This window comes from Phaethon aethereus (genome assembly GCF_964289735.1).
Source record: "Phaethon aethereus genome assembly, chromosome: 11".
Taxonomy (NCBI): domain Eukaryota; kingdom Metazoa; phylum Chordata; class Aves; order Phaethontiformes; family Phaethontidae; genus Phaethon; species Phaethon aethereus.
This window is the reverse complement of record NC_138587.1, coordinates 22,001,144-22,073,232: the sequence shown is the minus strand read 5'-3', so window position 1 is coordinate 22,073,232 and position 72,089 is coordinate 22,001,144. Positions and strand designations below refer to the sequence as shown.

The following is a 72,089-nucleotide window of genomic DNA, read 5'->3' as shown; positions in this document are numbered from 1 at the left end:
CTCAATCCCACTATGTCACTGATGAAGATATTACAGAGTACTGGTCTCAGTACAGACCCTTGAGGGACACCACTTGTTACTGGTTTCCATTTGGACGTTGAACTGTGGACTGTAACTCTGGGCACGGCCATCTGGCCAATTGCTTATCCACCTGAGAGCCCACCCATCAAATCCATCTCTCTCAGAACCTTTTACAAAAATACCACGCTCTCAGAAGTTGTTTAAAAAATTAATAAAATAGAGCTTCACATTTTGTAAGCATGGAAATGGAAATACAAAGATGATTTCCAAAGCCTGAAAGGTATCAAGGCCGGGGGCAGAATTCTGCATCTCCACCCTAACTATCAGGCCATGTAAGAGAAAATAAGTGAAACACATCCATTTGCAACCTTTGGACACAAGTTTTCTAGTATTCTAAACACATTTCAGGAGTTTCCTCAATTTGAAAGGTATTTTAATGAATTGCAGCACACAAAAAACGATTATCGTGTAATTCATGTCTCACAAGAACAACAAGAACTGTCGTCTTAGTATCCTCTCTGACACCCTCAGGGCAAAGACACTGTCTATGACAGTGCTGCTTATTATTTCCACGACATTTTACAGAGCTGTAACTGAAAGGAAACAATACAAAGCCTGTATCAGTTATCAGTTTACTGGTAGAACCACACCAACACTTGGACTACTTGATTATACCTGGAGATAATCTCATTTAAATATGAAAAGCCTATAATACATGTTCTTGAATTCTTGTAGCTCAGGGTACGTCTGCATGGTTTTCCAGTCAAATCCTTTGAGGAAAACGTTGAGCTTAAAATTATAGAATAAGATTCTCTATTTTACAAGCAACGGTTTCCTACCTGAGGCTGCTGAGTGGCAGTGGGTCTCTGAGGAGATGGTATAGGAGTTTTGGACAACATTTGGTTCATTTTGCTTACGACTAGATCGGTTATATGTTGCCTGTCTTCAGTCTGATGCTCACCGATCAGAGGCATTGCACAGTCCATGACCTGTAAAATAAAACAGTTCATCAGCTGTTGATACGGCACCAAAGTAAACTTACTCCACGTCTGGGTAGAATGTCAGGTCATCTATTTGCTTAATTGTTTTTAGCAAAAGTCAAGCAAGATCTGTAGAAATGGTATGTGTTTTATATATATATATATATCTTAAAAAAGTAAAAGCCCAAGTGCCAGCTGTGTGTCTGCAAAGCAAGAGACCAGCGACTTTACGATGTCAAGCTTCACGCGATGCACAGGCTCGGAACGATACTTGGGCATACGCTCTCTGGGGAACACGACTCCTGTGGGAAGCACACAGCAGATACGGAAAATGAGGTTTCGTAGGCTATGCAGTGGTCTGCCGAAAATCTGAAGTAGTTGTCTACGCTTCTGACTAAGCCACATTTCTGATGATTTCCTCATGTTTTTGTGGCGCATACCATGTTCACCAGCTGAATTGGAATATGGAAATGCAAATTAAAACATCGACTCCCTAGCTATTTGTTGGGTTTCTGCTAGGGAAGGCTGGATCCTTATTGATTAACGAAAAATTTTAAATAAGACCTTCTTACTATTGATATGCTTTTTTGAAAAGTAGTGTGGCTGCAGTGCAGCTGATGCAAAAAAGAAGTAAGAATTTCTACAAAGCAAGCAGGATATCAGCGAGGCAAATAAAAATGTGCACATTTCCATTCTAAACGTGGCAGGATCTTAGTGTTCAGCAATTATTCAATTCAGCTATTCAGGTGGATAAAACTGTTACTGAATTCAGTTCACTGCGGTGGGATATAAGCATTTATTTCTACACACTATTTGTTATTTCCACAGTGTATCTACGTTTGGTGCATCTGTGCTTGTTTCAGGGGAAATAAAAGCCTTACCGTAATAATCCCAACTATTATTCACAATGGCACTGGACATTCTTATCTCAACAATAAAAGGATTTAATTCACTTATAATTAATAAGAGGCTGTCAGGGACAAAGCAGCCGGACTACATCAGCAGTAATACACTCTGTGGATGCCATTATATCTGACCCAGGTAAGACTTTCTACAAACGGCGTTGCGTTCATCCCGCTTTCAGCCTGTGAAAAGCCGTCCAGCTGCCAAATCTCACGCCAGATTTCTCACCAGTGTAGGCAAATGGCGCGCCGGGCACAGCGATCAGCCGTGCCGGCAAGAGGGAAGGCGCCGGCGGGTGAAGAAGGGAAGAGTCGTCAGCAAGGGATCCCCGGGGGTTTTGCACAGCTGCAGGAGGATCAGTGAGGTTTACGGGGGTGTTCCAGTACTTCCAGAAGCGCACCTTCCTGTGCCTCTCCGGCTTCTGCGGTTCCTTCTCTATTGCAGGTAAATGGAACAAGACTGAAACGGTTGAACAGAGTCTAAAATTGCAGGTGGAAGTGGTAACGGTCAGAGAAAAACCTTAGCTTCCCTCACTCTCACCCAATCGCTAGCCAAATGGCTACTGGGAGGCAGGGCTACTGTGGCCAGAGAGATTGATTCCCAGCTCTTCACGTGGGCATTCTGCTGCAGGTTGTTGCCTTGAGCTCCTTTTGTTACTTACCCACATTATGTACGTGAGAGGAAGATACGGAAATTTGCTGCTAAGACCCGATTCTGCAAATCTTGACAGGGTGGAAGAATTTTGTTATCTGTGGCGGTGGCACAGGGAGCAGAGCGATGGGCGTAAGCTGGGGCGTCTGCTTTGTACGGACCCCTCCCGAGAGGGAAGGGGTGCAGTGGGGAAAGCAAAACTCAATCCATCAACCTACACGGAACACTTTATAGACAAAAAGCACAGCTTTACCGTCCTTCTTTTAGATATTCAAGTATTAAGAGAGACATCTGCAGTTAAAAGAACAAGCGTGTTCGTCCGAACACTGGAACGTCATCTTTCATCTCGCACAGGAGCTGGGAATGAGCTGCACTGTAAGCAGTACCTACGCTTGAGGATTTTCAAAATATGGTAAGTGCTGCAGAAATCCTCCCTGAAGCTGGCAGAGACTACTTTATTCTAATAATGCGATTTGCTTGAAGCCCAAAAGCATTTACATTATTCTTCCATTTGTTCATTCACCGGGGACACTGGCATCGTGTATTGGCAACCAAAACGGCAGAGCAAATGGTTCCTAAGAAATGGATGAATGTTCTTCCACTCTTGGGCCACATCAACAGTACTGCAGAAATGCCTAATATTTACACAGAAATATACTTATTTTACATACATATTTTTAAGTGGAGCATAAACAACGTTTTTAACTAATCGAGAGAAAGGTATTGAACCCGTATGAGTTGTTATTTCTGAATGGGTAAAATGTAGTCTTGGCTGGTTGTGTGGCTCTTGATATCCAAAATCTTTGTGGATTTACTTTGGTATTAGTGTCTGCTGAGTTACTGCTATTTCTTAAAATCGTTGTAATGCTCAAAGATCCACTTCATTTTATCACGGGCTTTTTCTTGCAAGAGTAATAAGCATAATGCCTGGAGGGAGGAGGCAACCAGATACTTTGCCAGATACTTTGGCCAGGACTTTAAAGCGTTAGTAAGGACTGAATGTTAGAAGGTCTGGCTGACAGTGTGAAGGACATTGGATGTTTGGCTGTCTGCTGCAAAACATCTGACTTCCAGAGAGGGAGTTATGTCTGCAGTCTAAAAACCTGCCTTCTGTCCACCCCCACCTCCCCGCCTTGAAGGCAGGCATTAATAACAGTCATTTTTTAAAACATTGCCCCATTCACTATCAGGCGTAAATTAACCCCCTCCCTTACCCAACAACAGAAGCAACAGTTCTGTTTCACAAGCGCGCACGGAAAACCTCACTTTGTTTACAATCCGCTTAGATTAAAAAAATTATTTGGAATGACTATGAAACAAATTGCAGAAAACAAGGTCCTGCAAAAAGAGGATCCGCAAAACAAAGGAACAGACAGGATTAACATCTGGAGGACTGCGTTCTGAAGGAGCTTCCATTTTAAATTACTTCTAAAACTGCAAGTTTACATATAAACTTTCTTTAGGAGATACTGCCATGTTGTTTACCAGAACATGTGGGAAAAGTGTAGTTCTCTTGCTAAGGATAAAAAAAGAAGCCTTGAGGTGTTGCTCAAAACTTCAGGTCCACTTCAGTAGAGAAGATTTTGCATTTCTTGAAGACAGTATTTTCCTATTCACATATTGAGGCAGATCCAAACACAAATGCCGTCGAAAACGATAGCCATCTGCCCTTGACAACCTCTTGTCACGTGGTCAGATTTTGATGTTGTTAACAACCCTTCTGTTTGTTGCCCTACCTGAACAAGTATTGTTGGCCAAGGATACGGTGAACCTAACGCTGAAGAAGCACCGAGCCAGATGCCCAGTCCTGAGCGATGATAAGCTTAGAACTTGTTCTGGTGCGTTCCTGCAGTACGAAGATAGTAGCCGGCGCGGTAAAAAGAGAAAGTGAGGCATCAGATTATCACGAAAACTACTGATCCCAAAGCGAAATGCCACTAAAGAGCTGAGCGAGTAAAAGAGTGCCGAGGCTCAAAAGCAGCGCCGTCGCAGGACACTGTTCCGTTTACGAGCCGCGGGGACCCGAGGGGTGGCGTGGGTGGGCAGCAGGCGCCGGCGGCAGCAGGCTGAAGGGGCTCTTCCCACTCGCAAGGCTCGGGGGGACGGCCGGAGCCTCCAGAGCACAGCATTTACACCCAGCCTTGCAGCCGGCCGCGAGGGCAGCTCGCCAAGAGAGCACTTCTGCCACTCCTCGGCGGAGAAGCTAAGGTCAAGGTGAATACAGGGTGGGTCTTGTCGTCTTTTTTTTTTTTCTTTAAGAAAATGCAGTCGATTTTCCTTCCGAGTAAAATAATTAATCACAGCTGTCAGAAATCAGTAATGTTTTATATTAATGTATCTTAACAATTAAAAATATTTTGGGTAACTCCAACTGTTTTTAAAACCTGCGCATGACTAACAGGAATGTCGTGCTGGCACTTTAGAGGACTTGACAAAGTTTAAACATACACAAAGCGTCCTGTTTATAAACAGTCTATTTACAGCCTGTACTAGTTTTAAAATATCATTTAAACACAGCCAGGTTTTCTTTTTCAGTACCTAGTTTGGCTATTTAAAATATTGGAGTTTCCCACTAAGAGGATTTCATAGAAAAAAAGACCACTGTAATTTATAAAGTCAAGTATGTTACTTTTGCAGATGCCAGTAAAAACACGGGTCGCTACGAATTACGGTCACTTCATTTGTGTCACTTCTATCGTTAATTTATAGGCATTTCAGGAACCCATTCTATGGGATGGATTTCTCTTACCACCCAGAAACTATATTCTGAAATGCACTTAACACGTCTTTATACTAAACTGTAAGAGACTGAGTGTATGTATCAGCAGTAGTAAGAGAGACTACGGCAGCGCGTCTAAGTCAGCACGACGCTGTGACAAAACAACCCCCTGACCTGTCACTGACGTGGCCTTTTAGTGAATATTTTACTCCGTGCCCTCCGCTGCCGGTGTGGATAAGGCAAGAATTTGAAATGTGGGCCGCAAGACTGAGACTGGCAAGAAGCAGAAGAGAAATGCCGTTCAACTCCGACGGATATGAAAGGCAATGGGATGGGATTCATAAAGGAGCCAGCGCGATTATGAGATCAGTAATTGCAAAGGGATGCTCACGTCTGGAGGAGCAACTGCTCTGACGGCCGTTGCCCAGACGTAGTTCTCCGTTCCATAGCACCTCTACCACCGAAGGATTTGGAAAGATCTCTTGCTTGGGGCTCCATGAAGAGGACTGTGAAGGCAGAGGCCGATGCAGATTTTGATCTACGAGTTCTCAGTACGGGAAAGTAACTGACAGTAAGAAAACCCGACAGTTTGCGGAGGTCACTTAAGACTGGATGGGCCGTAAGAAGGGACGGTGTGATTTCGGAGAAGTGAGGGAGTGCCTGGATATGAAGTAACCACGGGGCTTTCCCTGAGGTCTCTATAGCAGATGCAGGAATAATTTGGAATCGGAAATGTAACCACACCTGAGAAGTGGAGGGGGGATGGCACAGCAGAAAATCGGTGGTGACTGTAGGAAATTTTTAGTCCCTCCTGTAGTGGGCGAATAACAACATTTGCAGAAAACGTAAGAACAGCTGGGAAAGTGAATCAGGAGTTCCTAGATGAAGGATCCAATGCCTACAGACAAATTTAAATGGTCTCCTTTTAATCTGGAATGAAAACAAACCAAGCAAATGATTTCTATGTCCAATCCAAATCGATGGATGAAGCTGAGTTTGTATGTTGCAAACTCATGCAAATGTATAGGTTAAAAAAAAGTGTAAAAATACATAGAAAATGCAGTTAATATATCTGAGAAAAATTCAAGCACTTTGAAAAGGCTATGTGAAAGAGACTGGTTTCATCTATAAAATAACAATTAAGTTAACATCACAATGAATCTTACCTGTATTCACTCCCCTATTAATAAAGTACGGTTCATGACGAACAAAAGAAAACATTAAGACTGTCTCATATAAGTGCTATTGCTAATTTAAAATTTTAAAAGTTATAGGTATTTTGACAATAGATACATTAAACATAAATTATGTAAAAAAAAAAAGAGTGAATAATTATTCTTAGGATGGAAACCAAAATATTAATGTTATGCACGCAGGCCAGTAATTGTTGCTCTATTCAAATGAAAGGTACTGTCTTGCAAACCAAATTCACCCCCTTCATTAACTATGTCACTAGATACACCTCATTTACTTTTCTGTCTAAAAGAACAGCTGATGTCTTTATTTCTAGAATGGTGTCTGGAAAATTTCAGTGGCTTAAATCTGTTACTTCCAAAATATAAAAAAAGGCCCAGACGAGTTCATTGAGTAAACTGAGTTTTTTCTATGACATGAAGCCCATATATGAAGGGATACAATAATGAATTCATCACTAATGCGTCAGAAACTTGGAAAAATCTTAATTAAAAAAGCTTTTTTCCTAGATTTGTATCTTCTTAGCCATTTCTTATTAAGTTATAAGTCCTATCAGGAAATGTAGGAATGCTCCTTGTTTTGGAAATAAGAATCTTTGCAGACAGATGTGGTCTTAATTATAACTTAGTTATATCACCGAAAGAGTAACTTTAGACTCCTAAATGTTCAAAAGTTCTTATAGTACCAGATCATAAATTATGAGAGACTTCTGACTTTATCAACTATTACAGCTGGATTTAGTTCCCTTACTAACCTGAAGAGAGGATGTTCTTTAATGGATGGAAAACCACTTAAGTATGTAAAAAAACCCGTGGCCATTATTATTTGCCGCTCCTGCACGTATTTATGTGCCAAATCACGCAATTTAGAGATAAACTTATGTTTCTAGAGAGTTTTTAAAAATCTGTTTATTACGGGAGACTTGTATCTACAATATTGGCAAGCGTGGTAAGAAAGAAACCTTCTCTGGCTCTTTTGTCTTCTCGGGTAGGGTTCCGAGCAGCTTTGGAGTTAGCCATGCTTTGAGTAGAAAGCTGACTAGGTGACTTCCTAGGTAGGCAGGTCCCTGCCTATGGTTTGTGATACACCACCGACAAGGATATTACCCAATATTTCTAACAGAAGATACTTTCACATCTTTGTCCAGTCTTTGGTGCTGAATTTTGGAACTGTACATGATCAAGATAGATAGAAGACAAAGCAAGCTTAGCTTCTGAGCCCTTGGAAGCACAGAATTAGAGGCTGGTGCTCATTAAACTTGTGCCTAGTCAGAGCTCTGGCTGAATTGTAAATTGAATGGTATAGCTGGTATTTCCTAGAAAGCACAACTTTTAAGTACAATTGTGTACAAATGCTGCATGAAGTACGGGTTTCTTCTGCCTTCGCTGCCTTCTGATGCATTCCTTCACGTACTTTAGCCACTGTTATTCAGGACACTGAATGTGGGAATACAGAAGCCTGTAAAAGACAGCATACGTCGTGCCAGGTCGCTATGCCTTATACAGTGTCCGTACTCTGGAGCTCGTCGTGTATTTTCTAGTAGTTCGACGGACTGCAGCACCTTCAGAAACAGCAAGGCTTAAAAAAACCCCAAAACAAACCCTGTTTCTTAATTTCTTATATTATGGCTGAAAATACTCTTTATGAAATCACACAGAATCACAGAATCACTAAGGTTGGAAAGGACCTTCAAGATCATCAAGTCCAACCATTAATCCAGCGCCACCATGTTCCCTAAACCATGCCCTGAAATCCAAACGGTTTGCATCTTTCTAGGTTATAAACCACTTGGAAGCTAATTTTAGTACAGTTTAGGGTAAAAATAAGCAAGTGGAAATAAGACACCTGCGGCAGCCACCCACCCACCCGTTGAGTTTTGAGGGAGATTTGGGAGACCACCTGTCTTAAATCCACTTTAAAGGATTCTGTTACAGTTGTTCTCTCTTACTGCATTCATCATCATGATACAAGCTTTTGTTTAGTTTCCCAGAGGTTTGGTTTTCCAAGAATGAATCATGGAAGATAATCAGTGGAGTCAGAAACATGAACAAGTATCTCTTTCTTCTAGTATTAAAACTACGGGAGTATTAATTTTAAAAGGGAAAGATGAAAAGTCCTTCTTTTAGCTAAGAAGTTAAGGTTTAATGGACCTTAATTTGATGTCTTATTAGCAAGAATTGGTGAGATAAATTAAAAAGCTGTATGTTGCAATGATGTGCAAATAAAATTCTTGTTTCTACAGCTTGTTTCTGGCATAAAGCTTGGCCGCGAGTATTCCAACTGAGGTGAAAAGAACAGACGCTAAATGAATAGCGAAGGTTGTTACACAGAGTAAGAACTTGGCCTTCCTCCTGCTCAACCTGACAACCCTTCCTTGTAGCTAAGTGATCCTTTAATTAGTTCATTGCTCCCTAGTGGATAGTTTCGAGATAGTTCTTTGAAGTATAGAAGTAAAAGAAAGACAAGAAGAACCACAAGGTTCTTCAAAGGGAAGGTAATTTCTTCCAGGGAACAGCTTTTAGAAAACCATGTTCTTTTAAAAGTCAAAGTTACCTCTTACAGCCCCCACCTAAGAAAACTGTAGAGAGCTTGTAGCTTCACAGAAAACATGGGTTGTATCATGTTTGAATTATATTATGACTTCCATATTTTGTCCTTCCTGTCTTCAGACAAATTAAGTCTGGGTTTTTTTCCTGGGGAGGCAAAAGGTGTCCCTCAACTGCAGAGCAATAAGGTACAAATGGCCATCCTTCAAAATTCCCCCTGCATTTATAGCAGCGTGGAATGGGGAATGGTACACGAAAAACGGATCCTTTTTATAAAGTTTGGGAAATAATAGTGGTATTGGCTTCAGCTTGTTCAAATGACTAGAAATCTCTATGGTGGTTATAGAAATATGATGATACTGATGCACAAACTAGCACTGGGAAACCAACCCAAACCTATAAAATGGACCCAAATCTAGCACCCAAAGCTATGAAATGTGAGAAGCCGTACTTACACTGCAATTTCTTGCTTTTTGTTACATTGAGACCTACTTGGTCAAGGGAACACGCACATCCCACGAGGGAGACACCTACAAGAGGCTAACAGTAATAAAGATCTATATATTTCTTTGTTCATAAACCTCATAATGAGGTTTATGTCTGGAGAAATTAAGTGTTTAGAACTATACTTCTGTGTCACTAGACATCCTTATTTTTTTTTCTTCCATTTTAGTTCTCTAATCCTTTCATACTATCCCCGAACAGTCATTACTCTACTTACACATCAAACATACTTCGCATAACTTGAATGGCCACGAGGCTTTAAAATAGGAATAAGTTATTTTAAAATTCTCATCCTTCTAATGAAATATATATATATAAAAAAGAGAAACTATTAGAGAAACTAAAACACACCAAAAAAAATGTTTACCCTTCTTGAAGAAGTGGGGCGTGATGACTGGATCTAACATTAAGAGCCAACACATTCTTACCTGCAATATAAGCGTACCGTACTACATCATAGATAAAGAATCACTCTATAGTGGTGTTTTTTAAGAAGTACAGCTAGAACATTAGCTTCATGAGACACAATGTCGTACTGATTCTCTAATATCACCCATTGGTACAATTTGTTGCTCCGTGGTTTTGGGGAATAAAAGAAAGCAGAACGTTAAACCAAGGAATGACAAAATGACCATCACAAAGCAGTTGAATGGCTACAACACTAAAATAATAAAATTATTAGTATAGGATAAAAAAGGAAAGTACAATACGAAATTAATTAATAACCTTCCACAAACAGTCATATAAGAAGTCATTTACATATTATATTTTCTAACATTACTTTAGAATGGATTTTTGTAGGCAGATGAGTTGTTACACGTAATACTTAAACACTGTGGGTATTTTAAAACTATTGCCTTGGATTATGCATCTCCTAAAGCTCTTGTCGAACACCTTTGTCAAAACATGTACTAAGGAGTTACTCCTGTAAAGTGCTGCTCTCCCAACCTTATCGCAGAAGATCCCTCTGAAGTTAACTTCTGTCTAGAATGCTGAGCATACCAAGGATACTTCGGTAGAATTCTACCCTAATTCACGTTCTCTCTGAAGCTGGGTGACACACGGGCGCCCTCCGATTGGTGGTTGCACCGGGTGAATGTTCAAACCGAAAAATCAGCAAGAGCAGGTCTGCACAGGTCATTTCCCACGTTAGGAAGCCTGCATGTTTCTTGTCACATCATATCTGCAGGATCAAAGTGTCAGTAATACAGAACCACTTCGTTCTGCAGTAGGTGGATCAGTCACCACGCAGACAGGAGAGCATCGGTTTGAGTACGGGAGCGCGGCTGGAGAGTAAACCCAGTACGTACGGACTGACTGTCCTGCGCAGCTACTGGTTCTCACTTGCAGCATGTACGTGCTAGCTTTAATAACACATTTATTCTCCCATGTTGAAAATACCCCAAAGGCGAAAATTTTTCCGATACTGGTGCAGACAGTCTTCTACTCTTCATTGTATGGTGGAATTATAGTGCAATAACTGTTAAAATTACAGTGTAATAACTGTTGATGTAAGCTGGCTTTTCAGTAGCAAACAGTCGTTAAGTTTTACAGATGTTCTGCTGGATGTGAACTGTGCAAACAATTCTACATTTCAATGTCTTATACAGATTCTAAGTATTCTTGCTGATGAGCATGACCGCTTCCAAACAATTCAGCTGATTCTGTAGAACAGCAAGAATTATCGTGCTTCTATCCACTCTTTCTTTTAATTGCAACATCTATTATGTACACCACTTAAAGTGCTCTATAAACCTAGATCCCGATGTATCCTGCAGTTCTTAGAATTCTGTTTGCTTAAAAGTATGACTGTATCTGGCGTGGAAAATTAGGGCATTTGTTCCGAAGCAGAAGTGAGGTACTCTGTTGGTCCATCGTATAATTTGCACTGGCTATTTCATTTTCCAAAAGCTGCTCCCCCTTCTCCTACTCACCAGACCTCCCAGGCCTGACGCAGGAAGTACTCTGTGTACCTGACTTCAGCGGAATCTGATGATGCTTGCTGGCTTGGCTCAAAAATTTGAAAAATTGTGCAACGTCGAAAGCGTGGAAACGGTCGAGTTCAGTGAACGAAAGCGAAGCGCGTTTAGTCTGACGGGAATCAGCTAACGGAGGAATGCAACAGGAGTGTCGACTGTTAAAATAAGGGAGACATCCTTCCCTCCTACTGGAACCAGAAAAGGTCCAACTATATTTGTACAGAAAGAGCAGGATGAAAAAAAAAGTAGGGAATAAAAGAGATTGGTAGGAGGGACTAAGTAGTGTGGGCAGATGCCACTCATTTCTCACACTAGGCTTTAGCTACAGTGTGTAAGAAACAACATTGTTTTATGGCTGAAACCTCTAGTTCTTACAAGAATGCACTTGTTAAATGCAAGCCTACTCTAGTTTTGTATCTTTTTGCATGCAATCTTTCAGATTTCAACTACCATCTTATGAGGTAAGATAATGAAGATCTTAAAATAATCTACATTTCTTTATTTCATAGTTTAAATTTGGGAGTCAGAATTTATTGGATTAAAGCCGGCCAAATCGGCATGAACTATCTCACACGTAACGAACTGCGATAACTGGGTGCGTGTGGAAAATACTGAGACCCATCCTCTGAGACATTTAGGGGCAACGGGAAGGGCAGAGTATCCTGCAGAGCTCTGAACGGCACATGGGAGGCTGCCGGAGCCCAGCTGCTGGAGAGGAGCTCGCTCGAGAGCGGAGATCAATCCCTTCCCAGTAAGCACAAGTGTCCGAGATACACCCGTGGCTCCGGCCAAGCTGGGGAGCAGCACCCGCGAGAAACCTTACGTTCAGGAATTTCCCCTCTGTTGTACCATCCGAAGTCAGAGCGGTCTGTTTTCAGAAAGAGGAAGATGCCTTTTTTTCACTCTTTCAAGTCTCAGCCAGATTTGACTGGGTCAAGCAACACAGCTTTAACGGGAACTTTGGGATGGGGGTGGCGGGGGGAGACACTGCGCTATATGAAGGAGCAACAGAAGGGGTTTAGTACGGAATCCTAAGTTCTATGCTGCAGTGAGTTTTGATATACTAAGACCCAGTAAGTTCTGATTTGTCTGGGTAGACCAGATTTCAAGAAACGGGGTTCTTGAAAATTCTTGAAATCTTCCTCAGCATCTCAGGAACTGGGGATTAGTTTTGTTTGTTTGGCTGAAGGTTTCGTGCTGCAAGCTGCTCAGTTCTTTAAAGTGCTGTTGATTGATTTGGGAATTATTAGCAATTGCAATAGTGATAAATAAATTTGTAAAACTAGAAGAGAAGAGAATACATAGAGCTGTTTAACACCATGACAGAACAAGGGTTTTTACTTCAACAAAGCTTTTCTGTTACAGATGGATACAAATAACTAGGGAGGGTCAATCCATAATCTCCAGATTACTCTCACGGTTTAGAAAAAATTCGCTTTAGCAAGTATCAGTCTCCTTTGGAGTGGGGAGATTCTGAAGATCCTTGCCTATCTCCTGAAAAAAATTCTAAGAACATGGAAGATGCTGAAGAAATCCTGAATTTTATGATAGGCAAGTGATGACAGCTTGTTTTATGGCTAGAGGAAGTTTTATTTATCCATAATAAACTTAATGAGAAACTTAAACTTTTCAAAATTATCTACAGCAGAAACTTCTGATTCATGAGGAATCAGACCTTAAAGGTAACATTTAAGGCTAGAAAAAAGTAAAGTTGTTTCCACTTCATTCTTAATTTCCCTTTCCATGTAAAGGTATAATTTTCTTGGGGTTCCCTTGGGATAGTACTATCTATAAACCTTCCAGGAAAAACTGGTAAGCCTGCTCAGGAAAGAAACCATAAGGGTTGGGAAAATGTGACATCCGCATTTGGTTTTGTTTTGCCGTTTGCGTACATTTCCTCAAACACTAAAAGACAGTCCCATATATATGGTTACATTTTCCAGCAAGTGTTGGCACTAGCTTGGACATGTGGCTTTGTACGATGATTTCAGCGTTGCTGAGAAACACACAGCCTTCCCTGAAGCACAAATAAGCCAATGCCTAAGTATCATCACAAACGTTCCTTACTTGGATGTAAAAGCATATATTGAAAAGAGTGGGATTGCTTACCTCAAAAATATAATCTTTTCCATCCTTTCCATGTACAGCTTTAACAGCACAGATGTCCAAACCACCAAATATTTCAGAACAGGTGTCAACCCAAAGCTTGTACCTGTTTCATAAAAATAATTGTTTTCTGTGAGTATCTCATCAGGCTCTTGCTTTTCTATAGGCTTAAGCTAATAATGTATTTTATATTCAGCATTTTCACTATATTGTCAGTTTTACTGAATTTATATTTCCCAGAACAGCAGCTTAGAGACACTGGCCCGATTACTCTACTTTTCCCAGTAGAATCCAGAAAAGCTGTGGCTCTGTAACCCGACCTAGTGTTATGCTGGATCCCATCCCAGTTTATATTGGTCCCAACACGTGTCTGCTCCAAGCTGCGAGTAACCTGAAGGTAAGACACGCTGGAACACACAGAGCATTTAGCTGCACCCCAGCCCGCGCTGCCAGTGCCCGGCGCTAGTACAGCTGGCTGGTTGCGGCTCTGCCTCGCGCCAGTGCTCCACGGGCAGGGCATTTATCAGCTGCCCGGTTTTCGTGGCTTCAGCCGTGCCAAGGGGCTTTAGAAAGTAGGGAACAGGGCTTCCGTTCTCCTGTGGAATTCTAACTTGTGCATCTGTGCACAGATTCAGGTGCAACAAACCTCTTGCCTATTACGCTTGGTAGTGTACTCAGTTGCGGATGGGTTTTATTCTTTTATCAGGAAAACTGGAATGAGAGTCTCGATCTTAAATTTTGGACCCAGCTGTATTCCAAAGTAGCAATGATAGATTTATATGTACACCGCTTAACGAGGCAGAAGAAAATTAAGACAAAACAACCTTTAAGATGATGAAGAGAAACAGCCGTACGACACTACGTAGAAGTTACGTAGCATGCAGACAAGGATGATAATCTTCATGAAGGATTAAAGACAGCTACAGTAAAATGCAACAGAAATTTAATGAATTCTGAGGAACTCTACAGATCCTTAAAAGAAAAAAAGTGTTTCATACAGTATTGAACATAAGAACTATTCCATTTCATTTCTAACCTCATGGTAAGAAATACGGACTGGGGACTGGACAGTTTACCCATTCCGCGTGCAGTAATACGATTTATTTTTTGTGCATGAAGAGCTTTATCCATCCTATGAATAGAAAGATTATGTGACTAACAAAGGAATGAAGTGGGACTTACTAGAAGAAGAGTGAGGCAATTCCTGGGATCAAGTACAGAGCTGTTAGTGACGTAACAGGGAGCTGAGAGCTCAAATACTGCTTTGCTGAGAGCGTTCTGAGGTGATGTAAGGTGCGCGCGTTTGCTCGAAGGCAAGGATGGCCGCACAGGACGCAAACCAGCATTGAGAACATTCATTAACTGAACGGACACCGGTAAGTGATGATATGATCTTGAAAGGTGGAACAGGCAGACATCACAGTGCCACCGAAGGACGTTTTGCTTAAAAACCCCCATTTTAAAGCAGACATAAACTTTTTTCTCTTTCATAGGCTCGCATTTGAGTATAAATGAGAGCTATTTCCTTTACAGACCCTTTCCTGCTCTTTCCCGATCCAGCCTTTGAACCACGACGATAGATTTGCCACATCATAGTACTTTCCATCGCAAAAAAAATGATGTAATAAACACAGCATTTGACTTCACTGTATGATCAAAGGGAGCTCATTGCTGGGCCGAGAGTCTTATCCATACATAAATATCTTCAGTAATAGCATCCCTTCCAAGTAAACTTATTAGGCCACATTCTTTGTATTTTCTTCTCTCAAGTCTGTTCCAGTGGAAAAGTTTTTCTTTTAAGCAGAATACAAAGAAATTTATAAAACTGTTTAAAAAAAAAAAACTGATGGTAATATTTTAGCAATGAAAAGCATTTTTTTTTCCTGTGAGAAACATGTCTTTTGTCCAAAATGATAGATCTTTTTGGATGCCTGACAATTTCAACATCTGTAGATGCACTGACTGACTGGACAGCTTGCCTGCACTTGCTCATAAATAACTGTTTTTTGCTGTAAAATACCAATGTGTATTTTAGAAAGACATGAGGACAGCAAAACATGTCTTTAACAGTAAATATCTGGACTTTATATGAAAAAAAAAATTTAATTTTAAAATACCGAAAAATTTAATTTTAAAATACCAAAAAATCAATCAGATTTATGAAAGCATTTTTAATAGTCTATCTTCTGCCAACAAACACAGAGCTGGAAAAGTACAGCTAGATTTGGAAAGAGAGGTACTGGATGGACTAGCCTGTAGCGTTGCAAAGCCGAGGCTTGCACAGTAGGTTTGACAAGAGGTCGCGGTTCTTATTTTCCCAGCGTGCAGCAGCCTTGGAACGGACAGATAACGACGTGCTGTTGTCCAGGGGTCTGACATGAAGTATCTGGTGTGCCGGACGGGGCGTGCACAATTAGCCCAGGTCTCTACTCCTCTGGTCCTATCTTGGGCGCAGTGCCTCTCTGAAATAGAGGGGCCAACAGAGCAGGTAATACCGAAACGTGCTTGTTCTGCACCTCGTCGTCGTCCCTTACTGTGCCACATTCTTCTTTCTTTTCTAAATTGCTGGACTAAGATTTGTATTCAGTCAACAACGTCAACTCAGGCACTGCTTTCAAAACACTTCTTCCTAATTCACGGGACGTATTCCAAACGAAGTGCGCGTGCGTCAGGCGTGATTGCTTTTGGTACGCCGCTGCACTGCCTCAACTCTTCAGAAAACTGCAGTTGTCCCTTCTCTTCCTTGCGCTGCTTCGCGCACTTCAGCGGGTAACCAAGCAAAACGCGGGGCTGTGTGATACACACCCCCTTCTGCTCTGAGAAAACAGCCATCTTTTCTATGCTTTTGTCTTCATCAGCATAAAAGAACTTTTGTTCCGTTGGCTAGTCTTTTTCTAATGGGGAAATACCTGTTATGCTGGAATTATGTTACGTTCAAAAACGGAAGCAGAAGCAAAGCACACGGAGCATTTACAGCTAGGCAGGGTGAGCCTTTCGTACCCGATACCCATACTCGACATTGCTGAGTTTTCCTTACAGCAAAACTAAAGTGGCTGTGTTTTTACCGAGGACTAGCTGGCGGACTGTAATTATGCACACGAAAGCACACTCTTTCGTTTCCCTCTCGGTGAAGGCATAACCTCACTTCCTAAAGGAAGGTGGGAGGGGAACGAGAAAGAGAAAATAATGTGGCTCCACTCCATCCCCAGAGGGGAGATCAGCGAGGACACAGTCTAGACAGGGGTTGGACAGCAGGGAGTTGTAATTCCTGTCTCATTTGTTTTCACCTTTCTCAGGACAGGCACTGGTGCAGTTCCTGTGTCTCCCTCAGCTCATAAGAGGGACCAAGTTGTAGGTTCCAGACTTAAAAAAAACAAACAAACAAATAAACAAACAAAAAAAAACCCCACCCAAAAACCCACCAGAAAAAGACTACTGTTGAACTTTAAAACACCTTTTAAATTACACTTCTATTGTACAGAGTTTTTGCAGCTTCCACTGGTAGCAACCTTTGGAGAAGCTGAACAACAACAAAAAATCATAGCCATCAAAAGGCCTCGCAGATCTTTTCTGCAGGGAAAAGAGGTCCATATGTTGTGGAGGAGCTTGGAGAAATGAGCGGTACTGAGAGAAGAGTTCTGTCAACAGAAGACCTGAGCTTCAAAAAGGTACTGCAAGGAGAATGTGTCTGAATGGATTGTAAAAAGTGTCCAGCACAAGGATGGGAGAGAAAAAGAAAAGCGCAGTAAACCAAAGGCCAGGGCTGGAATGATGACAGGAGGGAAATCAGCTTCAGCCTATCCCAGCACCTGGGGAAAAAGCCTCACAGTGCAATTCAGGGGAAATTTCAAAAATGAAAAATAAGCAGTTTAGCAGGATTGAAATTAGAAAAATGTGATTTAAACAGGCAAAGTTAAGACCAGGTTGCTTGGTTATAACAGATGATGTAGAAGGGTAACAGTTTAAAACAGTGGCATGGGGTAAGACTGTTAGGTAAAAGAGGGCAAATAAACCAGAGGAAATGACTGATAGGTTGACTAAGAAAAATGGAACTTTCTGAAGGGAATTCCAGTAGTTTTATAGGTGCAGATAAGCATGTCGGAACCCAAGGCCGCACGTAAGCACCTAAGGCCGGTACTTAGTTTGGGTCGTTGACTCTGAGACAAGTCAGACGGAAATACTTGGCACACGTTCTTTCATCTAATTCAAAGTGGGTTTTTCCCAAACGAATGGGAGACATGCATTTACTGTGAATTGCACATCAACGATGTGATTTAAAAAAAATCATTTAAAGTAAAATTCCTCTTTTTTTTTTTTCTTAATTACCTTTTACATGAGACTCGACTTACTTATCTGACATAGCAATTTGTTCCAACATTGCAGAGCCCGTGTTTGTCTTCCAGTTTCCGGATATGGAAGTTCTCCTGAAAGGGGGAAAATATTACAGAGACAGCCAGTGTATGTATATTTTCACTCTCTCTAATTACTCGGATTTTCACATGAAAATTATAGCAGTATTTACACCTTTTTCATATCTGGCAGCTTAGAACATCTGAAACGCGAAGAATTCTAACAGGCATCGCAATTGTCAGTAATACTCACTTCACTGTCGGCATGTTATGAACTATGACAATGCTGTCATAGTTGTGTTCCCCATTTATTCATTTAAGACTTTTTTAAAAAAACAAACCACTAGGATTAAGTGAAAGTGTTAGCAATAAGCTGTTATCAGTTATAAATGGATTGAACAGCCTGTAACCTACTATTACTGCAAATGTCAAGAAACTGAAGCTACAGCTTCTCATTTCAAATCCAGAGCACTGCAGGGTTAGGTCCCAATATTTGAAAATCACAACATTTATCTTTTTAACATCTCCAAAGTGATCTCAGATCTGGTTTAGAGCTGGATTTTGGTTTCTCCTCCAGTTTTCACTCTTTGCTAGTCTCCTAATTCATCTAATCAGTTTATGTCACGGCTTGAGTATACCGTCTTGTATTTAATCTCTAAGAAGAAAAAAAAGCAATTTTTTTTTCTCCTCAGACCTTAGGACTGCTACCAGGGCTGGGAAGATTACTGTTTTCTGAAACCTAAATGCTGTACTGGGAATAGGCTAAGGATACAAATTATGAAGTGTTACCAGTTAGTAAAATAATAGGAACATCTGTAATGTATTAAAAGTATATTAGGCAGCAGCTATAGTTTTCTCTCCATTTTTCTATTAACCTAATTACGAGGGTCAGTAGCAGTTGTGGGGGAATGTTGACTTTTCTATGGGAGTCTCATTAAGTTTAGCTGAATTTCAGAGCATAAAGTTCTCCTACGGTGCCATGTTCATTGTTGATGTGGGAGAAACTAGTGGAAGGGGAAGGTGCATGTTGCATGCTGTGTGTAAGGTAACTTTGCCCAGTAATAAGGCTACTTTGTGATTTCCACTTCGTTTTTCAAGTGATATTTATGTGTGCACTTACAAATTAAAACTTTTAAGTTCGTTACTACTTTACACACATATTCTGCATCACAGAGAGAATACTTCTCACAAATCACAATTAAACTCCACTGCAGATTTCTCAAAGGCATTCATTTGCATGTCCTATTTAAGGTGTCTTTTAGGAAGCAAGATATGACCCTATCGGAGGGGGGGAAAAAAAAAATATCCTGAAGACTTTTAGCAAGTATTTAGTTGAAGATCCTCAGGTGCACTGAGGTAACCTCAGCACTGCTGACTACGGAGGAGAAGACGGTTTGCTTTAAGCCATGCTTTCACTCCACAACGTTCAAGGAGCCCTGCTGGACCTGAAGCAGCTTCAGGACCGGCTGCAGCGATGCTGCAGGGACCAGATGAGGACCAAGGCGAATGCTACGGACGCAGACCTAACTGGTGTAACCTCAACAGCGCATGGGCTGGAGCCATCGATGCCAGGTCTGTCACACAGAAGAACCCCAAAACAACAGGGCTCTTCCATTAGACCACGGTTAAGCGATACACAAAGTACCTGGCCAGACCATCTGGCACTTGAAACCTTAGATATAGTACCTGTAATTCATATATGATTTCCTCTACTGAATACGTAGTTTCCCACCCTTCTTCGCTTCTGTTCTGATAATTGCTGAGGGTCTTTCACATCGTTATTTCCTCCTCTTTTACTAAATACTGAATAATATAGAAAAGAACTCCTAACACTTTTGAGTGCTTTACATTTAGGCTTGACGTGGTTTCACTTGATTTGGTCTTTGCAAAGAAGGAAGGTTTTAAAATTGGGGAAAAAGGAATTATGACTAGTATAAAGAATTCATAGTAACTTGAGCTTCCCCTTTTCAAATACCTTTCTGCTTTATTTAGTACCATGTAAAGTATGCAATCCGAATTGTCCAGACAGGGACTTGTTATCGGAAAAAGACGTAGAAACGCCTACCTGCAATTCTTGTGTAGGTAGCCTGCTTAGTGGTTTCATTCTATAGCTCTGCCTTTCTTCGGTTGATGCGCTCTACTTTTGTTTTATTGACCTTTTCGTCAAAGTACATGAAGTTATGGATTCAGAGCATTGCTTTTGGAGAGGAGATTTAAATGCAGCGTTGTTGTATTTCTGTTTTTCTTCATTGTGTGTGACCCTTTTAACTCTATTTCCTTGAAGTCATGAATTCTGTAGCGGTACCAAGTGTAGTTAAGTATGCGTCACAAAGCGTTTTGAGGAGCTGTGGTATTTAGAGGGATCCAATGTTGCATTTTGGCAATAATCTCCACTGACAGATGATAAGCACCAGTGTTTTGTGAGTCATGGATCCACTTATACCACAATTTCCCACAGAATTATAAAACTGAAGCTCTTAATAACTCTCTTTAAACTACAAAAACAAATGTTCAGCTGGTATTTTTTGTGGTGGCTCTCTAAGTACTCTGTTCCTGTGTCACAGAACGAAATGAGAACCAGCTGTAAAACAATATTCTGCTCACATAATGTATATGTATGCGTATGAAGAATTTTTCAGACATTTGCTAAATCTTCTTTGCATGATGCTTTGTAACAATGCCTCGTGATTTTTGTCTGTGATTTAACTGTATGAAAGAATCTAGAGAAAAAAATGACTGCTAGGCTTTTAGCATTTGGATGAACCTCTAGTTTCTGAGTAGAAACTTAAAAACAAATAAAAGGTAGGAGGAACAGGCTGTCATTTTAACTTATTTTTGCTGTCCCTTAGGCCAACTGCTTCTTCTGTGAAGAAGAAACATTTATGTTTGAAAATGATAAATTTACCATGGCTGACTCTTCCAAAATTATTCTAGACACTGAACAGCATTTAAATTTCAAGTCAAAGAAAAAAATGTAGGGTGCTCTCCTATGAAATGTCGTGGTCCAATTTCTACCATAGGGAATGAACCATCAAGTTACTAATATTGCATCTGACTGCTGGTATCTGGCGATGTGTCATAACCATTAAGAGTTGGGCCTTACTCCTAAGACTCTGCCACTTGGGAGCTGTAAGACAGAGACAAATCAACTCTATTATAAACAAGGGAGGAGGGGAGAGATGGGTAGCACAACACAAGAAATCTGCCTGTCAAAGCACCAACAAGAGAGAAAAGTACTATTTCAGCCTTGAAGAGGCAGAAGTAGTTGTGTGAAAAGGTCCGAGGTCGAGAAAGAAGGCTGGCTGGCTGGTGACTGGAAGTAGAGGGAGAACAAGACTGTTGAATGGCACCGAGTAGAATAAAAGGGGCGAGGGAGAACTGGGGGCAATAAAAAAGGTTAGGCCTAAGGGGTAAGGATTAAGAGATGAAAAGGTAGAAGTGGTCTGGGAAAGCGGTGGGACTGGACCAAGATATGATTTGGACAGATAGGAGAGGTGACTTTGGGGTGTAGGAGTTTTAGTGATACTAGAAAAAGTAGGATGGATGTCTCCAGGTAGGGAGCTGAAGCCAGGGAAAGTCAACAGCCTGGAACACTAATGTAAGACAAACAGGCAGAATTGGAATTAACTTTCCCAGAGAAGCCAGGGGATAAAAGCTGTATCATTCAGACGCGTTTGTGATTCTTATTGCCTATAGGGAGAGGTGGGGTAGGCCCAACACACCTCAAATTCTGTAGGGAGCTTGAATCACAGAGTTTCTGCATCACTAAGACGGCTGAAAATCACCAGCAAAGAATTCCAGAAACCTCTCAATCCTCACAAGCTATTTGAGTGTTCTGCTCTAGTCACTGCGTAGCACTCAAATTTCCAACACACTGTTTTTGCAAAATTTAGATAGTTCTGGGTTCAAAATAAAGCAGAAGGATTGAGTGTCCCTACTGCTAGATGGATCTGACCTATGGGAACAGTATTTCCACCCGACAAAAAAAGCACCTCTGCTGTGCTTTCTTGAGGCCCCTCAGATGTACTGTGAGAGGCAGAGAGACTACTGAGTTGTTCCTGAAGGCCTGGTCTTTGATGTTCTTTCTCAAATAGCCCTTCAAGTCATATGTCAGCAGAGGCTAGCAGTTACTCATACAGTTTTGATCTTCTGACTGTAATGTCTTAGGGGAGAAGTCAAGAGTACGTGGCCTTCCAAGGAGATATATCCACCGAAGGAGATATATTTTGCCTCTTCACCCCCCGCTGGGCAAAAGGTTCTGCCTTCTCATAGACCTTGATGGCTGTTCCTAAATTACTTGACACTTAATGCTAACTCCACCTTTAATATTATAAAACATTTTATGCATTTTCTTTAACCCAGCTCCAGCTTTTGCTTCACCTCCTATTTATGATTTGCTTGGAGTTCAATCACTTTTACTGATAAAAAACTCGACAGTACCTTAAAAATGTCAACATACAAGAAATCTCTGATTCCTCCACTGTTACAGGAGTCCCTTGTGAAATACCTTTGTATGTATATGTGGGTGTGTATATGTAAATGCATGTGTGTATTTTTATCCGTGTTTTGTTATATTTTTCCTGCCTCAGAATTGTGAGCGTGAGGGAACGAATACATGAGATGATCTAACTTGCCTTAAAAACATGAATGAAATGAGTGTATGTCAGATTACATTGCTTGATAACTGAAATAGAGTAAAAATATGCATAAAGACAGTTATCACGTCTCAACTACTACGTGATATCCTGTTATGCTGCTCAAGCTTAATGTCTCTGAAACTGAAACATCCTTTGACTCTCATATAGTCATGATCTTTAAACAAACACCTGGATTCTAAAATTAGAAGAGGTTTTCAACCATATATACATGAAGATCATTGCAAGATTAGATTTTTTTTTACATCTGTTATGTTGAGAGTACTTTGTTTCCTTGAAGTGTTACGATTCAGGTTTGTGTGAATGAATGCCACCCAAATACCCTTGGAGGGAGAAGAAAATTTGACTCTAAGTTGGTGAAAAGATACAAAGGAATCTGATTTAACAAGTCCTTTATAACAACAAATCCCCTTCCAACTGCACCTTTCTTTAAATGAAAAAATAAACAAGGGTTAGCAGGAAAACAACTCTGGCAGGCTCACCTGTTGTCTTATTCTCCTCCTCCCAGTCACAATCAATTTTAAAGTAAGTCTTGATAAATCTAGAATGCCTAGAACACTGTCTTTCCAGAAAGTATGACAATGGAGGCATGGAGTCACCACATCGGCTCAGAGACTCATCCAACAGTCTTAATCTTACTGGTGCTTAGCAGTTTTGAAACAATAGGATGAAAGAAGATAAGGTTTTGGCTCACATGTATGCTTTGTAGTTACTGCCTATCTTTTGGATCCTGATGTCATATTTGGAGTCTATGAAGGGTTCAGTAGTGGCGTAGGTCTGAGTAAGTGCTACCACGCTGGCTATGTCCTGAAAATCGTAGTGGTTGTCTACCTTGATCTGTAGTCATCATACCACAAGTAAACAGCATATACAAAAGAAAAAAAGAGCAATTAGGAATATAATGTAGAGTTCAGTTGCAAATGGCATTCATGAGAAGTATGTTTTTTGACAGCATATCAGTTTATGAAAAAAAAGTATCGGATTTCTAGATTCTATAACATTCCCGCATTAAAGTATCTATTTTTCTAGGCAAATATTATCTCTTCATCTGTAGAAAGCAATTTTCAGACAGCGGAATTTTATTTTGCTTTTCAATTTTTTTTTTTTAAGTGGCAATTTTTAATTTTATATCTGCAGGCTTTAGAATTTTTCAAGGTGTGATAACATGCAACACTAATTTATATAGAATTCTTGTTGATTCTGTACATCACTCATGTAAGTGAATGCATATGGAGCCCACCATGTACTATCACATCACGTATCTCCCGGGAGGGAGGAGATGAAGGGTCGTGATATCCTGATGAATGTAAATTCACATGGAGCACAGAGGGTTGGCTCAAGACAGCAGAACCAGTTCTTATTTTTTCCCACTTCTCTGCATGGAGTCAGGCTTTCGAGGAGTAGGATTTCCTCGTTGTGGGACACTGTGCTGAGATGGCGAATGGTACTAAACCCGTCAACTTTAACGCCTTGAAGTAAGAGGGAGGTGGAAAATTGGGGAATATTGAAAAGTGGGGAGAGGGAGAAGGAGACGTTAGAGGACAGATGGAGGCATCACTTTTGGACAGGGAGAGCACATCTCTACGGTTGACTTAAAGGAAGCTGGATGCAGTGAGGAGAAAGGATGGCTCAGAAGAGAAGTCTCTCAGGGCTAGTAGACAACGGCAGAGGGAAACTGGGATTCCACCACATTGACCCAAAGCACATTTCAGAATGGTGAGGATAGGAGGCAGGGATTAGTATTTCTCAGGTTATCTACCGTTAGAGAGTCTGCAACTCTTTGCAAGCCCAGCGTCTTGTTTGCTTCCACTGTCACCTGGTACTTAAAAGGGAACCTGTGGGCCAGAGTGCCGCAGCTGTGAGACGGGACTAGCGTATCACATGGGGTCTGGTGAAACTCAAAGAAGTCATAAGGCCTAAGTATTTGCTTTCAACTCTCAGATGGAGAACAATACAGAGTAATTTGCTGTTTGAGAGCCACAAAACCAGACACAATGCCCGGTTTCAACTTAGTTTCTGAAAACTTAATAGCATATGCAAGTCTAATTACGAGCAATGGAAACACTACGCCTAGCCGTGCCTTTAGGGAGGACTGGGGGACGAGGAGAACCTTCCTTTGGACCCTGACAGTAAGCGTTTCACTACAAAAGACTAGCATTTAATCTTCAAGGATTTAAAATATTCTACAGCTAAAAAAAAATCTAGTTGTATTCCTGGACATTTGTTACGCGGAACATTTGTGTGCATTATTTCCCTTTTCTATAAACGAGAGGTGAACATCGAAAGTACAGTATAAACATTCTAATACTTCACATATGCAATCCACAGAGCCTGCAGCTGAAGTAATGAGTGGTAAGTTCTGCTCTCAGTTACACTGGCTGCCAGATTTCCACTAACTAACTTAAGTACGAAATAAAAGCAAAAGAGTCATAGGCAGAAGAACATAACATACAGTATGACTTGCATAATTACTGAATAAAATACAATTAAATTGATTTTCTATTTCTCTCGCTAGTGGCAAATATTATATTCGCGGAGCTTTTGGAGATTCAAGATGATAAACGTTAACTGTTCTCTGATGATTTGTTTTAAAATCTAAAGCACTTAAAGCACTGAAGTGTTTTCAGTGAGAGAAAGTGGTTAATCTGTAATGACTAGAAATTTTCACTGATATCAATGAAAGCGGGATTTAAACCGTATCCCATTGAACCATCATTGTGAGAAAGTGATATCAAAACAACTGTACTCACCACTGAAATGCAATTACTTTGGAGAAAGAAAGCAGCAGTTATATAGTGGTATGAAACAATCACAGAGAATACATTAAGACAGGAAATGAAGAAAAGTTCAGTATCAGGCTGAAAGTAGTAAAGAACCAAGGCAAAACCTTCCTATATTCCCAGGTCCAAAAAGTTGGATTGTGCAAACAGACCTTGACTCTTAAATAGTTTCACTGCAGTCAACTAAATTAATAAATAAGGTTCTGCTTCAAGAAAGCATCTCGGCACGTTTCGAAGAGTATCCAGTACAGGACAACACATCGACTGAAAAGGCATCCATGTGAAAACATATAGTGCGTTTTAGTATTTTCCTAAAGAGAGGTGCTTTCTTGAATAATACACAAGCAGAGATTTGCAAGGGTAGGGATCGGAGACAGAATTTGGACAGTGAAAAGTTAAGATATCCAGGAAACAAAAGAACATGCATGTTATTTTAGACAAACCGCCGGCCTCCTAACATGCAACAAGTAGCATCTGCACCTTTCCCATGCCTGAATGAGCGTGTCCAATCTTCACAACAACAGGAAATGTTGGCATTGTTAGCTAAGGGGGGAAACAAAAAGGACGTATTAGAGAGAGCAACCATGAGGTAAACGAGTAAGCTACATCATTTATGGAAATTATTTAAACATGACCACAATGCAGCCAAAGCTGTTCTTGCCGTGTCGTTATTCCAACATGTTGTTCATCCATGTAAGCCTGTGCGTTCTGATGAATTACTGTGCATCTTTTCCGAGTGCTGTGTTATTCCAAATACATACCATTGGTGTACTTCTATCTTAACTTTTTTGTATGTCTTTCGACTTCGCTTTTTAAACTGAATTTCCGCTATTTCTTATTTTATGTTTTGATACCGTGTTTTCTGACCCATAAACTCACATTCTCCAAGGGTCTATTCATTAATGATGTCAAATTAATCAACTTTTTCTTTTTCCCCTTGATTTACATTATTTAGCAAGTAATTGTAACTTCTGTAAACTCTTTTCTGTTACCACTTATGAAAGTAATCATGTCTAATGCACCAAAAAAATTTTCTTTAAAGGCAGATCCTAGCTTCTCCTACAGAATATCCAAGTTCTCTAGGGAAGGCTTGCATAGAATGCAAGTAGTAACTCAGCCACTGATTAGGAAATCAAATATGCAAAGGCATATGAATATGCTTTATTCAATCAAATGATAATGGTTCTGTCTCTCAGAAAGTTCTGTGAATAACCAGTTTCACTTCCACCATTCATTTGATGTCCCAGTCACGGGTACAGCTGTCACTTCTTTGTCTTTTTCTTCCACCTAAAATGTACATATATTGGGCCTCTATCAACCAAGCACGAATACAATACTTCGCAGAACAGGATTATAACTAGAAATAAAAAACTGAACAGCCTCAACATGTAACTAAACTGGGCAGCAGCAGGACAGTAAGTGTTATGGCGTTTGAAACCTTCATTTAGTACCAAATTTTAATAGAGTAAATACAATCAAAGGCAAGGCTGATGCTTCAGAAAATAAACTAAGAATTGTTAAGAGATTTTACGAGAAATTTATCTTCCAAATACTTACAAAGGATTGACAAGGGGTTAAGCGGAGTTCACACATCTCACTGTGCTTTGCCCAACATCGCACAGAAGCACACAAACGTATTTACGTAGAAAATGTCACGGGACTGTAAATACTGACATTGAGATCAAGAGGTAAGAAACAGGAAGGTCACTTGGCTTTTGGGAACATCCAAACCTATCTGTAGGGTCACAGAGCTAACGAAAATTCACACATGCTTTTCCTGTATATTAAACATTTATTTTCAATATGCTTTTAAGGATGCCTGCTTTAAAAACACTTTAACCGAAAGCCAAGTCTGCACAAGAACAAGTGGGCGTTCGCTGCGAGGTACACATTCTACACTACTTACTGTCAGATTCACAGAATCACAGAATCACAGAATCACAGAATCACTAGGTTGGAAAGGACCTTTAAGATCATCAAGTCCAACCATTAATCCAGCGCCACCATGTCCCCTAAACCATGTCCTGAAGCGCCACATCCACACGTTTTTTGAACACTTCCAGAGATGGCGACTCCACCACCTCCCTGGGCAGCCTGTTCCAATGCCTGACCACCCTCTCAGTGAAGAAATTTTTCCTAATATCCAATCTAAACCTCCCCTGGCGCAACTTGAGGCCATTTCCTCTTGTCCTATCACTAGTTACTTGGGAGAAGAGACCAACACCCTCGTCGCCACAACCCCCTTTCAGGTAGTTGTAGAGAGCGATAAGGTCTCCCCTCAGCCTCCTCTTCTCCAGACTAAACAACCCCAGTTCCCTCAGCCGCTCCTCATAAGACTTGTGCTCCAGACCCCTCACCAGCTTCGTTGCCCTTCTCTGGACACGCTCCAGCACCTCAACATCCTTCTTGTAGTGAGGGGCCCAAAACTGAACACAGGATTCAAGCTGCAGCCTCACCAGTGCCCAGTACAGGGGCACCATCACTGCCCTACTCCTGCTGGCCACACTATTTCTGATACAGGCCAGGATGCTGTTGGCCTTCTTGGCCACCTGGGCACACTGCCGGCTCATATTCAGCCGGCTGTCAACCAGCACCCCCAGGTCCCTTTCCGCCGGGCTGCTCTCCAGCCACTCCTCCCCAAGCCTGTAGCATTGCATGGGGTTGTTGTGGCCAAAGTGCAGGACTCTGCACTTGGCCTTATTAAACCTCATACATTTGGCCTCTGCCCATCGATCCAGCCTGTCCAGATCCCTCTGCAGAGCCCTCCTACCCTCCAGCAGATCAACACTCCCACTCAACTTGGTGTCATCTGCAAACTTACTGAGGGAGCACTCAATTCCCTCATCCAGATCATCAATAAAGATATCGAATAAGACCGTCCCCAGAACCGAGCCCTGGGGAACACCGCTTGTGACCGGCTGCCAGCCGGATTTAACGCCGTTCACCACAACTCTCTGGGCTCGGCCATCACCCAGTTCCTCACCCAGCGAAGAGTAAACCCGTCTAAGCCACGAGCCGCCAGTTTCTCCAGGAGAATGCTGTGGGAGACACTGTCAAAGGCTTTACTAAAGTCCAGGGCAATACTCTCTTTCTTTCTTTTTTTAAATGGACTTTTCCAAGATGCATACCAAAGCAATATTGTTTTGTTCTGACTTTTGAAAAAACAACATATAAAGGACATCTAAGCAAACGAAACCAAATTGCTTGTTTTTTGGCAGGATCTCAGTTTCTGCTCTGCCCGATCAGAGGAAAAAGGAGGAATCTTTGGATCTACTCCTTTAATCTGTCGGGTTTTCCAAAGTCTGATGAAACTACAGGCTCCTACAGTTGTCATCCACTCAACACAGGCCATGGAAGATTTTCATTGATTTCTGCATCAAACCCAAAGCCGTATCTTTTCAGGAGAAAACCAGATTTGATTTAAAGACTTGCAGTTATGGAAATTTTACAGCAATCCTAGTTAAATTATTCCATGAGTTAAGAAAGTATGTCATATACGTGTCTTCTGCCAGGGCATCCCAGAGACCTGAAAACAAGGATTACCGCCACAGGCAAGCAGACCACGCTGGAAACCAGCCCTGAGTGCTTTACATTACATGTGCGGCCACATTTCAGTGCCTGTGTAAAGGCAACTTGTATTTTTTGCATAAATTCTGTGTACTTAGACTAACACTGTAGGGATCGATAACTATGAAAGTCTTTTATTTAAGTTTCGTTCAGGAACCATTTCAAGAGCTGGTCTTTAAATCCAAAATACATTGAATTGCTTTTTACAGATCTGTTTCAATCTAACCAATTTAAGTTCAGGTCCGTAAGCAGGAAAAAAATTGATTAGTTTCAAAACAGGCAAAAGCACTCGCAAGAGCATTATACAGTAAAGGTCACCGATACTGCAATTTAAAAATAAAGTTCTTGCTAAACCGTAAGAATGCAAAGTCCCGCATAGTCAACATCTAGTCACTTATTTATTCCTTTCATAACCAGCCACTGGGGTTTTTCTTTTTCATTATTGGAGGGGGGGAGCAAATCATAGCAATACATAAGGGCAGTGCCACATCGTTACGATTGAACTATAAACCACTGAACCGGCGTTTGTAATGGAAACACTGGCAGACCTCTAACTACAGCAATACAAAAGGCACTCCTATAATTAGAGGACCACGTCTTTCCCCCATGATCCCAACGCTGTGGAATCCTCTGTGGGCCACGGGAACACAGAGTAACTCAAATAAAAAAAAAAGAAAAAAAAGAAAAAAAAGAAAAAGAAACTCTGCTTTCTCCCTCAGAGCAATGTGCTAACACATTTAAGGCAGTAGAGTTCGTTTTGCTCTGGAGTCCGCTCTGAGGGTCGCGCGTGGTACGCCACATCCCAGCACAGGCAAGAGAAGAGGTGGCGGCAGGGGAAAAGGCACCGAACGCTGCTTTCCCAACCTCGAGCAGAACAGCCCAGCTAGCAGAGAAGGCAGACGGATAGGAAGTCACCTCCATGCTTCTCTTGCTTCCAGCGATCACTGCGCAGGCCCACGAACCCAGGGCTGATGAAGCTGTATTTTGGTTTTTGAACGGCGTTTCCTTTGTTCCCGCTCTCACTTTAACTACCCGAGTTTCCCCTTTGTACGTGGGAACCAGACACGTGCCGTCGTGCAGTCACTTCCCCACCGCTAACTGGTTTCCAGTTGTGCGCGGTGGTGTTCTGTCAAGCAGCAGCAAAGCCTGAAATTTCTTATGGAAATGACGGAAACCTTGATGCGAGTCCTCCCGCCACCTCTTCCCAACCTGCTCTTGAGGTTAATTTCTGTCTTAACAGAACGAGCAGTCTCAGGACCTCTCATACGTCTGGGCAAACGTTATGTAGGATACAACTGCAATAGTAACACCGAAAGCTTCCCGGCTCCATGGTTTCCTTTTAATTTACGTTATAGTTACTTGGTAGAGAGATACCTCGAAAGAAGATCTAGCATGTATCAATGGATCCACTTAAACAGAGTCGATACTAATAGGACTCGTTGCATGTTTTCTTTGAAATGTATTTCTTTGGGGGAAATGCCATTTTGCGAAAGTATTGCTCATTTTTAAAGGTTTTCTTAAATTCAGAAAAGTATAAATTCTACTGTGACAATTAAAAACAGGGGAAAACATCAGAAGAGACGAACAACAGAAATTACATCAAGAATTCTGGCAAGTTCCTAGGTGTGAGAGATGGAAATGGACTACACTGCATGAACCCGCACACGTACACATGAAATACAACTGAACATTAAAAAAAAAAAGAAATTAGGATAAACAGGACTTCCATTATAGCTTAAATAACAATAAACTATAATTATTAGCGTGAGAGAAAACAGCATACACGTCCATAGGTGTATATGAATATGATTGGATTGGAATAAACATTGGTAGCAACTGGAAAAACCGTCATGGCTCTTTGTAGGAACCCATATACAAACCAGCTGAGATACATTACTGATACTTGCTCGTACGGTATCACTAACCAAAGTAACGTCACTGAGTATTAAAAAGTTCTATCAGCTCCTAAAAACGACAAAGACTGATTCAGTCTATACGCTTTCGTTTCTGTGGTTTTAACCTCTTACATTGTTATTCTAAATAAACGTGAAGTCTCATTTCAACAGAACCTTAACTTAGAATAAGCTGCACTGTGCTCACTTCCACGCTTAGGACTAGGTACTACTACCAGGAGGTACTGCTGTGACCTGTGAACTTAAAGACGTGTTCCCCAGGAGAGCAAAAGGTAGATTATGTTTTGCAGATAAAAGGCAGCAGTAAAAAATCTTTTGAAGCAGAATCGTTTTAAAATCTGGGTAACAGAAGTCTAGATTCTTCTTCCAAACTGAGAAATAGTTAGCGTGGAAGCTGCTTTCCTGAAATGACATGTTTTAACGGTTTCTGTCATATGCTAATAGCATGAATTAAATCTACACAGTTAATGGCCAGACAACCCTGAAGGTTTGAAGGAGGGCACCTTCAAGCCGGGCGTTACTCACGTTTGACACGGGCGTAATGAGCGCAGCAGTCATACTTTAAAACCCCGTGGCAGGCTGGGCCCTTGTCTAAGCGTTAGAAGTCTAACCCCGTCTCGGTTAACCGCACTGCGGAAGGGTTCAAGGATGGATGAAAATGAGGGATTAAGTATTAGAAGTGATTAAATTCTTAATGGAAATAAACCAGTATATATGGGTTTAAAATGTGACTGTCATATCCTGTCTGAAACATCTTTATGTTTTTAGTAACATGGCTATCTTTTCCCTATCCAAATAACTATATATTAGTATTTTTCTTTCAAGAGCTTATTTGCATGGCATTTAACTCCTTACTATCACTTAATTTTACATAACTACTTTTATTTTCTTATTTTCAAGCCAGGCCAGTTGAAAATAGTTCCTTTAACGGTGTTATACGAATGTCACTAAAACGTGTTCTGTAACAGGCCTAATATGGTTTTTTAGATGAACACATTTGAAGTTAATTGGCGTAGTCCTCATAGGAGCAATCTGTCCGACACGAGCAGATTTGATTTTTCAGCCATATGCTTGCAATGGGCCTACAGCAGCTGACAAGCCGGCTCAAACCTGAGCTTGACTGGTAGAGCTTCAAACTACCACGAGATCCGGACTCCACGACCTCCACGGGTAAACTGGAGGCCAACGTACAAGCCTCATACTCTCAAACCACCTGCAGCAACCGTAATGCTCTTTAATTCTTTTAAATTACTGATAATAATACAGGCAGCAACCCCCCACCACCTCTCGCTGTCGCAGATCCGCCATTCGTTTTTCACCGGCTCGATTGATATTAGTTCGATAAGAGCAAAGACAGCACAGCAGGAACTCATGACACATTATTTCTCCAGTTATCCATTTGCTCTTTTTGTTTCCCGTACCACGGACAGGCAACTAGCCACGTAATTACAGCTGCAATGAAACTATTTAGATCTACGAGTAGACAAAGAGCTGCCTCAGACGAGAGTTATACTGATGGAATTACTAAATCCAGGGAGAAATTTGACCCAGTATTTTGAAGTTGCTGAATAAACACTAATGAAGGGAAGCGCGTACTCACAGCAAATCATTTTGAAATATATCACAGAAGCACGTTTCTATGTCACCGGCTCTCTCAGAATCAGGCCGTGACATCTGTCGGGTTAGCTAGCGTGAGACTTCAAAGCTTTTCGAAACTGCTGGTGTTGGGAGCAGTAAGTTATCAAGTCATCCTCATCAAGGCTGGAAATGCTTTGGATTTTTGCTCTTCTGTTGACGTAAGTTATTACATCAGACATTCCTTTTCCACATTGCTAGGTTGATTTGCAAATTGGATGCAAACACAAATTAGCTTGAAAGATTCATTAGTTGCTGGTCAGAACCTATTTTAAATGCCTGAAATCTGTAAAATAAGACTGTACTGCTCTTCTGAAGTGTCAAGATATTTTCAGTATGTTGTTTTTGTAAAAGATTTAGGGCTGGCCTATCTTCTGTTCTGATCCTACATATTAATAATTACACTGAATGAACAGGGAAATGCAGAAAATTCAATCAAATTCAGAAAACACTGCAATTATCGATCTTTGCTTTTGCTAGAAGGTAAGAAAAATTTGCCAAATTAAAATGGTTAAAAAAGACACTGATCAAATGATATAGGCACTCAAAAAGAGCAAGTGCAGTGAGAACAGTAGTTGACACATAGATAAGCAGTAAAACCTTGGGTTCCAGAAGACTTCATGAACACAAAAAGCTCCGACAGCTCCCGAGCTCTGGCCTGGAGATGCACAGTGGTAAATAGCTAAACTGCCTGCATTCAGAACATATTTTAGTTCCAAAACTAAGCATATTCTGCCAGCCAAAAATTAAGAAAAACCAGTTAAAGTTAAAACATACAGTTTCTCCCTTCCTCTTTTCTCGAAAGCCGGTAGAGGATTTTTTTTCTTCTTGAGAAGAGGAAGGAATCCATATTGTTCTGGAAGACTTCATTTGTTATCCAAACATAGAGTGTTTGCAAAAGTATTCGTTAGCATCATTTGAAACAGCCGGGTATATCCGTTGGTCTGCAATATATGGCAGGCCAACAATTATCGAGCCTCGGATGCTTGTTTTGTTGAAATCACCATTTTGGAACTGCCATGTAGTATGTGCAGAAGAACCAAGAAGATACAGTTGGGCGTGAAATTAAAAAATAACAACCCACAAACCAACAAACAGCCCAAACCAATGAACAATGCAAAAACTGCTCTGTGGAAAAGAAGGTATTGAAACAGATGCTGCAACTCTGACGTCCGAGCAATTAATTAACAAAATTATAAAGCTCATGAATACTTATCCGCCAATGTTGTGTCGTGAAGAACCGTGCTAATTTTACATTACGCCGCTACCTGTATCTTCAATGCACTTTATTGAAAAATCCGAAGTAGAATGGGGAGTCTGCCGTAGTACTGAGTAAGAAGTACCTAATACTTCTCTCCTTCCTGAATTCATCGCTACGATTTCCTTTAAACTGGAATTTGAGTACTGTGCATACAGTTCCAGTGTAGCAGCAGCAGCAGGGAAAATAATCCTGTTACTTGAATATATCAACAAGAGTCATGTCCTTCCAGTGAACCTGGCAAAATAAACTTAACTTGTGTTTTACACAGAAACAAAACACACGTGGTAACTAGAGGCAGCTGGCAGCACCATTAGTCTGGTGAATGGAGGTTCACTGCTCAGGATTTGTGTAGCCATCAGAGATTTGACACCCGCTTCTTACAAACGTATTTCTGCCTTGTCAGTTTATTCTTTTCTAAACTCGAGCCAAAACGAAGGCTCTTGGGCAGAAATCCTACTCAATTTTTTTTTTTTGCCCCCCCTGAACGGAGTCTAAGTTAGTTGCAGGGTGTGACATACTTTTACCACAGTAATTTTTGAAGGAATTGTCTGATGAAACATCAACTTTGAAATCACAGAACTGTACAGACCTGGTCCCGTTAGGTCCCGTGCCTAAAATGCACCCCATCCCGTTCACAAATGCCCAGGAAACCTGCTGGCACTGTAGGACATTTTTATAGATAGCAACATTCCCCAGAGATCTCTATATAAAAACACCGTGACTGGTCACTAAAAATACTTCCTCCTTTTACTTCTTTTAGCTCTGAAACCCATATACTCTTAGCAAGATTCAAGTTGGAAAATGAAATGCCGTTTGCCAAATTCTGACGACTGTAGATGCTTCAGTTGTGTAATTTCTGACCAACATACTCTAGCGGCTATAAACGTCACGCATCCCAGTTACCGGGTAAGAGTAAAGCGGACTTACAGGTGGAAGCGCTTCACCTAATCAGATGAGCATGAAAATCTAAAAAGCCAGTTACTTTCATGATTCCCTTAGTGACGTCACGACAGCAAGGATGATGATCATCATTGCTCCTAAACATTTCAGCTGCATCAATGTACAGAAGTTGAAGATACTTTGTACTAGGTGCTTACAAAGACAGGTACCATTTTATTGTATTAATCTTTAATATCCGGCCACCTAAAGATTTCACAAACCTGCTTATCATGCTTTTTACTGGGGAAAGAAGTATTCTAGTTTGATATGCTTACACAATACTTATAGGCACCATTATCATCCTCCATAATCTGAAGGGAAGGTTATTTAGTTAACGAGTAGATGGCTATATAGTTAACCAGCACAGTCTTCATCTCTATTATTGTTTGTATTTTTCCATATGTAACAGAAGTAATACCTATTTTTTCTTATTTCAGAATTTTTGTGGAGTTTCTAAGTCTGGTTTACTAGAGTGTCATCCTGGGATTTCTTCACATTAAGTCCATTAATTTAAAAAAAATCCTTAAAATGTAAGCTTCATACATAAAGTGCACAAAGGTTTCTAAGTTCTTCTGCAATTTAAGTATTTTTGAACAATGCTTAGAGTTACATAACATAAGCTATTTTATTTCCAAGAGATATAATTTGAATTCTTGTAAATTTACTTTGAATTCTTCTAAGATATAATGTAAAATATAATCAAAGCTGTATATGAAAATAAAAATAGGCAAAGATCATCTGCTAAAAAAAAAAAAAAGCCCTCTGCTGGCAACAATACAGAAAACACAGGTTTTTGAAGATGGTATTCACCCTGGCTTTCATGTCCTCGTGGTTGAGTTGACTAGAAAAGCCACAATAGGAAAAAAAAAAAGCGGGGGGTGGAAGGAGCGACAAAAAACCCCAGATGTTGCATAAACATGACTTACCTCAAATTCAGTGTTTAAATATTTATCTTTCCAATAATCCCCAAGCAAAGTTCATTTAACCGCTCTTGTTCCATGTAATTTATTTGTGGAATATGCATCAGCTTAAATCTAATTTTGCTGCGCTTACTTTGGAGAAAGGAAATTAAAAGTGAAATAATGAACGTGGCCTTTTATTCATTTTTTCTTTCCCAGAAACAGGCAGGAAGAGTCCTAAATCAATAAACAAGCAGAAGATGTACTTTCTCTGGTCTATTTGCTTTTAAGATAGTTAGGGCTCGGCCATGCTCCCCATCACCAGCAGGGGTAGCTCATCATATTCCTCTCTTAATTAAGAAAAACAGAAACATCATGCTTAAGCAGCTCTTCTTCTCAACAAACACAAAGAACAATTTGGAGATGTCGAGGCAGATTTTCCACTACCTTACAGACACCTTGACAGAAAAAACTAGGCGTAAAATACTAGCTCTATGGAGCAACGGTTTATTATACCCCCTTTACACAAGCGGCAAGCCAAAGGAGAATCTGATATGCTTTGTATTATCTTTTTAGATAAATAGGCATTAAAAGAAATCTAAAAGCTCAAGTGGATAAAAAGAGTAGAGCCTTAATCTGATTACTGTGCCAGGTCACCAAAGACAGGCAAATGCACCTTAACTGTGATTTCTTTATTCAAAAGAGAGGGTTAAAATGGCTTATAAACTAAGTAAGTGCAATATAGATTGGTCCCAGGGGAATGCTGGGCCAATTAAAATCCCACTGCAATTAATGGGATGCAAAATTGGGTATTCTGAGCAGCCCTTGTACAGCACCACGCCAGAGGACGGGATCTTAAGAAACCGGTTCTCTTGGTATTCACTGAACTCAAGTTTTGACGTCATCGTAGTGTATAAAGTGACGCTATCAAGTAAATCTGAACCAGGAAATCGATCTGAAATACCTTTGGCCCCATAACTGATTTTCAATTAAAAAAGAAAAGTTATCTAAATCAACACAGAAGCGATCTGATGGTAGAAAAATCTTCTATTTTCAATACAGGTACGGCACGAAACCAGGAATTGTCATTAACAAGAAAAACATAAAGTGTAATGGCAGGGAATCAAAAAGAGCAGTTCCCACAGGCCTCTGGTAGGAATTCCAGAGAGGACAAAATCTTTGCAAAGACAAATTCCATTTTAATTCCGGCATGGAAGTGTTTCATTCCATTCCTATCCTTCTACCAACTATTTAGCAAACTGCTGCCTCTAAAATCAAGAAACATTTTAGCACCTTATAAAAAAATTACCCAAATTGCTGTGACTATAAAATGTGTGGGGTTTTTTTACTGTAGTATTTAGGAAGTGACAGCTGTAAGTACCCTTCCTTTTGAAGTGGGATATAGTACATGTGGAGGCACCAGAATTTAAAAGCCACAAAAGCCCATCTATTTTGTGAAATACTATTCTAATTCTGAGCTTTCTACATGATTGTACGGGTTTTGTAGAGGATGTGTACGGTGACCGCATCAGGTAAACTGGAAGTCGTTTTTAGGAAAAACAAATGCAATGCTAAATGAGAACTAGGGAGAAAAGAACTCTAGGAAAGCATCAAGAAGGCAACAAACTATTACTGTGGAGAATCCTGCCTACTGTCGTTCTGAAATAAGATTTGCTGACCACAATGGAGAGCGAATAGGATCGATACAGATAAAAAATTATACCCTGTAGGCTGCTGGCAGCTACTGTACAGAGCAGGCAGTTCCAACCAAAAGACACCGCGTAGATTCTAACTGCTCGAGAGCTGGCTGGGACAGCAAGGTGCCTGTTGCAGACCCCACTACCATCAAAGAGCCTTTGAAAAAGCCGTACGGACAACCCCTACGCAACACAGTTCATGTAACTCATACTTGACGTAACTCATACTTGACGTAACTCATACCTGACGTAACTCATACTTGACGTAACTCATACTTGACGTAACTCATACTCATACTCGAAGTATGAAAGTCGAGCCTGCCAGAGGAACACCCACGATACCCAGGATCTACAAACTGAATGCACGGTGCCGCCTCTTACGAAAAGCGAGATACAGAGGGGAGACAGCCGTGCTAGGAGGTGAGGTTCCAGCGCAGGCCAGACAAAGGAAGTCCTGTCAGCGGGCTGTCCCGCAGACCTGCCACGCTGCAAAAGGCTGACAGGCGAGAGCAGACGCGGTGAGGAAGGGCAGGGAAGAAGCAGGGAGCAAAGGTGATCTGGCAGCGCTGCCTCTCCCCATGTCAGGTCTAAGGGTGATGCACCTCACTTGTCACTTTTTACCCCCAGTAACTCCTGGGGAAGAGATGAAAAGATCATAAAGGCACCATGAGTTTGCTCTGGAGTTCAGGGAAGCAGTAGCTCACACCACGGGACTCTGCACGTATGGCATCCAACAGAAGGAGACCTAGTGTTTTTAATACGCGTCTCGGGGGGCTGTTAGAAGAGAAAGAAACAATAATGGTCGTTAATGACCAGAATGCTGTTGATAGATGCTAATGCTTTGCAGTAAAAATTAACAAGGATCATGATAACCCACAGTACAAAAAGCCCCGCCAGAATTAGGACTCCTGTGCAAAATTAGAATTCCCACCAAGACGAGATGAAGCCGATCATATATTTGACTGTAGTCAGGTTTCCCGCCTTGTGCCTATATATTGTACACATCAACAAATACAGTGGCTTACCCCCAATCCTCTTTATTTTCTGGCCAGAAAACAGGAATTGGCTGTTCAACACTAGACTTATTTAGCTAGACAGAAATGAGAAGGTGTTTCTTCTACTGTGTCAATAATGAATCAAAGGAATCAGTGACTACATCCCTTGATCAATGAAGTTTTCTGTTTCTCATTAGCAAGTGTTAGCTGTATCAGAATATATCCGACGAGTGGGCAATACTCCATTCTTCACAAGTGTTATGACATGATTTGCTATGATATCATGGCTTACTTATCAAACTAAAGGAAAACTGACATCATAACATAGAGTGTGGCGAAAGAAGCTCTGTACTGTTAGTCCATTTACAGATAGAGTAAAAAGACCAAGTGTTTCTTTTGCTTCAGTTTGCTTACATTTATAAAACATGGGCTGTCATTTCGCTACTGTTATTTAAGATAAAAGTTTATCGTGCTTAAAAATTAGTCAAGGAATATGTCTAAGTCTTTTGGGAATAATCTTGGTATTTTACGAGGTCAAGATCAGACGTAATACAGAACGGGTGCTGAGCTTAGGGTTTCTTTCAAATCTTCTAAAAGTACTTCTCTTAATGCAATGAAAAATACTAACAATATACAATATAAAAAAGCACAATGCAGCTTCAAGCTAAGACCTAATGTTGCTGCTACTGTTCAGAGGTAACAGGTACTCAAATGCTGCTGCTCGGGTATCAGTAGAATCTACAGGTAATGTCTGTTTCCTCTGCTAAATGGACTAAAAATGCATTTTCTTGCATTTGTGACAGCATGCTCTTGAGTGTAGGGATTTCCAGCCTTATTAAAATCCCTTTCAAGTGCTAGGATGTAAATACGTCTCCGTCGAAACTCTGATAGCAATTTGACAAAACTTTTCGCTTCAGAATGAAGATTTATGAGAAAACAGGCGTTCCGCTGAGGTTTCAAAAATTGTTGGCCTTTTATATTTTGTAAGTGATAAGATTGTATCAATGTTGTCATGAAGAAATGAGAGATACACCTACCAAAGCACTGCACATTAATCAGACTCGCGTGGGAAGTAGAACAGACAGTTTCAAGTCCCGGCTTTGAACAAGTTAAGTCCATGGACCATAGGACTGACTGGTGTGCACTTCTGCTTTTCCTGCTGCTGTTGTGACCAGTGGTTTCACATTAGGGTTGAGAAAACTTTTCCAGCCACAAGTTTCACTAAAATCCACTGTACCGCTGAAAGGTCTTGTTGCATATAGCATGTTCCAAGCCTGTCCCTTCCAACGCTGACTGGGTCTGGAGAGACCTACAGGGAATGTATTTCTTGAGTAAGAACCTCTCCTATGGACATTTGCTCCTTTAAGTGCTTTAAATATTCCACCTATGTACAGATGGCTTTGAGAGACTCTTCAAAATTATTCCAAGGGTAGCTGCATTAATCATAATTAGAATGTGTTTTTATGGCATTTGCACAACTACCGTACAAGATTGGTTTAGCATGTTTATGCTTCTGCACATTGACTTGAACGTTAAGTATTTAATTCTCAACTATGTTTACAAGACAGTTGTGAATGAATTTTTCACTTTTCACAAAATTATTTTTAAATTTTGTTACGAGTATTGTATTTTTAGTTTGATTGTACAATTAATGTGATTGCACTAGATAGAAAGGTCTTTAAGACATGCAGAGCATGGTAGTTCGATGTGCTAACTCTGGACAATCTTAGGCCAAATGTGCCTTAGGTAACCATCAGATAGGTAGATCTGCATGCTCGATGTTAGAGACGGCAGTTTGCCCAGCATATTTCTTTATTATTTGAATTTTACTGAAATCAAATTCATCTATTTAGATCATCTATAGCAGCAGCCATGTGGTGTCCTCCGGAAACCAATCAATGGCTCTCAATTAACTCCTTCATCCCTTTCCAATCCTGCTGCCCTAAGTAGACTTGAAAAACAATAGTCCTAGAACTACTGGCCACAGGGGCCATTAAAATACCTGCTTGGGGGTTTTCTGCAGCCTTCTTGAAGCCTGAACTTCCCACCTAAGGTTTCAGCCTCACATCTTTTTTATCTTTTCACTCACATGAAAGGCTTCCTGAAAGAATTAAGTTTCCTCCAGGTAAGAACGGAGATTTTAACAGGTCTAAAGTATTTTCAGGTGTTAGTTCTGAATGTGGATCCAACCTTATGATTTGAAGCCAAAACTTCAAACTGAAAAAATAAAAATCAAAGTATGGCTGCTTGAGCTAAATCAGGACATAGTGTACAACATTCCTGGCTCAGTTTTGAAGAAGATCTAAAAATCTAAAAATGAAACCCAATTCTCATAATACCAAATATTTGTGTTCGGTTCTTTTTATCCAATAGAGGTTTGGGGGAGGGATGGAGGAAGAATCCAAGCGTTAATAGTTGTAAAACTGACCTCTTACTGTTCAAAAAGAACATAAATCTGGTGCTGTGAAACAGGTACACATCTATATAAGATAAGAAGCTGCTTTGTGTGCACCTAAACCTCAAGAAAACACATGTTCACGAGTCTGGATCGAAATGGCTCAAATTATATTAATGAATTTTCAGTCCCTAGGCTCGATTTGTGAGGTGACAAAATATGCAATCCTTTAAGCAGTTCTGTCCTGCATGTCAATCTATATATGCATTTTATTACTCTCTCATCAAACCTTATGTTGCTCCCTCGTAAAGCAATTTCTTCATAAAAAGAGGGTGTATACATGTTACACATACCAGATTGCTCCAGCGACAAAAGATCTGAAGCTGAAAAGGATTTCCAAACTCTTGTGTCTGTGTTCCATGTATAACACGAGCCAGAAAATACAGATACAGATCTGTGTTGATCGGGGCTTACATTAACAAGGAACGCAGAGAAAGAGCTGTGCCTCCAGCATACACCACTGGTGTATTTTCCCTTGTTATTTTAAATTAAATCTATGATGAAATAATAAAAAAATGCCTTTGATTGCAGCTTTTATTTTTAATTCATTATTCCTTGTAGCTACCAATTGTTCGAGGCTCACAAATGGAGCATTGAAACGCTGCCTTTTCATGAATGAAGTTCTGTCCAGCCTGCAAACAGGGATGTCATTTCAAGAAAACGCACAGAAGCGCAGGGGAAGATCAGGGACTGCAAATGAAAACAGAGCTTAAAAAAGGACAGCTTTGTTTACTTGACCAAAATAGAGAAGGTAGCAGAGCTAGTTTTTAAATTCGAACTGGAAGGAAAACTACTAGAAAAAGAGAAAACCTCCTGCTGAGGATCATAAAATCGGCTTCGGATACTTGTAAAAGATGTTTTTGTAAAGGCTTTTGATTATTAATAGTCCTACTGACTCATAACAGCAACACTGCAGCGCTTACTAAGGTAACCTCTCCTCCGGTACAGTAACTTTCTCCAATGATGTGCTTGTTCCTCCACGGAAGGCGGGGTTAGGAGCTGGCGGCAGGGCCATAAATAAGAGGGTCCCGTGTCAGGGAAACCAGAAGTCGGTTAACATAAGCAGAGCATCAGAGGGCTTTCCGCAACCCTCCGCGGCTGCTGCCCTTGAGCCGCACGCCGAGGCGCTCAGCCAGCCGGTGGGAGGTTCGGAGCTGAGACCCGGCCGCGCGGGAGGCACCATGAGCCCCGCACCGCGCACCCTGCTGCTCTCGGCGCTCGTGCTGCTGAGCCCGCGCGCGGCGGAGCGGGCGGAGGCGTGCAGCTGCGCCCCCGCGCACCCGCAGCAGCTGCTCTGCGACGCCGCTTTGGGTGAGTCGGGGCGACGCCGCGCTGCGACCGCGGGCGGGGGGGCAGCGGCCACGCTCCTGCGGCCGGAGGAGTGTGTTCACCCCAGCGGTTAGAACGGCTGCGGGGGTCCCTTTTAAGGAGAGGGCGGGGGGGGGGGGGGATTGCTGTATTATTTGGTGTCTTTTTTCTTTTTAATGGGAACTGCTTCTGTATTAGGTCCCGACTTAGAGTAAGCAGGGAAGTACACCTGAACTTTCAAACGGCTCCTGTTAACAGCATCTCTATTAGAATGCTCTACCTAAATACGTCTGCTATGTGTAAACTTTGCATATAGGTATTTTTCATAGCTCTTTGGGGAAAAAAAAAAAAAAAACACCAAAATAAAAGTCCCCGGTGATAACTTGTTGAAACACTTGATCTTTTTTCTGCTATATTTTTTTTCTGCTATACTTTTTTTCTTTATTTGGTTGTTGGGGTTTTTTTGTCATTTTCCAAAAATATTTCAGCAGAAAACCGATAGGCCCTTTACTTCTGCAGATGAACTGGCTACAGCAGTTCTGTATGAAGAGAACTTTGCAGTCTTCAGGACAACTGTGTTTCTTGATACTCACTCAGCACCGTGGCTGTCAAACAACTTATAGAAAGAAACTAAAGATCTCAAAATTAGACTGCACGGGGATAAAAATTGTGGCATTTTGCAGTCTTTTCATTTCATTAGCTGAAGCTAAGGCTGGTTAGCTTCCACCTAGTGTGAACAGTAAATGTAGAACATGAGTTTCCAAAGTGTCACAAAATTAGCATCTCTATGGGGCAGGCAATACCTTCTGCATACTGATTAATTGCTTTTATACCCTGACAGAAAATCTTTGTAGCCATGACAAACTCCAAGCTCTGTTTGTGGCCATCAGTTAAATTGGTTTTTAATCTGGTTGTGTTAAGCAATCTTTTTCATTAAGTTACCTACACCAGGCATTACAAACTTGGGGTTGTTTGAGGTGTGAAAGAAAACAGAAGTTGTGCTACCAGGAGCTTAACTATATATGTACACACTTAACTGTATTAGTCTGCTGCATTTCTATACATAAGAAAGTGACAGTTTTTCAACAGACTTAATGTAGAGATTTTTCTAGATAAACAATTTCACAGTATAGAGGCAACTCAAAATACTCATTCATGATCCATCTTCCTTAGGGAAGCCACTCTGGCCATTCTTATTAGATATATTACATTTTATTCCATTCCTAGATACATTTTAAAGATGGTAGATATATGCTACTTTATATTTAAATACTGAAGATGGTAAATTAAACCTACTTTATATTTGGACTTGATGCTCAAGCTCTCACTTATCTAAATATTCCTATTTAAGTAAACTGTACCTTTTGGCTAAGGCATGCTTATATCACAGATCCCTTTGTTTAATATTTAATATAGCATTTCTATATATTATCAAATGATAGAGAGATGTAGATACTCACATGAGTATACATGATTTCACATATGCATTTGCATATATGTAGATATAAAACCTGCTCTAAGCATTTATGGATGAATTATTTGATTTGCTTTGGCCACAACATCTTGCATAAGCAGAGCAGAATCACTTTAAAGGAGCTGGAGAAGACCAGCGCAGTCGTCTGCCCCGTGTAAGAGACAGCCCCACTAACCAGACCGGCAAAGACGACAGCTCCTCCGTCCCCGGTGCTTTGCTTTTTCATGCCGTGGCCAGGTGAGAAGGCTGCGGGCTGGGGCTGCCCTGGACGAGGTGGCACAAGACTGGAGCCCTGGGCACCGCACCGTCCCCTGGAATTACTAGCCCTGTGCCTCGCAGCTGGAAGCCGCACCGGTGTCCTTAGGGCTACCTGCTTCTTGAGAGGGACTGTGAAACCCCGGTCATGCTAGTAAGCATCCCACAGGGGAGCATGCCTCAAACTTCTCCTGTTAGCACCACCGTACTTCACGATTATTTTAAGATTTATGATGATTAAAGATTAAATTGAACATCTGTACTTCAATTTCACCATTTGCATACTCCCAAAATATTGATAAATGACAAAAGGGACAGCTCTTCAGCTACCAAAATCCACGGGAGTTGAACGCTAATCCAGCTATTTGCTGAGACTATTTGATTTTTTCAGTTATTTTTAAGTTTTCATCGACCTATGTACCCACAAACACGTTCAAATATTTCCTTGCAGAATAAAACCCTAGCACATCTTATTAAAAAAAAACCCGTGCCATCCCTCTAAATTCCACAGTAAAGTAAAAACCAAGACAAAGTCTCAGTCAGTCTTGCTCATAAAGCTACGGACCATTACAGGTACTTTGGTTTCTGCCTCGGTTCTCAGTTTCACCATATACATTTGCCATTTCCTTTAGGACCACTTGCGGCCTGGGTGGAGTGAAAATGGAGGTGGAGGGGGTTGAATTAATAGACATTACTTGAGCCACTAACCCAATGTCTGAGGCCACTCAGAAATCTTAGTGTTTATATGAGATACCTAAGGGAAAAAAGAAAAAAAAAAAAAAAAGGCAGAGAAATTAATTAAGTCTGGGACAAGCTCTTTTCACTTTTACTCTTGTTCACACCATTGGTGCTGCCACACTTTGCCTTCTACTGTCAGGAGGCTTTTGTGGCTTTACGCTCTTTCTAAATATCCACAGCTACCACACAACCTGAGTAAGCTGATGGATATGACAGGCTTGCTGGCAGACCTAGAGTAAGAGAGAGCTGCTGGTCCTGCGAGGTGCTGGCTCGAACTAAGATGAGGAATGAGTGAAGAGCCCTGCGGGTGTTACACGGTTGTACACCACAGGAAGAACACTAATGATGGGTAGTAAATCGTGAGTGCCGTGCCAGTCCTGCCATTTACCTGACCTTGGGTTTGTTAGTTCATCTTCCCACGGAGCGTTAAGAGGGCGTGATTTTGTACAAATTTGAGCAGTTTCCGTGAACTTCCTAGTAGTTTTAAATTTCGCTTCAGAGAGAGGCGAGTCCTCGTTTGTAGGAAGTGCCTAGCACCATGGAGATACACGCCCTGCATAAAAAAAGGGAGAGACATTCCTCTCGCGCTCTTCTAAATGGTGCTGAGACCCTCCTAAAATGTGCTGGATGCCTTCAAGCCCCAACGACCACCTGTGCTTCTCAAGAGGCCCTTCACTGGAAATGGAGATGGGAGGTTTCTTAACCAGCAATTCCACGCACGGCTAATTATCGGCGGAAGAATCCGGGAGGCTTTCTCCTCACAGAAATGACAAGTCATGAGGATGTGCTGTTGAACATTGCAAATTCAGTAGCGAGGCACCACAGTTTCAAGCCAATACAAGAAAATTCCTCTGATAATGGATTTTTTTAAGAGAGAACCATGGACGCACCTGAGTTCATCAGCTAGTGTAGAAAGAACCGATTTCCCTTTTGCCACTGACTTCAGGCTTCCTGGACTCGATTCTAAACCAATGTTCACATCAATTGAGACCATCTGTAGAGAGAAATGGTGTATGTGGAGAGGACCGATTCCTTTCTGAAGTCTGTCACTGTTAATTCATGGTGGTTTCCCCCCTGAGGCATAAGTAAGGTTACTTTTTGGACAGTAGGACAAATACGTAAATGCTTTGCATTTCTGAGCTATGTAACACCAGTACCCTACCTTTAAAGTTAGATGTATTCTTTCTGATTTAAACTGCCTGGTTGTTTTTTCTGAAACATGTATCGAAAATTGTATTTTTACTGAATATTGGGCACCACGCTCCAACAGAAATGACTAACAGATCTTAAGTACAAATAAATATATCATATAGCTTCAGAGAATAGTTCTACAGCTTTGGAGAAGAGTGGCACATTTTGAAATATGATGGAAGCTTTACAGCTGGTGCTTGGCAGCATTTTCAGCCTGTTAAAATCTCATAAGATCACTGAGATCAGGCATTGTAAAGATGTGCCAGATGATATATTAAATTTTAATCACATTCAAAAATAACCGTAACATTTTCATTTAAATACACCAGAACTAAGTTTTCAAAGTCAGCTCCCCTGGGAGCTGCAATATGCTGTTTCTTTATTACTGAATTTCATATTAAAACTTTCATGGCTCAGTGTCCCACGATTTTGCCTCTCTGCACTACAATATCTAGTTTTGTACTGGAATGGATTAATTTGTACATTATTAGAGAGCGGGAAGTCACTTTGCCTGATGGGAAAAATCAGCATTAGAAAATGCATTAGAAATGTAGACAGTACTTCTTCCAAGTTAGGGAAGAAAAGGTGAACAGGGAAATTAAAGTAGACTTTATATTTTATTCTTACTGTGCTATGTTATGCCCACTCACCATGTTCTTAATCTCACAAAGCCTACTTGCTGAGAGCAGCGTGATTATGCACATACTGACTACCTGCACGTTAGGTTGATGAGCACCTTCAGTGGGGGTTTTGACACAAAATTAAGCAGCGCTGCAATTAATCCTCATGTGTTTGGGAGTATAGTGTTCATACATAACCATACCACCTAACAAAAGAACATTAAAGACAGAGATGCAGCAGACCTTAGTCTTCCGTGAGGTTTTCAACAGAGTCCCATAAAAAGTCCCGACTCTTGAAGCCGTTGCTTGAGGGAACGGGCAAGACAGCCTCACTGCAGAAGGCTGTTGGCAGACCCCCATTTCTCAGGGGTCCCACACTGAAATGAAAGCTGAGTTTCTATTCCAAGAATCGTGAATTCCATTACAGAAATAACACGCTGGACTGCTGCTGTTCTAGTTCTGTCTCAAACAACAGGAAACGCGCAGCACCTGAGCGCGCTTCTTGCAAGAATTATTACGCAAAAGAAGTTGCGAGACGGTATTAGTGCCACTGAAAGAGCATGCTGCCAGAACGGTATTTTCAGAACCCGAACTGTATTAACCAGTGAATCATCTTAAAACCAGCTAGAAATTACACTAATCTCAAAAGTAATGTTACTCATGTTTGGTAGGTTTAATGCAGAGGTGCTGAAGAGGAGCAATTCTCTCAGCCTCCCGTCCTCAGCAAGCGGCTGAGATAAGCTGAATTCCGGTCCTGTGCTCAACAGAGTCCCACAGGTGTTCAGAAAACACTGTTGGTATGTAGGAATCATTAAGTCATACCCTACCCTACGTCCACCTTTTGTTATATAACTAATATTAAGTTCATTAACAAAAATTATTGAGAAATAGACATTTTACCCTTAACTCACATTTCAACAAACTCATAAATGATAGAAATACCAAAACCACCTTTCACCTGTTTTGGCTGTACAACATCTTACCAAAGACAGTCATACAAAAGGGGATAGGTTTCTTTACTTCTCTAAGTACAAAAGACACACATAGTAGTTCTTCTTACTTGTCTCTTACGCATGCTTCTACACACATTAATAGTCTTTTCAAATAACATTTAAAAAAACCTAGACGACATGAATCCTAGGAAGTTATTTAGTTTAAAGTAGCTACTAATGCACTCGGAGTGAAGCTTTTAAAGAAAAAATATCTGCAACCCTGCAAAGGCCCATCACTGGTACAAATGCCTGCGTACTACAGTTAAGTTATAATTGCAGTACATATAAATTTCTTGGCATCGCAGCCTGAAACTTCTAAATGCTTTCAAAAACACAAAAAATGACTGCCGTGACCGCAGAGATGCTGCGCTGTTTATCGCTGCTTACAGCTACACGTATTTGTACCTGTCTTTGCTGGATGTTCAATAAAGCACCTCGACATCCATGTCCAGTGAATTGTTGGAGTGCTGCTATGGGAATAGCAGTTTGAGTCCTTCCGCTGGCAGCCAACACTTAACAAAATGTTAGTGCAGCAGCTTCCTAGGATAAAGACTGAATTTCCCATTTGGGAGCAGGAAGTATTACCTGAGTAAGATCTACAAAGAACCCTATATCTACCTGAGGTTTTAAGATAGAAGCAAACATTTTGCAGAGGGATCTGGCCAGGCTGGATCGATGGGCAGAGGACAATTGTATGAGGTTTAACAAGGCCAAACGCCAGGTCCTGCACTTGGGTCACAACAACCCCATGCAACGCTACAGGCTTGGGGAGGAGTGGCTGGAGAGCAGCCCGGCGGAAAGGGACCTGGGGGTGCTGGTTGACAGCCGGCTGAACATGAGCCGGCAGTGTGCCCAGGTGGCCAAGAAGGCCAACAGTGTCCTGGCCTGTATCAGCAATAGTGTGGCCAGCAGGAGCAGGGCAGGGATTGTGTCCCTGTACTGGGCACTGGTGAGGCCGCAGCTTGAATCCTGTGTTCAGTGTTGGGCCCCTCACTGCAAGAAGGACGTTGAGGTGCTGGAGCGTGTCCAGAGAAGGGCAACGAAGCTGGTGAGGGGGCTGGAGCACAAGTCTGATGAGGAGCAGCTGAGGGAACCGGGGGTGTTCAGTCTGGAGAAGCGGAGGCTGAGGGGAGACCTCATCGCTCTCCACAGCTACCTGAAAGGGGGCTGTGGTGAGGCGGGGGTTGGTCTCTTCTCCCAAGTAATCAGTGATAGGATGGGTGGAAATGGCCTCAAGTTGCGCCAGGGGAGGTTTAGATTGGATATTAGGAAAAATTTCTTTACAGAGAGTGGTCAAGCATTGGAACAGGCTGCCCAGGGAGGTGGTGGAGTCGCCATCACTGGAAGTGTTCAAAAAACGTGTGGATGTGGCACTTTGGGACATGGTTTAGGGGGCATGGTGGTGCTGGGTTAACGGTTGGACTCGATGATCTTGAAGGTCTTTTCCAACCTTAATGATTCTGTGATTCTGTGATTTTGGGAACTTAACTCAGAATTCCATGTCTGGTTAGTTTCCTAAATGACTTTTCAGTATTGAATTCAAGACATGAATTGCATTGCCAATATCAGGCAACTCTAAGAAATAACTTCCAATCTTTTGTAAATTACTGCTCTTCAGAACGCTGCCATTTAGGCATGAAAATGGGGCTCAGGCTGGAAAATTGCAGTCACTCGCCGTTCCTTTGCTTGTTGAACTTTTTCATGGCAGTGTTCCCAACAGCTTAAAAGTTGTAGCTGTAAAATGAGATGGCATCATGAAACTGAACAACAGGACAGAATTTTAAGGAGCCAAATCCACCGAGCACAACACTCTTGTCAATTAGATCGTAGTTGACAACTGTAAAATAATTTAGCTTTAGTGAAAACAACAGAGCTGAGTATTGTCTAGTAAAATGAAATCTCAGAAAACTTAACGCTGGTTGCCTAATTTAGAAGTAACTCAATAACACCCTCTCATTGCTGAGTATGTTAAAAATGCAGGGTAAGAAAATTTAAGAACTGTGTTCCTTTTATTTAAAAGCATGCTTTATAGTGCTAAGAAACTAAACCCCATGATTTCAAAACCAATGTTCTACACACACTATGGGGAAAACAAAATGCAAGCCTAGAAACAAAGATTAAGTAACACGCAACACAGAACATGAAAGACTGCCAAACTCTTAATCCTATTAATCTACCAACTTTAATCCCTAACTTTCTCATTAAAAAGTAGCTCAATAATACGGGGTTTCTTCCGCCACGGAGGAAGGGGCATGCAGCTATGAATGGAAATCTACAATAACATTATGTATGTTGTTCTACAGACTTTAGAGTATAAAGAGAGTGTTATTCTTCAGCTGAAATTAGGCAGATGTTGATTACTAGTCAAATGATGTGGTATTTGAGGCTTGTGAAGTAGAGAGAAATATTTCTGGTAACATGAGTAGCAGCTGTAAAAACAGTGCAGAAAAATAAAACTGACCTTGAACAACATTAGGAAATCATGCTATTTTTTAGGTAATATTTAAGTTAAAAGAATACCACACATCTGTTAAAAATACGCTCACCTCTTCCATTTGAAGGTTTATAAAAACTAGATTTTAAAACCTCACTCTCATAAACTGAATGTATTCTTCTAATTAAAAAAAAAAAAAAACCACCGCATGATCTTCTGGTTTAACAAGGAAGCCAAACCCGATCAACTCTTGCCTTCAACACAAGGAATTTTTGCATCCTGAGCCAAAAACACACAGAGATTCACAAAATCCTGACCTACCTGAGAGTCCTAATGAGCTTAAATATAGGCCTCCTACATTTTGAAAGCCTCAAATGAAAATGCATTCTGGATGCAGACCAGCAGAGTTTTGTGTTAATAAAACACAAGAGAGTAACCAAATTCTGCAAAGCGTTTATATTGAAAAATAATACAGTGCAAATTAATATCCATATGAAATGGTGATAAAATAATCCTTGGTATCTGCTTTATCTATTTCAGAAGTATTCATGGCTTTTAGAAGACGGTGATATTGTGAAGCAGTTTTTTCTGAATAAAAAGCCATGAATGCCAACGAGCAATGAAATATCCTAATTTATCATGCAGAAAAGAAAGGTGTTTCACGGCTGTCTCGTGTAACCAAAACATTTGCGCAGTGGCTATATTAATTGGGTAGGGGGACCTTATTGACGAACATATTAAACCTTTTCAAAAGTATTTCTGACCTTTCCCTTCAATGTCCAACGCGTAGGTCTATCTCCTTTTTCTCCTTGTTTCCTATTTTGCGTTGGGTTAGTAGAATTTAGGTCTGGCCTAATGCTTACTTGAAATTAATCTTCTCCTTCAAAAAGTTCTGTGGAGCTCTTTTAGCCCAAGTGACAAAACTTTAGTATAAGGGTTTGATTTTTCAGTTACAGATATGACTGTTACCTCACCACACTTACTTTCTCGTGCAACTGGAAGCACCACCAAGACTAGGCACTGCTCTTCCATACATTGCTTTCCACAGAATAAAGGGAAAAACCCTGCTATTGTTAACAGTTACGTTCTTCAGCAAGCTCTGTGGTTACAGATGCAAAACACTTGTGTCCAAATAGCCCACTAAGTTCCGCTATTTTTCCTTCCTGCGATTTCAGAAACTGTGGTTCTGTTAATTACTGTGCTGCCGATACAGGTATTTTACAGATGACTATAAGCATTTATTGATGGAATGTCAGAAAACTAAAATACAGAGCAGGAAAAATAAAATTGCCTTTACATCCTGACTAGCATAAACATCTTTTGAACTAAAGATTATTGACTTTGGGTCTAGGAGTTGCGGAGGAAGAGCAAATATTAACCATGTAGACCTACAGATAAGAAAACCATCCTGCAAACAGAGAGGAAAAGATTTTTTTCAGATTCATTCAGTATTGGGCCAGCCTTTGCTGCTGCTGCATTCTGCTTATATCTAGACTTGATCTACTACAACAGCTTCAAACATCTGAGCTGGGTTACAGTTTGGAAATCAAACTGCTGTTTGCTGATCTGTCTCATTGCAAGATAAGTTGACAGATGAGCTGTTTGCTAAATACATTTGTTCTTTTTCAGCTGTTTAAAACATCATTCAATAGCATCTTGCTTGGTTTGCAAAAGAGAAAAAAAGTACAGGCATTTAATGTTAGGTTTCCACTCCCAGAAGAGTAAAGATGAGCTAGCATCTCAGCAGATACCCTGAAGTAATCACCTATCTCTCTGTTGAAGTCTGAAACAATTAAAAGCTTGCACAATAATTCAGAAATCACCACTGCAAAAGAATGGCTGCAGTCTCCTTTACGTTGTAAGCATCAAAAGCAAAACCCGTGTGGAACACCCACCCTGTATGGTTGTGACAACAGCAGCCATTGGAAAGATTTGCCAGATTTATTCTCAAAACAATGTATTGTTTTATGTAGCTCATCACCAAACTGGTATTATCGTCAAGAATTCAGCAGCACTCCTGTGGGAATCTAGGAGTCACCTTTGATCCCCTACGAACACTCCATGAACAATTTTGACAAAATGCGTCAGCTTTCACTCAGTACCTAGACTCAACTTCCAGTCTACCCCCCTGCCCCTGCAAGATCTATTCTCTTCTGTATAAGAAGAAAAAAGTACGTGGATCCTATGAAACTATTTTTCAGAGGTGATGATGGTGGCCAGCAAATTTTGATTAAAAAACCCACAATAAAACCAATTGATCATAAAGCATTTGGACACCCATGGCAGAAGTGGTCTCCAGCTGACTAGAAGTGCTTGACATAGAAAGAATTATGGCCACTGTAAACCACGAAAATATACCTATATAAAATAGAAGAACAGAATGAAATAGTCATATTTTGCACTAAAAGGATGAAACCTAAACCACACAGATGCCAAATTCTGCTTTAAATAAGTTAAAAAGTAATACAATAATGAACGGAAGATGAAGCCCTTTCAGTGTTCTAGTAAATTCGTAACAACCAGATTCTGAAAGATCACAAATAAAATTGAGTCCATTTGCAAAAGTGCAGATTGCCTATGAGTTTAACTCAGGTTACTTACCCTAAATAAAGATACGGATTTACACGCCTCCAAGTTGAAAACCAAATAAGTGAAGGACTAAAAAGTAGAGTAGTTTTTGAAAACGTGGAGTACAGACCTTTTGCATGCAGTTGAGGTCATCTTAACTCAAAATATGTGAAACGTAGTTATAGGACTAGCAGAGCCTTTTTTTGGACTCAGACCAGAGAAAAATGAAGCAAATTATAAATGGGAACAGGATGAAAAATAATCGCATTTTTATGAGACTACAGTTGGCAAATCCTTCAGCATGAACAGAGAAACCAGAATATTTGCTGTTAAGGGACTTGCTTTGAAAAGGCCTTAAACGTTTCAGGCTAAGGGCAACTCATTAAGCCATAAAATTATTCTCATGGTACTGGCACTTGATACTATTACTCACTGCTTTGTTTCATTAAAGCGCAGCAGACGTGATCCCTGCTCCAAGCGACGTATGTAACACACGCAAAGATTTCCCCAACTCCTGAGCATATCAGTGGATACACGTACTCCCTTACTAAGTGAATAGTATGTGAATGATCAAGTACCTATATAGAGTATAGGCCATACTGTACTATCTACTGTACTATATAGAGTACAGACACATCTACCGTGTTTCACACCTCTCTTGTTCAGAGATTTCAAGTAACTGAGACTGCATTACTGCTCATTCTTTTGGAAGCTAACATATGCAAATGAAATAGTGAAACAAGGAAACAAAAATCTTCATTCTCCTAAAAATTATGTCTCTAAAATAATCTGCTTTAAAAATATCGGAGTGTATGTAAAGCTACGTGTTAGGTATTTAACTACTTATTTTAGAAGAGTACTTTAATGTCAACCAATCAATAACTCTTGCCTTCTTTTGGACAAATGGCCTTCTTTTGGCAGCACTAGCAATACCTGTGAGTTCAAACCAAAGTTACGATGCTCCTTTTGTATTGCTAACACTTCTTTCTTCCTTCCATATGTATTTTGAGAAATTATAAATCTTTTTCATATACAGATATATGAATATATATTACATGAATATTTAAGCAAGTTAATTTGCTTTCTTCATTGGTGAAACTCAAAGCTTTATGAGAAGCAAATGTGGCAAGTATTATGTAACTGAAAAATTTAGCATATTTAGTTAAAAATATGGCAGACACACAGGGCAAGTGGTAATGCTGTACAGATGGGACAGTTGCTCTGAAGTAAGATTTTTACAACCTCTCATACATTTCAGAGATTTTCTAAGCAATATAAATCAGCGGCCAATACACACTATTTTATTTAGAATTCTATCCAAGCTACCTACTCTATATCTTTTCTATCCTGTGCAGTATTGCTTTAAAGTGGGTTTATTAATTTTTGTCTGTTGTGACAAATTCTGTGCAGATCCCTTTTCTTTTTCGAGGTTAAGATTATTCTCCTAACCTTTCTCTGCAAGAAAAGTTAACTGTCTAGTTTGCAATCTAAAGAATTTTTTTGTATCTCTGTACTCATGGAACCCAAGCATTCAAAACTGTGTTCTCGGGTTCCTCTGGCAGCGTTGGTAGCGCTACTTGTCAGTGTTCTTCCTCAGGAGGCCCAGAGTTCGTAAGACTGGACCATAATATCCTGGGTATAGTATCTACGGCACCTAGACACAAGGAAGGTAAATGAAATGGCATGTCTATACCCTATCTTCAGACTTCGTCTCGGACTCCTAGCATTATTTTACCATAAATTGAGTTTAGGTGAATTAGATAGTAGATGAGGCCAGTTCTGCTTGCCATCTTCTAGTTAGTTTGCTTTCTGGTTATTCACATTTAGATGTGAACATGTAAATTCTTGGCCAGTTACAGACAGATGCCTGACTGGAAGCAAATCCGACCTGCAATGGTAGATGCTGGCCAGACTACTCTGAACATAGAAATTCCACCTGGAGCAGCTCTTTGGTTATAAGGAGGAGTGAATTACAGCCCCTTCTGTGATTTCAAGCTTCCTCTCCTCGCCAGTCTCGTACTGAACCCGCTGAGTTAACTCGCCTCCAAAGCTGAAGATGGGCACTGCTGAAAATCTCATTACCAGATTTGCCCCCGCTCTCCCCTTAGAATACAAAATATTTTAGCACTTGTATAGATCACTAATGGAGGAAGAGCGACAGGCTGTTAATAAAACCCTTTCAGTCCTTAGTCCTGAAGGGAATCGCCTATCCTTTGGTTGCAGCTGGGTGTTGACAGGCAACTCTTGGCTGAGTTTTGTTCTGGCTGCAACGTAACCTGTGGCACTACCAACACTGCACTGCAGGCTCGAGTTGTTTCAAAGTAGTTTATCCCAATAGTCAAATGAAAGCCATCAGTATTATGTCATTGATTAGTTAATGCATCAATTCCGGAAGCTTCCCTTACGATACTGCAAAATAAATTAAAGCATATTAAATTAAGAAAGCCTTTTATAGTTAATTTAAACGAGGAGTCTACGTTCTTAAAAACAGACAGGCTTATCTTTATCAGATGGTGCAAAGTTGTATTAACACCAGTAAGGATTACTATGAGGTAAAACGCAGATTGACTACGAATTTCTATTTTGATACACCCAACTACGTAGGAGGATAACCCCCGTTTCACAGTGAGGGTTACAAAAAGAGCATAAATACAAAAGAGTATAAATACAGTTTTACAGATGTAAAAAAACCTTCCCCTCTCCGCTATTCAGAACGACAAACGGACATCTCGGAATGGAGGAAAAAGTATACGCCTGGAAGTAACACAAGCATATCCTCACAGGAAGAGAACGAGGCATTTCACATCGCAGCCCTATATGCCCTCCACAGCCCAGATCCGTTCCAGTTGTTTCCTGGTTTACTATAAAATTATTTTATATCACTAGACCTTGGAACTTGACCTTCATAGCTTCAAACAAACAACCTGGACTCTATTTTCCCGAATGTTCTTTGAATGAATGCTTTCAGTGAGCATATACACCCAAGGTGCACTAGAGCCACTGTCATCTTCCAGCCATGTTTTCAGTGGCCTCGGATCAGAACAACAGACCTGCTCAGTGCAGGACCAGAGGCAACTGAGTAAGAATTGCGGCAATTTCGGTAGTAGCGGTATTTACGTCCTTTGGATGTACAAAATAGAGTTGGAGCTGACAAAAGTGTTTGCAATGAGGCAAAATCCAGAAGAGCAAACCTCTTTCATTAATCTCTTTTGAGAAAAAAGAGTCTATATGTAGACTTTTGCTTAAAAAAAAACCCCAACCCAACAACAACAAAACAAACCCTCAGTCCCCGTCCCACCCCCCCCCGTCAAAATGAAAAAGACTTTTGGACACAAAGACTTTTTGATTTGAAACACCAAGTTCTGAATAAACTCAGGGTGTCTGCGGTCGGGGCTCCTACAGTTGTCACTGTATTTCTCATATTCGGAGTGTGATCTTCCAGGAATTGGAGACATTTATGGACCAAGTTTAAGCTACTGCACCCCGAAGAGGGGAAAAAGTTCCAAAAGACAGAAGTTTTAAGTAATCTTACAGTAGAAGGGTGAGTAGAAACAGCTGCATATTGTGTACGTGAATGGTTTTATTCTGGTGAAAGGAAACATTTTTATATATAAAAGTTCATTTGTATATAGAGGCTTTCAAAATTATGTGCATACACCTTATGTGTCCATAGTTCTGCTTTATCTCATACTGCATACTCTGAGTGACACGCAATTTCAGAAAAACACTTTTTTTTCCTGTTTTGCACATTTGGATGCCTTCTTCTATCTGTTCCCATAAATATCTGGGATGCCAACCTCAGCCTATCCACATAACAACGATACACTTTTATTTAGATCCCTCTCCTTGTGCCACTTACTCCTTGTCCCTGTAAGAGCAACAGCATCTGGTAACAGCTCGACTGAAGCGTCAGACATTGAAGAGACAGGTAGAAATAACTGCTCAAAAATCACTCCTCATATTTTAGGTAATTAAATGAAAGGGCTAAACTCAGGCAATAAAATACGAGAAAAACAAGACCTACGTGAGTCATTATCGCAACCTTGTTCCTAACGTTTTAGTAACTTACATCTTTCTTTTTCTGTCAATGTAGCTTAAGTCTCATTTGAAGGTTTTCGTAGCAAAGCTGATTCTGATTATGAACTTGTATGATATAAAATAAACTTTCCTGATTTCCTGAGGGAAATACTGCTTAAAAGTGATTAAGATTAAATTCTATTCATATAGCTATGCCATAGTCTGTAAACTTAGTCTGAGTGACCTGGAGGCCACACAGGCTCCTCCTCGAGATGCCTATGTGAAAGATGTTGCTACTCCTAGTTCTGATCTCAAATCTAAAACAGGATCTCATTATCTGGACATGTCAGGACTCACCGCTCTTATTTTCGTCCTGAGGGCTAGCCTACCCCACACAGCAAGAATATTCAGCAGAAAGGATGGAGGGGAATCATTTCATTTGCAGTTTAGGCAGCTGCCTATTTTTGCTGCAGTGTCAACGACGGAGACACTATTTCTAAAATCTGTGAGTGGCCTCAGAGGTGCGTGAAGGGAGATAAATCCCAGCACAGACAGGGATACAAACGGCTGGCAGAGTCCCGGTAACCTGGCTTCCTCTGCATGCAGAGCCACGCTTCCTTGTTCACAGACCTCAGAATCCTGGCTACGGGACAGGATACAGCCCTTAGTTTTACACAAAGCAGCTAAAGGAATCCCAGTCTAGACAACCTTGCCCTTCTATTCATCAACTTACCTACTGCTGAAGGACTGGAGCTCGCTAACTACGGAGTTTTGCTTTAAGCTGCAACTCCCTAGCCAAAAATATATTCATTTACGAATCATAGGTGCTACACAGTTTATCACTGATACGATGAAAACTCCAGTGCAGCCAATATTTCAGACTGGATGCATCCATCATGATAATAATCTATAAATCTCTTTTAATTCTAGAAGACAGTGAAATATTTTTCTTCTGATAGAAATCATACCACAAAAACAAAAACGCTGAACTAAACCCAACTTAAATAAAACAACAGTTTAATAGTAGTCTGTATTTCTCATAGTACTGTGATCTTAACAGACTTGACAATTTTGTTCAGAGTGTAGCTTGAGTGTTTATCATCCAAAGAGATGACAAAAGAGATTTTTAAAGCTCCAGGTGTCCGCCTCCCTATCTGTCCATCTTTAAAATTTATACTCTTCTTAGCAATGTTTTTATTTTTACTTATTTTTTGTTTATTTTTAGGTTTATATATTTAAAATCAGAATGCACATAAGCATCTATGGTTTCTTGTTCTAATGTCCAGTAATATCTTAAATATTTTATTAAGTATTTTTCATTATATAGTTGCCGATATTTAACAGATTCTGGGGAAAAAAGATCTCATTTATTCATCAGTTTTTACCTTCTTCCTTACCTCCTATTTCTTAGCATAATAAAGTTCACCCAGAGAGTAAACTCCACTTTGTTTTCCTTTTTGAAGGAGTAATGAAATTGATTACTTTTGTTGAGTAAAGTCGCCTGTCTTCAAGCAATAGTACTGTGACCAACAAGTTAAGGAAAAAGGCTAAATAGCATCACCTTAAAATTTGTATAAGTACAATAATACTATATACAGTACCATGAAGAATATATTACTTAATAATACTAATTGTAATACTAATGTGAGTAATACTTCACTAAACAGTTCTCCCTTTGTTAATGCCTTAGAAATAGCTCAGAGTCTAAAAAGACACTACTTTTAGAGCACATACGAGTGTCAGTGGACAAAGTGCAAGGATTTACTTTACTCTGACTCCGTCTGTATCTATGACTTGGTATGGGGCCTTCAGTATCCCGCTCAAATTCTTTGCGTCTCCTCTCCTGTGGAAAAGATGGTCATACGTCATTGCATATGTCACTTTAGTCTGGTGAAATTAATCTAATGGCAGTGAATTTCTTGTATGAAAGCCCGTAGTATAAGTAGCTCCTCACGATCATAAAAACCTCTAATACACAAGGTGATGGCACAGTTTATTTACGGGTAAACAGTCAGTGTAGCTGATTTCAGCGAGAAACCACACAACTTTGGGAAAGATGTGGTTAATACCTTTCTACCCTTATTGTATATAAACACTTTTGTATTGTATAAAACCCAACACTCTTCCCCTGCCTACATAAACACAAATATATCTGATGTTATTCTACCTAAGTTCTGCCCTTTACCCCGTTCAAAATTACCTTTTCCTGACGTAGACATGGTCGGGAGAGGTTTATCGTCATTCAGGAGAGAAAGAATAAGTTTTCTTTGCCCATCTGTAATAAGGACCGTGCAACAGCCAGGCTGGCCCAGCGCACAGAACGCCGTCCCCCAGCCGCGCGACGTCGTGGAGCGGCGGTCGCTCGGAGAGGCGGCGGCTTCACGCTACGGACGCCGCACAACCGCGGGAGCCAGCGGCTGCCGGGTGGCTCCCGGTCTGGGGCTCTACCTGCCCCCCGCACGGCTTCCGTCAGCTCAGCTGCCCGAGACAAGCGGCGGCCGCAAAGCGGGCACGGAAGCTTACGTTTTATAAAAGTACCCCGAGCTACGAAACACGAGTTCTGTGGAAATGCTGCGTCCCGCTAGTGAAATATTAGGGTGAATGTCCTTTGAAAGACGCTATGTATTTTTAATGCAGAACGAGTCTGAGGCAGGCTGCATTTTTGGCATTAGAATATGAGGGCTATGCACATGTATTCCATACGTGCAAATTCCTCATAAGGAGCCAATAACTGTCTGACAGATAAAATGACATTATTACGCGAGGTTGTTCTCAGTCAAACAGAGGAGAAGCCAAGCCGGCCATGGTATACGTGAAACCGTTTCTTGAAAAGAAGTGCAGACTCGGAGGAATCCTAAGTTATAACCACCCTCGGAACCACGAGTGAAGAGAGGGAGATGGCCAGGCCCAGGAATGCTAAGTCAGGAAGTGCTTGTGGTTAAAAACAGAAGCAACCACATGAATAAGAGGTTTTAGGAGACAGCTAGACGACATTGACGGAAAAAAAACATTACAGCGTAGAAAAAAGAAAAACAAAGGCCCAAAAGATCTGTGTGCATTTGAACCTGGTTTCAGGAGAACAGAAAAGGAGAACCCAAATAACTAAAGATTTAGACATCCTGTAACAATAAAACTTTCTTGTTTAAAAAAAAAAAAAATCTCAAATTGGTCTTCCTTTGCCATCTGGAAGCTTTCTCTTAAACAAACAAATGAATGAAACACACACGACATAAAAACAGTTCTCATTTTCTTCTACACAGCCAGAAAAAGATCTCTTAATGACAAACCCCAAAATGTTATACTTTCAGCCTTATACAACTCCACGGAGACCCTCTGAGCTATCACTGACCTGTAATGTTCCTCTCAGATGCTAACAAACAGAATTGAAGAAAAATATGAAAATGAGTAATGTTTCAACATTAAACACCAGGCGAAAGTAGATTTAATTTTCCTACAAATGTTTTCATTGAGCAGGCAGGATAAGATTTGCTGCATATAAGCCATGTTATGGTATTAAGAAAATAATGGAGCTAGCTCCTAACCGTTGTCCCACCTCGTACCTTCTATACTGAATGAACTCTTTAATGAGAAAACCGTTTTTTTAGGAAGTAACGAAGCAAAGGAAAGCAACGCCAAACGAAACAACATGATTCTAATTTGACCTTTCCAGCAGTGCAGTACACACAATCCACACCACCTTTTATCTCGAATTAGATCAAAGCACTTGAGAAGTACTGTGGGAACATAACACGTCTGCAGATAATTAAAGAGATGCTGCCACTTTCCATTTGAAATTAGGAATTTGCCATTCATACTCAAAAGAGTTCTTCCAATCCAACCCCTAAGCCTAAAATGCTCCTTTCAAGGAATTCAAATGGCTTGGGAGCAGGGAGCACTGTGCCAAAAGATAGAGGACTCAAGCTTTGAAGCTGTAGGCATCTGCATCGTGTTGATTATTCCATCTAGTTTGCTAATAAGTAAGGAAACGAGAATTGCCCACTATTAGATGGGACTGCCCTCCATTTGGCTGTAAGGAAAACGACAATCTGGGTTTCTCATTCCTTTTCTTTAGATAGGTTGTTTAGAGGTCAAGCTATCAAAGGAATTTTTTTGAGGGAAAAGCATGATTTTGATGCCAAAAGATTTTACTCTGCATCAGCTTGATTTTTTTTCAGTGAAGAGGAAGTATGAGGATTTCAGTGTGACAGTGGTCAAAGCCTGGGACAGTGGCTGAGGGAGGCTGCAGAATCTCCATCCTTGGAGATGCTCAAAACTCGGCCGGACACAGCCCTGAGCGTCCTGAGTCAACTTGAGCAAGCGGTTCCCCTAGACCTCCAGAGGCTCCGTCCAACCTACCTTATTTTATGAAACATCATGCCTGTTTCACACTAATTCTGATAGAACGGTTCCTTTCATCATGAAAAATAGAAGAACAAAAAAGAAAGTGTCTGAGACTCGCCCTCACGCTGACGAATACTTTCCGGTCTCTATCATACCTGCATAAAGGGGCGTACCTGTGCCAGAGAGAGCAAATCCAACTATTCCCACCCAAAAACGCAGATGTCCTTGCACAGATCCATCTCTGCCCAATTGCAAATTGGACTTAGAGCTGAAGTGGGCTTCGACTGTTGATTGCTCCAGCCACTACCTCTCCAGGCAGATACAGATTGTTTGTTCTAACAAGCACTACATCTGCGGAGAAGCTGCAGTAGCGGCCAGCCAGAACTGAGCGATAACAGGACGCCGAACACGTTTCAGGGGTAGAAGCCCCCAGAGACTTTTGGCCATATACCATATTCTTAGAAACCTGTTATTCGCTGTGCCTAACAGTCCTGGTATACCTTAAGCAGTATGAACAAAAAAGATGTCTCAAACAAACATAAAGGAAAACAAACCATTTCTTCTTTCATAAAATCTCACACTTTCCTTGTTTAAAGAATAGGGAATAAATAAAACGCGTCAAAAGAGGAAGTAATTATTATATACAGGTTAACACAACCAATAACACGTTATGTTAAGAAAAATGCTAAAATCTATAGTCTCAGAAAAGTGAATGGAAGACTATTCTCTCCTAGTCTTATGACTTCATGCATTAAATTGATGCTTTCATCTTCCCTGGCATGGTCTTTCAGAGTGTAAACTTCAAGTCCATTTAACTGATCAACAGTTCTTCTGTCATCGACAGAAGTGTCCCTTTCCTTTGCGCACTGATTATAATGATGGGCATTTTATAAAATTTTATGGGATTCAAGTCTTCCAAAGATTTTGATGGAGAGTTTCTTCAAAACTGAGTGGTAACTTAATTTAGATTTCCAGATCCGTGGAAATTCAGATTTATATCATAGGCAGCCCACTTATTTTTATTTTCAGGAATTTAACTCAAGTTAGTGTGCTTACAGTAACAAGACTAAAAAATCTACTTCTAGCTAAAGTGTAAAAACAATGCTAAAATCTATCAGTATAATTTTCACTATCACTTGTAAAATTAGGCATATGCTTATTTGCATTTAAATCTTTTTCTCTTATTACAGTGATTCGAGCAAAAATATCCAGCGAAAAGGTGGTTCCTGCCAGTGATGATCCACTTGACACTCACAAAATGATCCGGTATGAAATCAAACAAATAAAGGTACATGGCATCACTTAGCTATTTTAAAGTTTAATGCTGATAACCTATGCACATGACTACAGTTTAGCCCAGAAATGCTTTAAGCTGGAACAGGCTCTGTCTGCCTCCATGGTTAGGCCGAGGTGAACTACACAGGATAAATCACAGTAGGGATAAAAAAAAAAAAAAGGGCAAAAAAAAGCTAGCTGTTCTGACATTCGTGAGTTACTTGCTAAAATATATTTTGATGACAATTTTTGTCATCATTGCTGTATGAAGACTATGAAAACATATGTTGATCTACGAATGGGGATGTTGCATTATGATATTGCAACGCTCTGACTGGATGATGCAAACTTCATAAACAGAGGAAAGCACTTCCAGCTGAAAGAGCAAGGACCTTTGTTCAGAAGTGAGCAGGGGTATTTGCAGAAACAGGAGTCCTTCCCTGATAACTCACACAAACAAAACTCCGTTACTAATGAATGTTGCTAGGAAAGCAAACACAAAGTTGGAGCACCAAAAAACACAGTCATTCAGAATCTCACAGCATTTTTCTAGTATTTGTTCAGCTCCGATAAGGAGACATATTCATTAAAGTACTTTAAGACGACGTATCTTGATCCCATTCAACCCACCATCAAACTCTCACTGATACAAAAAAAGATCATGATCTACCCGCTTCTGGAACACACAAAAAATGGGTAGTCTCTTTCAGTGAAAAAGTATTAGCACGCGTTGGTGGGGCTTTTTGGTTGGTTGGTTTTGTTTGTTTGTTTTAAGTTTTCTGGGTGGTTTTATCTCTTTTCCTTGAATTTTATCTTGTATTATTCATATTAATTTGTATGATTACGTTTACTGGGAACACTTAAGCGGACCATTGTGAATGACTATCTGCTTTCAAAAACATTCTGTCCTTCAAATTGTATCAGTAGATCATCTCACAGGAGGTGGTAAGCAAGAAGACCTCAAAATATTCACAAGCATGGTATCCCACATGACTCCTGTTAAAGTTTTATAGCAGTTTCAACAAGACAATTCTTTTCACCTTGCTAAAACAAATGCCCAAACTCTTCACCATGTGCCACCTTCTGTCTTCTTAAATTATTAAGGATATTTTCAAATATTTCTTTACAGAAATCAGTATATAAATACCAGAGAAATTCTCTTTCCTCCCATTAGCACTTCAATTTTCTGTTGCTATCCTGCAACCGAAATAGAATAACCTTATAGAAACGCAAACCATCTTCTACTTCAGCACAAAAAAAGAAGAATGAGAAGTCTAGTCCGCTACTATTTTCTATAATCCTGTTCTTCAGTAAGGGCACACTGTCATCTCTGAAATGCATTCGTAAATTGGAGCTGCTTTGGAGTTTCTCCCAAATTTCCCTAAGCGGGGGCCTACTCAACACTCAGGCATCAGTAAGAGATCTTCATTTAATTCCACTAGGCTTCAGAAGGCCGGTCAGCTAGGGCTGGACAAACCAGAGAGAGTTATTTTCTAATAGAAGATGCTCTACATCACGACACACAAGTTAGACTGAAGACAAATGGGTCAGAACAGCCCCACCCTACAAACTCCGACTTCTGGCCAGAAGGGAGTTAAGAAGAGGCAGGAGCTGCTGCTCACACCCGGGCACGCAGGCTGCTCAGCCGCGTTGGGACCCTGCTCAGCGTCTCTAATGAACCCAACAGAAGGATTTTTGTTTGAAAGCTCTGCGATACAGAGTGGGCAAGCGAACAGGAGAGCCTGGAAACTGCAAATCTTTTGTGAGATGGCTAGTAAATTCAGCGTGGCACTGGAATAAAGCCACAGAGGCAACTTTGCCTGTGCCTGGTAAATCGTACAGGAGCTGACGGAGGGTGATGTAACCTGTTGTATTCTAAACATATCATTGACAGTGGGCATACGAGTGAAAATTAGACAGGACTGGGTATACTGAAAAATTACTGAGAAATACTCACTTTTAAATGAACAAATGTTTCACAGAAAAGCGTTATGCATAACGCTGTAAAGCCCGCATCAAGTTACAAAAGTAAGGAGAGTGAGGAATTTTATATAGCTCACGCTTGTAAACATTTGGTAAGTGTAAAACAATCAATTAAAATAATATAATGTTGTATACAATCGGCCAGATTTGGCCACCTCAACGGCGCGGGACGTTTCACAGACGGACTAGTAACATCACAGGAATAGCTTGTCAGGGATCTTCAAACCGTGACCCTCACGGATCAGCGACCTCATTTGCGTATCCCAGTTTCCTGAATAACTCCGAACTTCGTTGACCATAGCAATAACTCGGTAACACTATTTCTTACCTTTTCTCTCAGATGGTAACATTTAAAAGAATTTAAATCAACAGTGTATGTCAAACGGTGGAATATTCTCTTTCCGCTATTACAGTCTGTCTTCTCTCGAGTGCTGACGGATGGGTTCCTCAGCCTGTGAACGGGATGCCCTGCAGTTCTGATAAATGAGGTGGTCCTTTTAACGTCAGATGGCTCCGATCACGTGCTTCTGGCCAGCCCTGCGCATCAACATTTACAGGACCGGGGGGACAGGCTAAGAATTCACTTTATGTAACACAGAAAGTAAGAACAGACTCTCTGACCGTCTTCTGCGCCGTAAGATCTACCAAGCTAAAACATGATTATCAACTCAGCATTAGTTTCGGTGAATACTTTTTAAGCCACACACATATTTGTACTTCCCTCAGCAATTCTTCGCCCCTCTTGGAAAAGAAACACAGAACCTATGGAGGTTACGTTTTACTGCAACTGTAAATTCAGCAAAATGCTGTTGTTTCTCTTTCACGTTACTCTCTGGGCTGTTTGACATGTAACATTAGCATGTTATGCTACTCCTCTTGCAAAAATTGTATTTCTGTTATTTTAAATCCAGTGCATTAAGCTTAGCATTAAAACTTTGGTATTTTTGGACAGAAACATTATTTTGTTATTCATTTTCAGAAATATAAAAAAGAATAACGATGGGATTTATTCATTTTACATACATAGGTTGGCATGTTAAGAAGCCACATATTTTTTCAATTATCGTCATTTTATTTTTTTCAATATTTACAGCTTTATACTAAAGGGAGAAGAAAATATGTAATTTATACGCAATTGAATATTTGCCTTCATAATGTTATTGTTACTGACGTGGTTACCATACTTACTCTGAGGAGCCACCTAAATTTTAAAACAGTGCCATTAGCTTTCGTGACACACTGTCTTCTATTATCCGAGTAATAAAGTAAAGCCCAAGATATTACTGTCATACGCAAAATCAATCTATTCTACCAAATTAAACCGGTAAAAGCAAAATTGCTAAGTATTTTCTGCTCAAGCCGCACGGACGGAAATGCACTGAAAGAATCAGACTTCTTTTACGATGCGGTGGGGTCTCCTCACAAAATGGGAATAAGAGGAGGTATTTAAGCTTAACACAGCGATGCACGCAGTTTTAAAGCTAGATATTAATCACTACATAAACCTAAGAAAATAAGCCATGATATAGTTGAAAAGGCTTAGTGAAGAAAAAAAAAAAAGAACACAACTATTATAACAGGAACTGCCTGAGACACTGAAAGTAATACAGATAGTCTTAAAAAAAGTATTCAAAAATCTTAAAGCAATAGCCATGTACGGGCCTCAGTTATAGACCTCAGAAAGGCAGGGACAGTATCAACATAGAGTCCAGTATCAGGCTCACATCTCTCTATTCTCTCAATCCCTCACCCTTTTTTCCTACCTCCAGAAAGTCCTACCAGAACCTCAAATGTACATGGACCATGCCACAATGCAGAGTCGAACCAAGCCACCCTACCCCCTTGCAGAGAAAGCATCCGCACTTTTAGGAGATGAAAGGATACGATTGAGAAGATCAAATACGATATACTGAATTAAACAGAAGATTAAAATCTTAAGAAATGTTTTAACAAGTATCTAGGTCAAAACCTGAGATAGGTCAGACTGTAATTGCAAAAAACCCGCAACCAACCAACCAACGATATCCCAACAAAACAAACACCAAACTCAATTAAATACTAACTAGATCTCCGTTATAAGTTGCCATGGATATTTTTTTTTTTTTTAATATATAGTTAAATCAATTTGTGTTTGCATAATGCCTTTTAAGTTACTTTAGATCAAGTGCTGAGATTTTAAAAGAAGAGTTGTACCCTGCTATACGTTGTAGCCCAAACACAGGTTTCTGAATGTGGAGGGAACTCGGGGCCGAGGATACCTGCACAGTTGACGTAGGTACTACGCACCAGGCGTCTGCGTCTGGGACCCACACCCCGACTAAGGAGGACTGACATACAGGACTACTTTTGTGTAGTAAAATTTGACACATTTTCAATTGCCATTATAAACATTTTCTATTATTTTCACTGCTGCTTTGCACAGGATACGGGTTTGGTGTGTTTGTTTCTTCTACTAAGTATTTCAAATTCACATCTAATATTCTTGGATCAGAACCCAATGACAACAACTTTGGCTTTTTTTATTCCATAAATAAGGCTTCAGAAAAAACAACATATTACAGTGTCTTTTCTAGTGCCCTGTACTATTTAAATCTCCCGAGAGAACGCAACACGAACACATTTTCCAGTGACGCCAGCTGCAACTGGGAGAGCCTGCCCTTGGGAGCTGTCAGCCTTGCAATTGGCCACAGCTGTCAACACGCAGCATGACGTCACCAAACGGGGCCCCCGAAGAACTGACATAATATTCAGTTATGTCATATTATGTGATGACAGGCATTCTGAGGTTCATTAGCATCTTATGGTTCCTTCTCCCATTTGGACACAACTACATCTGTTTTGATCCTGCGACGGCTTACTTTAAGAATTATTTTCATAGTCGGAAATGCGAGTCAAGGAGCAGTCCCTCTGAACACTGCACAGGCTTTGATTCTGAACCTGTCTGGTTTGGAGCTGCAGCCTGTAAATTCTACGAGCTGGATCTCATTTTCCAGCAGTTATTTGAGAGGGTTGCATTGGGCAAAACGCTGGATGTGGAAAACGAGCTTGCTTTAATGACGCAATAGAAGAACAATGCTCAGTTTCTTAGCATGTTTCATGTCCTTGAAGACACACACCATCAAACTGATCAAGATAAAATTTCCTGTATTAATATATTGAGAAATTTCTGCATCTTTCATTGCTGCAGCACCTTGTTGGAGATGAATGTTGTGTCTGCATAACCCCTTAAATGGAAGAGGCTAGTAGAATATAACTTGAAGAGAAAGCTTTAAAGATCCATTAAAAACATTGAAAAAGCACATTTTAAAACCTAATGAAGACATAATTATGAAGACATAATTTCCCTCTAAAAATAATGGACGCATTTCATTTAGAGTAGAGAAGGTGTCTAATTGTTGGTATTTTCTCATATAAGCTCAGACTTCAGAGCCTTTTTTGAAGAGATGCACCATATACTTCTTTCAGCTGTTGTTTGCAACTGTTTTTTCATGTTTGTTTTCCACTACTGACTTTCTGTTTCTGGTAATTTTCAGATGTTTAAAGGATTTGAAAAGCTCAAGGACGTCCAGTATGTCTACACCCCTTTTGATTCATCACTCTGTGGAGTGAAACTAGAAGCTAACAACAAAAAACAGTATCTTTTGACAGGTAAAATATAACAAAACTAATGTACCTATAAAACCAGAAGTAACTGCTCAGATTGACTTTGCAAAAATATGCCAACCCTTGTTAAAAAATAATATATTTATGTACTAAATAATACAAACACAATGAAGTGTACGAACTGAGTAAAGCTGTAATTATACTGTGATCTTACACGTTTTCCATCCACCTGAAGATCTTAAAGCAGTTTCAAAGGAAGTCAAAGTCAGTAACTATCTGATTATTAAATAGGAAGTATGCCGTTATTATTTAAAACCAGCTGTATTAATTTTCCCAGGAATGCAAACACATTTAATGAGACAACACATGCCTACATGTGTGCAGATTTGGGGTTCGAAGCAATTAGAGATTTTTCTAAAGAGTCCTGAAATCTAGTTTAACTACTACTGCATTTGCATCCATCCCTTGCTGGCAGATTATCAGCATCTTTTGAAAAACATCCTTCTTAATCTTCAACATTTATTCAGCTTGCAATCAACAGAACAGTTCTCTCAGTTACAATTACAGTCCTTGAAAAAAAGCACGAAGTATGACTAATTTGGGGCAATTAGTTAAAAACTCCAGATATTCTTGCAATTCAGAACAGAGTTTTATTTGCTTGCCTTATTTTTCTTATTTTCTGTGCTGTAGGCCAAATTTTGAGCGATGGTAAAGTCCTCATCCATCTATGCAACTACATTGAACCATGGGATGATTTATCCTTGTCTCAAAAGAAGAGTCTTAATCAGAGATATCAAATGGGCTGTGGCTGCAAAGTAAGTACAGAACAAAACAGTGTCTAATGGTGACGCCTACCTCACGGGCACCAGCAGTTTTCACTGATGGGAACTGTTCCCTTATACACCATGGATTTTGTTATTTCAGAGTAAATACAATTTAAAGAAACCTGCAATATACTGAATCAATGTACTATTTCACATTTAGATTACTACCTGCTACATGGTGCCCTGTTCAATCACCGCACCAAACGAGTGCCTCTGGACAGACTGGCTGATTGAAAGAAAGCTATATGGGCACCAAGCCAAGCACTACGCCTGTATCAAGAGAAGCGATGGCACTTGCAGCTGGTACCGAGGTGGTCCTCCGCCAGAGAAAGAGTTTATTGATATCGGCGAACCTTAACTTGATCACTCCCTAAAATGCCTTGGAGTCTAGGTCCATCAAACGTTGCACGCTCACAGCTTTGAACGGCCATCGGCTAATGTATCTGTCGCTTAGAAACAAAAACCAAATTGTCCTGTACAGCTAAGGTCCGAGTCTGTGGAATTGGCACTCACGCAAGGCGAGGAACAAATCTCCTGGAGGTAGCTACTCTGTAAAGTTATGCTTTGTACAGAGAGGCTCAAGCTGAGAATGCTCCTCTAAGGCATAACAAGTTTCCCTTTTACCAATATGAATGTACAACGACGAAAGAATTGCCAGAATTTTGTCCCCTGTTTCTGTTAACCTACAGATTAAGAACGCCCCATGTTTTATTCCAAATCTGTCTGATGAACTACGGAATGTTTTATAGAACTACTTTTTTCTGTATGAAAGTTTTCTGATACAAAAGAGTTACTGTACAGTGTATATGTAAAGTATTATAACAATGTGCTCTAAAAAAAGGTTCAAAAATCCCTGGTTTTCCTTATCTGTTGAAACAAGTTGAACATTTCTGTGATTAAACAATCTGTGCTCCATATTTCTTACTTACAGCAGAGCTTTCTTCATCTACAGAGTTGTAACTTTCATTCGTAACTAAGTGAAAAAACAGCCTTGATAATCAAAATCCTCTTACCCAATTCAGTATTCCTATGGACTAGCTATACCTTGGTTGAAGGGAAAGCCAGACGTTCTAGGGCTTCGGCATTTTATGGAACCAACACAAATAACGACAGGCTAAAACTGCTTGTATTGACAGAAAACACGTCCATCGTCACGGCAGCTGTAGTACTTGATAATGCCTCTCTAAATACGTGACTAGGTCGCTGTATTTCAGCACTGCTAAAAGCCTTGGCTTTAGACACTCATGTAGACACACATGCAATAGATCTTGAATAACTTGCACTGCAAGTGATTTCTAAACAGCTCTCAAACATTTGACCATATTTAATAGTTTAAATTTACGTTAATGATTTTTCATTCATGAATATCCATCCTACTCTGCCATGCTGAATTTGGTAACTCTTGAACTTATACTAGGGAAGTGTTACAACATATTTTACCTTTTAGTTTTTTAGCGTCTTGACTTTTATGAATTGATTACTGTAGTTGGTAACTAATCTCACACATACTTAAGTTTACAAAAGTAACTCAATTCACAGTAGTAAAACTTAAGAAATTATTTCAGTAAATGCCAAAGTTTAGACCATCGTCCAACTGCTTGCGTTCCAGAAACTGGATGAGAACCATCACGCAGGATACCGATCTGTAATAGCTGCCGTTTCTGACGTATTTTACTCTCTCCAATTTCCTCCACTGAGTTTCTTTCACTTCATTCCAATTTTGGCTAGAATTTGCTCACATGTATTCCCCATATGAGAATGCAGAACAACAGGCAGCGATCTAGACAGCTCTGTTCTCGTTTGGTTAGATCAGGTCTAAAGGTTGTGTTAAAAGTTTAACACAAGCACTTCACTCACTCCTGTGAACCACAGTGTGACTTTCCCAGCCTACGGGCTCGTTAAGAAGCAGAGCTGTTACTGTCTAATGGTTCAAGGGTCCCGCTTTCCAAATAGTTCCTTTAGTCTGTCTGCTGTAGAGTCCTTACAAAAATCACCGGGACTTAAACTTGCAGAAGATATGCACATCTTTAGGGGTACAGGCATCTCTAACTCCGTTCAGGTCAGGGAAGTAGTAGTTTGGCCATAAAATTCAGCATGTCCGATGTATCTTGTCACACCCTACAATATGTTGTATTAGATATACAAAGTATACTTGCAAAAAACCTGTGTAAATTATTTTTGTGACATGTTCTGTTTGTGTTTCTCATGTTTATTTTGACAATTGCATGAGTCCATATTTAAAGGACAGGCAACAGCAGCTTTGAAAACGCTCTTGTGAGAATAAACTTACTTTTTTTGTGGCTCAACTTATGCAATTCCAATAAAGTGCAAACGGTGCAAGGCCAGCAGGAAGGCATTCCACTATTCCTTTGACGAATGTATGTCCCTTAACAGTCAACATTTCACTTTTTATTTACTGTAAATCAGTTTTGCTGTTTCCATTTTCAGTCCTAAATTAAAACACCATATATTTGTGCTGCCAAATGTAAAGCCTAGCAAAAAATTACCTAACACTAATTTGGACCGCAGACTTATTATGGCTAGTTACATAAACGAAGTAAAAGGGCTACATTTTTCCAAAAAGATATTGACATTGCAGAGACAATATTGACAGCGCTATTTACTGTCAGTGCTGTGCATTTATATTACTAATTTACAGGAGGACTCAAAAAACAGGCCTTATTTCCTTATGTCAAACCAACACAATTCCTAGACAAGCCTGCAAGAGCTTAATAACCATAGGAAGTCTGAATCAAGCACATGGCTAATTAATATTCAATACACGTACCGTGTAGCATTTGTTTGCAAATCCATTTTGACGTAATGGTGTCTTTTGAAGAGCACTCTGCAACAAACAGCTATTTTGTGCTTTCAACTCACTATAGTTCTGTTTCTATTTCAGTTTTATAGTAATTAGACCTTAAACTCGACTAACCCAACTCAGATTGCCTTTTTTATGTACCTTGTAAAAATAAATGTTTTCTTCAATATTTATGAACAAGCTGTAATAAGAATGGGATGGCATAACTAGTTTTTAAAACATTTTATATTTGACCTGCCATAAAATATCCCATGTGAGGTGTTTCAAAATTAATGGCTGTCCACTTTAATTTCTGTCTGAGCATAAAGCTTGCCAAACTTCCCACAAGGGATGGTACAAAGATTTTTTTTTTTCCTCATATCAATAAATATGGCAAGAAAAGCTTTACAAAAGTCCCCCTCAGAAGGAGTTTTTATTTTCCCTCAAATTCAAGCACTGATAAAGATTATGAAAAGGATTAACTACAACGCGACATTCTGAATATGTTATTTTCCTATCAAGATTTTTACTGCAGTGGCATTGATATATTATCAACAGCAGATTATTTTTACAACGTTTTATTTTTACTTCTTGAAACTGTGTATGTGTTATATGAAAGGTTAAAGCAGAAATATAGCCTGGTACAACATTTGATTTTAACTTAAAAATTACTCACATGGCTTCTGATAAGAGTAGGGAAAAGAACAGAGAAGGGAGACTGTACACGTGAACAGCGGAAAAACAACACCTTGCATATTGCTGGCTTTTTCTCAATGTACCAGTTAAGTTTTAATTAAATTGTCCAACCATTACGTGGAAAAAGCCAGGTTTTTTTTCCATGACAGAGAACATAAGAGGTGGGAAGGTAGTGAAATAAAGGGAACTAATTACTGAGGGAAAGGCTGTAGATATGACTCA

General features: G+C 40.4%; 1 protein-coding gene across 1 annotated transcript; it reads left to right on the top strand.

The window, feature by feature from the left end:
- Positions 1–41,689: 41,689 nt before the first annotated feature.
- TIMP4 (TIMP metallopeptidase inhibitor 4) lies at positions 41,690–68,729 on the top strand (the record flags this gene model as incomplete). Its single annotated transcript, XM_082004754.1, has 5 exons — positions 41,690–42,059; positions 61,877–61,974; positions 67,478–67,592; positions 68,238–68,362; positions 68,532–68,729. Exons 1-5 carry the CDS (start codon positions 41,930–41,932, stop codon positions 68,727–68,729), a joined length of 666 nt encoding a protein of 221 aa, XP_081860880.1. The 5' UTR covers positions 41,690–41,929.
- Positions 68,730–72,089: the final 3,360 nt, after the last annotated feature.